At 43.6% G+C, this 57522-nt stretch overlaps 2 long non-coding RNA genes across 4 annotated transcripts; both read left to right on the plus strand.

The window, feature by feature from the left end:
- The first annotated feature begins 17876 nt into the window (after nt 1-17876).
- Nucleotides 17877-21580, plus strand: LOC310699020. Of its 2 annotated transcripts, XR_014521891.1 has the most exons (3): nt 17892-18136; nt 20677-21524; nt 21566-21580. It is a non-coding gene; the product is annotated as an uncharacterized lncRNA (long non-coding RNA). The 2 variants fall into 2 exon arrangements; XR_014521890.1 differs by lacking the exon at nt 21566-21580 and having other exon boundaries at nt 17877-18136; nt 20677-21037.
- Nucleotides 21581-36299: 14719 nt separating this feature from the next.
- LOC310699021 lies at nt 36300-40366 on the plus strand. 2 transcript variants are annotated; one of them, XR_014521893.1, is made up of 3 exons: nt 36314-36559; nt 39100-39947; nt 39989-40366. It is a non-coding gene; the product is annotated as an uncharacterized lncRNA (long non-coding RNA). The 2 variants fall into 2 exon arrangements; XR_014521892.1 differs by lacking the exon at nt 39989-40366 and having other exon boundaries at nt 36300-36559; nt 39100-39460.
- Nucleotides 40367-57522: the final 17156 nt, after the last annotated feature.

The following is a 57522-nucleotide window of genomic DNA, read 5'->3' on the forward strand; positions in this document are numbered from 1 at the left end:
GGGGCTTGATAGTAGTTTCATGCTCAACAATGAAGGGCTTCTACACTGAGACAAGAAATCACCCCACATGGCAGGGGCTGGTCCAGTAGGGCGAATGTGCCTCACCAACCTCAGTCTGTCCTCAGCCTTCTTATACCTACAACCAATCTTGGGTGAAGTGGAGGTGGTTCTTCCAGTCGTTGCTTCCACATATGGTTTGTCTCCTTGCCTTCCACTCTGCCACTACTTTTGGGCACCAGCCACCTAGGACTCCACATAGCCAAATGCCCCCTCACCCATGCCTTCTCACAGTCTCTCTCCACTTTCACCATGTGCATGAACACTGTAGTCCTTCAAATCACCCCAGTTCTTCATCTTCTTCAGCAATCACTTGTAGCCATGTAAGATTTTCTTCCATGAACACAGTCTTAACAGTGAGTCCGTAAGTGGATCCACACGTCCTTCCACAGTGAGGACATAGGTTTCCTGGTGGGAGTTGATCACGGTGAGGGTTTGCCAAACGTGCCTTCCTCTTAGCACGTTTCTCTCTTTTGTCCTGAGTTTGAGTGTCTTCAAAGTCCATGACACCTTTAGTAAAGGCTGTTCAACTGGAGTGCTCACAGGCCAGTGATTCCCAATTGTTGGTGTTTATACTACATTTTTTAATATTTGCCTTGAGAGTCTTTAAACCTCTGTTGTTGGCCACTGGCATTACACTTTCCATTTTTAAATTCGGAATAGAGTAGTTACTTTGGAAGACGATAATTAGGCATCCGAACAGCATGACCAGTCCATGACTAGAGCATGGTGGCGACAGCATGTCCCCTTTGCCTCCCCCTCAGTTTTGATCCTCTCCATTTTTTGGAAGACCAAGCAATGCTTTTTGACCTCACCTTGTTAAAATATGATAGTTTGCCTCTTTGAACAGAGATGAAAACATAAGTGTGAGGAATTCTACTGCTTCTTAAATGTTTGCTAAAGTGTAGGAATGCAGGTACACAAGGCTTGCTGTGTTCCATAGTACCATTCAGTGGTTATTGTTGCTTTCCACCATCATCACCCCAGTCAATTATTAGCTCTGGCTAACAGAATGAAGAATCTACTAGAACCGCCGGATCCTATGTCCACTCAGAACTAATGAGTGTGGAGAAAGAGAATAGAGAAAAGGCTTTCTCCTACTCTCATAACACTAAAAGTCATCTTTCTTAAAAGCCACATTTCCCTAAGTGTGTGATTACACCCCCTGAGGGGCACTAGAATGATCCAAGGGGCCGTTGAATAAAAATAAGTGGGTGGAAGAGAAGAGAAGAGAAGATTCATCTGTTATGTAATGACGCTTACTGCCAGGTTGGGCTCCGTTGTGGGTTGGCAACAAACGTTCCCCTGGATCTGGCAATTGCACTGGAGGGGAGAGGTTTACACAGGCTAGGGTGAACTTTTGGGCTTCACCCAGACCCAGGAAGTGGATCACAGACTGCCTGCCTATTTGGCCCATGACAGGCAGGATGCGGCACCGGCTCGGCCCCTGGGATAGATCGGACTGAGCCGGCAGTCTTAACTCTGGTCCACTCCATGGAATTTTAATCTTTCTTTACTAGGTTGTAGGATATAGGTAGAAACAGGGCTTTTTCAGGGGGAACTGACGGGAACTCAGTTCTGGGACTTCTCAGGTAGGTTCCAGAACCTCTCAGGTGAGTTCTGGAACCTCCCAAGTGGGTGCAATTCAAAGAGAAAGAGGGAGGCATTCATGGTGAGTTCCGGCATCTTTTTTTCTAGAAAAATAGCACTGGGTAGAAATACAGACACATAAAAGAATGCAAATTTGTCACTGCATCTTTTATTTGTTTGCTTAAAAAAGGTTGGTTCCTGGGGGAGGGGGTGCTGAGTATTTTTATTTTTTTTCTGAAAGGAGGTGGTAGGCCACATAGGTCTGGGAGCCTCTGCTTTAAAGCCTTCCACGTTGGTGGCCATCACCACCTCCTGTTGAAGTGAGTTCCACAGGTTAACTCCATGCTGTGTGAAGAAGCCTTTTCTTTTTTCAGACCAGCTTCATTTAATGCCCTGGAATCTGAGGATTCTGAGAGGGGGAGATCTCTTAATGCTGAAATAAAGTACACACCCCACGTTGATGGATAGGGACACCAAGCCAGATGTACGGAGTATAAATAAATTAATAATAATAACAATAACAACAACAACAACAACAACAATAATAATAATAATAATAATTTGCTTCTCACTGACTCATTGATTTGTGCTTCCTTTTCTTTTCAGTTATTGGGCAGTCGGTAAGCCAGACAACCACCTTTATAAACCAGTCGGTGCAATAAAAGCAAAGTGTGCAACACCACTGCGATGTTGGGAGAACTTTCCCCGTCTTGATCAAAAAAGAAGCATATGTAAGAAGAAGCCTGATAAACGATGGTTCAATTAAAACTCTTCGTGGACAATGAATCGACCCACCTTTAATAGAAGCCATGATCAATTATCCAGATTATGGAATTAAGGGCATGGAAGAGATCAGGTCTCAGACACCAGCACTCAAAAGCCTTTTGTCAATCCTGCATCCTCAGGTGACCTGATTTTGCAACCTCAGATAATGGAAACTCCTGGAAAATAAAGCAAGGAGGACTCAGTCATAGCCCACTTTCTGTTGCAATAATTAATCCAATACAGCCTTCCCCAACCCGGTGCCTTCTAGGTGCCATCAGCCCTAACCAACAGGTTGCGTTGGAGGGCACCAAGTGGAGGAAGATCGATTAAGTATACCTGCTAGAGGGGAACATTTTACCAGATTGGGGGGGCAGAGGGGAACATAACACTCTTCTTAGGGATGACTCCCCCTATTGGCAACAGGAAGGGTCTTCGTGGCCTCTCTAGGGGAGGAGTCACCCCACTTCCCCCAGACCAACTCTGTTGCAGTCAGAGCAGTGGCGTCTCTCTCCTCTTTATTTCTGAGAGAATTGGTCTTCCTGTGAGTGTGACAGTTTCCACTGTCTTGTTCTATATTACGACTTCCAGACGTCTGTTGGCTTATAACCTGCCAGGCATGGGCCCGCTATCAGTTAGTAATTCACCACACTTCGACCAGTGGGGTCAACAGAGAATCCACAGCTCCAGCAGTCTTCCAGCTGAACTTCAGAGTTTTCCTGCTTTCCAGTAGTCATCTTTTTCCAGAGTTCCTGGTTAAGAAAAACCTCTGTCCCACTCAGTTCAGTTCTAAGTATAAAGGGTTTATTGTCTCACAAGACAAAGATAAATGTACTAACTACTGTAATACAGTTCTTCTGGTCTTAGAAGTAAAGAAACAAATATACAGAGAGATCCACCAGCTCTTTACCACGCTAGCTTACACTATGCTGTGTAAAACCCACCAAACACAGTTGCTCACAGACTCTCGCCTTGTTGCCCCCAGATTACAGAATGCAATGCAGACTTGACTTCCAGTTTCTGCTCATATGCACATTCCTGAGAAAAAGTGAGGTTGGATAAGTCAGCAAGCCTGACTTTCAGTGTTGTACTGTTGCTAGGCAACCCTGTGCACCTGGCATCCTATCTCTAAACAAGATATTTAGATCCAAACAAGCAATTTCACTCCTTTTTCCAATTATACCTTCTTTGCTTAACTTCTTTGAATGTCTGGATTAGTCCCATAGTGTTCTCCTGTCCTTAAGAGTTGTTTTGGTCCATCTCCTGTGTCTTCTCCTCTTCCCTTCTGTGGTTTCCACCATTTTGTGCTTTAAAAAATGTAAAAAAAAAAATCCTCATGTGTATTCCTCCCTATCATCTTGAATATGACTGAGGAGGGAGTATGGGGGTATTAGTGTGAGCCCAGCAGGGCTGTGGAGTTCCAGAGAGGCTCACTTAAGTGTGGTCAGGCCAGGGACTTCCCACTTCTCTCACACAGAGCAGAGACACTTTGTTTTCTATACAAAAAAGTTTCAGAAGGTAGGTAGGAGGCTTCCTCCTCCTGACTCAGAATCAAGTCTGCTTTCACGTCCAGTGGGGGTGAGGCTGTTGGCTTTCACACACCGTTGGAAGGATGTCAGCTCAGACAGGCAGGTGATTGAGACAGTAACACAGGGATATGCTCTAGAGTTTGCATCTCACCCTTGAGGAATTTTTGTCCCAACACCTTGTTCCCAGGTTCTGGAGAAGCACCAGAATTTTTGGTGGCTATAAATCATCTCCTGGAAGTGTGTGTCTGTCTGTGTGTGTGTGTGTGTGTAGTGAGAGCTGGACCAATAAAGAAGGCTGATCACCGAAGAATGAATTCTAGTGCTGGAGGAGACTCTTGAGAGTCCCATGGACTGCAAGAAGATCAAACCTCTCCATTCTGAAGGAAATCAGCCCTGAGTGCTCACTGGAAGGACGGATCCTGAAGCTGAGGCTCCAAGACTTTGGCCACCTCATGAGAAGAGAAGACTCCCTGGAAAAGACCCTGAGGTTCGGAAAGATGGAGGGCACAAGGAGAAGGGGACGACAGAGGAAGAGCTGGTTGGACAGTGTTCTCGAAGCTACCAACATGAGTTTGACCAAACTGCGGGAGGCAGTGGAAGACAGGAGTGCCTGGCGTGCTCTGGTCCAGGGGGTCACGAAGTGTTGGACAAGACTAAACAACAACAAATACACACACACAACACACACACACACATATTCTTTATATAATTAATTTTACAACATACCAAAATTTAAAAAAGAAAAACTTGGAAAGTAAACAATGTATCATATATATTTTATTTCGGCTCCCCTCCCCACTCTTTCTGCAGTTCCTTGCTTTTATAATATTTTACTGCATCATCTATTGGAAAACAGAACCATCAAACCAGTTGGTCCTTAACAGAGGAAATAAGGGGTCTATTCGGTATTCAAAATATTCACTCCAGAATGACATCCAAATGATCTTTTTCTGTTTCCTTGTATTTTTATTTTTTGTTTTTGTGTAATTTTTTTTCCTCTGAAATTTTAATAAATATCATTTTTTTAAAAATGATCTTTTTCTGTTAGGCAATATTTTCCCAATCTTCCAGCCCAGCTATAAGGCTTCTAGCAAATATGTAAACTAAGTATTTTCCAAGAAGAAGAAGAAGAAGAAGAAGAAGAAGAAGAAGAAGAAGAAGAAGAAGAAGAAGAAGAAGAGGAGTTAGGATTTGGGACTTCCGGGGTGGCGCCATCGGCAATAGCGGACTCCCTCTGATCTGGAGGGACTAGCTCCGCACGAAACAGGTCTTTTCTGCTACGGCGAAGCGGGGACCCTTTGAAAAATCACGGGCGGATGAAGCCTGTGACCATGGGACTCGGCGGGCACCCTTAGCGCCCCCCCAACCCGCAAAGGAACCCACTAACGGGCTCCGAAGCGAAGAGGGGGAAGTGGCGCGGTGCTGAGAGTCAACTGCTTTTTCTGTGGAGCAAAGCCACATAGCCGTTGCCAGAGAGCGCTGCCTTTTTCCTGGGACAATTTGGCTTCTAAAATAATCATCCGTGAGTACTTAAATTTCGGACAATTGGACTTTAAATCAGGATTTGCGAGCAGAAAGGAATTGGACTTAAAAATTTACTTCAATTTGGCACTGAAATGGGAAGGTCTAAACAGGAAGTCAGCCTTCCGTTTCTTTGTAGACAGAATAAAGCAAAGACAACGTAAACTAGAGCTCAGAAAATCGCTTCTAAAAGATTATCTTTCATCATTTAAAATTGTTGAACCCACCCTTCGGCAGCAGGAGAAGAAGGGGGATCTTTTTGGGGGGGACTGTTTAAACCTGCAGAAGTGAGTTTAAAGTAAAGTAACTTTCCACCGTCCTGATCCTGGAGCGGGGTGTCAGGACTGACGTTTGAAGCTCATTGACCAGAGAAAAACGCTTTTGACAGATAGTTAAGAAGAGAAACATAGTGATTCCACTGTTCCCTTTCGCATTTTAAAGGAACAAACATTGACAAAATATCTCAAAAAGGAAACTTTGTTGCTAGATTTGTCCTTAAAAGAAAAGAACAAATAGAAGTTTCCCCCCTAGAGGGAGACTGTGAAAGTGTAACTAATTTCAGGGAGCTTGCAGCTGTTACAGATTACAATCATGGGAATAGACTTGTGACCTCGTAGGACAATGTATTCAGAAGCTCTGTTGTGTGCTCTCTGTAAAACAAATGCCCTACTGGAACAGTTAAATGAGAATACGGATTTGATGCGGTCAGAATTTTTGAACAGGCAGTGGGAAACTATGTGGAGCCCACCCAGGAATTGGATCAGGAGTTTGCCCTGACAGAACAGATGAGAGAAGAGGATGTTGATGAATCTTGGGCGCCAGAGATGGAGGGAGCTGTGGCCCTGAAGGAACATGAGCTTTTGGATTTGACAAATGAACTTGGAAAAAGCCAGATTTGGAAAGATAAAGTTTGGACTGGTTTTGAAATGGGGGGGTTGGATAAACCCCCCTATGCAGGGATGTTTGGACTTTCCAAGTCTGGCAATGGGCCGTGAGATGTTCGGGGCTGTGGAGGCTCTTAATTTTGGAGGCATTCTGAAACATGTTTTTAAATACTATATGGAGTTTAGTCTGGACTTTGGAAAAGGGGCTGATTTGTTGAAAAGGGTCAAAAACATTACCAAGCTGGAGTTCCCACGAGTGAAAGGAGAATATGAAGAAGAGCCGCGGAAGGGACATGGAAGAGACTTAAGGGCCTCGGATATAAGGTTACCAGGTTAATGCGCTAGATCAATGGATAAAAAGGACTGACAAAACCCGGGACCAGGAGGAAGGGATGCTGGATGAAGATTGGATTGTTTTTATCTCTCTTTTTTATTACTAGGATTGGTTTATAAAATTGATGAATGTTAGAAAAATGTTGAAACGAAATTACTTGGCTTTAGTAAAAATGTCTAATGAATTAGGCAAGGATATTATGGTTATGAGAAGTTGGTAAAAATAAGATTTAAGTTTTAAGGTTTTCTATAAGATAAGATGAAAATAGATTAAGGTAATGTAATGACAGAATATTAAATGTTTAATGAATTAGGCAAGAATATTATGGTTATGAGAAGTTGGTAAAAATAAGATTTAAGTTTTAAGGTTCTCTATAAGATAAGATGAAAATAGATTAAGGTAATGTAATGACAGAATATTATGAAATATGGAAAGGATTTGCTGCGATAATTAATAACTAGGATACAAAAAAAGGGAGGAGGAGGAGGTCAAAGAATGAAGGTAATGAAAGTTGATGATTCGAGAATGATGGATTTGTTTTTATCTGTTTGTGGTGTATTTTTGTTTGTTTGTTTGTTGTTGTTTTTTGAACCTACATTGTGTGATGTGGTTTGTTTTCCTTTGTTTTCTTTTTTCTTTTTTCTTTTTCTGCTGTGTTTTTTTCTGTAATTTAAAATTTTTTTCAATAAATATCATTTTTTTTTAAAAAAAAAAAGAAGAGTTTGGATTTGATATCCCGCTTTATCACTACCCTAAGGAGTCTCAAAGCGGCTAACATTCTCCTTTCCCTTCCTCCCCCACAACAAACACTCTGTGAGGTGAGTGAGGCTGAGAGACTTCAGAGAAGTGTGACTGGCCCAAGGTCACCCAGCAGCTGCATGTGGAGGAGTGGGGAATCGAACCTGGTTCACCAGATTACGAGTCTACTGCTCTTAACCACTACACCACGCTGGCTCCCGGACTTTCTGCTCTATGTGGAATGCTGATTGGCTGGCTGCCAGTCCCAGTTAGGGAGCAGCAGAAGCTGAATGGGAAGAGTTCTAGAATGTTCTGCATCAAAGTAGGAGGTGGTTGGAGCTGTTGAAGGAAGGAACATCTGTCTGCAGGACGAAGCTGAGGCCAAGAGAAGATCAGCTGATGGGAGCATCACGGTATCCAAATAGGGGCAGAATGGGGTGGGGGATGTTATTCGTATGAAACTGCCTTGTACTTAAGGATGCGTAGATTAGTCGGTTTCTCATCCATGTCACTTTCACATGTGTTTCATATGTGTTTATTCATAAGTCCATTCCATCCCGTTTCTATGCTGAGGTGTGAATTTTGACAAGAAAGAAAATTCGGTATGAAAAATTGTATTCAAATATGAGTTTTAAACACAAACTAAGTGTTTAGATATATATATTATTTCGGCACACACGTTTCTGAATGTATTTATCACAAAGTACACAAGTGTGTGTGTTGTTGTTTAAAAAATGCATTTGTATTTCATTTGAGCCAAGGACCATATCACAAAATTTGGAAATGCGAAAAACCCAAATGATAATTACATTTTGAGCTGCTTATTTGTTCAGGAGGTGCAAATTAGGTCGGTCTGCTTAAGAAGGCAGACAGAACAAAATTCTCTGTCCCTCTTTTCACTGAGTCAGAGAATTCCCTGCCTTGCCCAGTGCTGCGTCATCTGACATGGTCACCCACACTTCAAAATCTCAGGCATTGCTTTGCTGCTGCTGGATATCCCAGAGGCTTTCTGGGTGCAAATGCTGTGTTAACTATGCTCCACAAAACTCCAGCCAGCCTATCATACAAAGCAGGAGGAGCATAAGAATGAACGCTATGAGTGCTCCTTAAGTACTCCATTTGTCTTAATGTAGCCTTCATCAACCAGGTCTGTTGCAGGTCGTTTTGGATTACAGTTCCCATCAGCCCCAGCCAAATACCATTAGGAGGATGCCAGGTTTGTGAAGGATGTCTTTTAGTCACAGTTTAAGCAGTCTACAAACCTATTTATGTATGCTACAACAGCAGCAAGAGTCTTGTTAGCACAAGGATGGAAGAATGAGGAAGTCCCGACGAAAAAACAATGGCAAGAAAAACTGATGAGCTATGCAAAGTTGGCAAAGTTGACATATAAACTGTGTGAGAAGGACAATCGTGATTTCAAGGAAGAATAGGAACTATTTACAAACTATTTAAAAAGACCACAAAAGGATTTGGACTCCTTGACAGGTTTTGAATAAACATCCACAAATTCGTTAGTAGAACATATGACAGATAAGGCAATGATATGTACAATTTTATAACATGCAGAGAATAATATGTCTAAACAAATCAGAGAGAGGAGCCGAGGGAAGTCTTTGGAGGGTGGGAGTGGGAGGGAAGGGGGAAATGGGAAAATGTAATTGGATATATTGATTTATAAATTGATTTGCTAAAAGTGATGATAATAATAATAAAAATATTTTAAAAAACAAAGTCCATTATATATTTCCGTAGAGAACAATCCAGGTGGAGAAGCCAGTGAAAATGAATAGACAAAATGAAGAAAGGCAGTAGTCTCACATCAGGAGGTAAGTTGTTTCTAATTTTATTTTCAGTTCCCAGGAATACAAACCATATTTTTATATTTGGAGCAAGGCCCAGGGGCCTCCATTCTGTCTGCTTTCCTTGCTTGCTTCTCTTTAACTGGAGAGAGGATGTGAGAGACACAACTACTCCCAGTTTGGGCTTCTTTCTCCATTTAAGAATTAGGGATGGGGAGAAACTCAACTCAGTTCACATTTAAAGGTGTACTTATCTGATTCTCACTGTCCAGAGCAACATGCAAACTGAAACAGAGCCATACTCTGAAACTCACACTTCTCCAAATTTTGCAAGTGTTTGTCCAGCCAAGCAATGTTTATTTAAAAACAGACACACATGTATTAGCAGTAGGTGTGCATAAAAATGCAATGCATATCAAAAAATAACATACAAAAAAACTTTAGCGTAAGGAAATTCCTTTGCAAATTTGTAGATTAGGCAAATTGCAATAAAATATGTGCATATTAAGAGAAATTCGCACTAAAACACTGGCGAATTTTCATTAGAATGTGTTTTTTTTAAAAAAATAATAATCACAATCTAGTCTGGAAATGTGGAGAACTGAATTAAGAATTGGAAAAAATGAGAAATTGACATCTTTGCCCATCCCCAATGAGCAAAAAATCTTACCAGGTCTTCTGCAAGCCCTCTGCTTCCTTTTTCTTTTTCATCCCTGCCCCCTGTCACACGCTGCTTACTATGGCTTACTACAGGGGTCAGCAGACTTTTTCAGCAGGGGGCACCACGGTCCACTGTCCCTCAGACCTTGTGGGGGGCAGGACTATATTTGGGGGGGGTGAACAAATTCTTATGCTCCACAAATAACCCAGAGATGCATTTTTAATAATAGCACACATTCTACTCATGTAAAAACACACAGATTCCCAGACTGTCCGTGGGCAGGATTTTGAAGGCAGTTGTGCTGGATACGGCCCCTGGGCCTAAGTTTTCCAACCCATGGCTTAGTTCTTGGTCTCTAAAAGCTCAGAGAAGTAGCCACGTATTGACTTGGTGTATAAATCTCAACAACAAAAGTGCCAGAAAAATTTCAGTGGGTAGAAAATTCCAAAAATGGGGCATCATGGCAGAAAAGTTCCATTAGCGAATCACTGCCAAATATATAGATCTTAACTTCCAGGCAGGAACATGAAGAGAAAGAAGAACTCCTCCAAGTGTTTAAGTAACTTGTGAGTCTGCTGTAAATAATAAACCTATAAGTAACCAAGACTCACAAGTTACTATATACAGGATACTGTTGGAAAACTGGCCCCCTCGGGAGAGGCTGACCCCTCTCCCAGGCTCCTGGGGCCTGTTTACTGGTGATCTTCCCTGGCTGGCATCCCGGCAGTCCAGGGAGATCTTGATAGGTGACACCTCCCTGATGAAAGGTGCACACCCCCTTCCCTCTTGCATAGCAGCAGGAGAAAGAAGATAGTCAGAAAGTCTGCTACATCTCTACAGTTTATTTCTGACTGTACAACTGTACAAAAACATGTCCGTTCACTCAGACTTCCCCGAGCAACTGACTCAGACTTCCTTCACACAAGCAACAGGAAGGTCTCATGTTACACAAAGAACAGATCTCTGAGAAATCCCTGGAGCTTCCTGTCCCACGGTTAGCTCGATCATGTGATGTAAACATCCAACTGCTTGTTCGCAGCTGCGTAGTAGTCATATCCCAACAGATACAGACATGGATCTTAACTCTTTCTGAACAAACTCCAACTAACTCTCAGAACAACATTGACCAACCAGCCACTAACCAACAGGAAGGTCATGTGTCATCATGCCTATGTGAGTGGCCTCGTCCAATAGCAGAGTTGTATCCAAGGTCCCATATCTCTAGGCAGGATAACTCCCTCTGCTCAGTCTTCTTGGTCTTCGGCCAACTCCTTAATTGCTTTTGTGGGAAGCTGCATCAGATAGCACATAGGCAAAAATCCCAACAGGGTGCTCCTTGGAAGACAGAGGGAAGATTTGTGACAAGCTTTCAGTCCAGTGTAGGTTTATTGAGCAGCAGCTTTCAAAGCTTTTGTGGTTTAGGTGCTGCTGGCTAAAGCCCGAATATATGAACAAGCTTATCCACTGGGATGATGCCAGGATGCTTTCTATGGGTGGTCCAAGGACAATTTTCGTTCCTTTTTTTCCTTCCAGAGACACTGCCTGATGAGGAGGAATCTTACTATGGTGAATGGGCTGTTGGGTTCCTGTGTGTCCTCATGCTTTCTATCTCAACTGTGCTGCTTGTTCTGTGTAAGTTCCTACTCTTATAGCAAAGAATATGAAGAACCCTTTCAAAAAGAGGGGAGGCACAACCCTACCTCCATTAAGTCCTTGTACTCCCCATTGATTTGATTCAATCTATGTGGAAACCCCCCACCAGCTAAGCTCTGCACAAAGAGGTAGCTGATTGCCACATTCCACTTGCACTCCAGTGCACTGTCTCCAACGCCTGTTCCAGGACTGAGCAATGGCATTAGAAATTGAGTCCTTGTGACCATTGCAGAGGGAGGCAGGTGTGTGCTATGCTCAGAATGACCATCTCACTAGGTTGTGTCTAAACAGTACTCCTTTTCTACCTTCCTTGGTATTAGATTATTTGGAATCACAAGAAGTAGCACTAAAGATCAATGCTATGCAGAGGATTCGGGAATTCATGGTCAGTCGAAATCAGTCCTTTGAACACATGAACGGTAAGTAATGAGTTGCAGTGTTGATGCTCAAGTCCTTTCCCTCTCTCCCACACTGGGTCATCATCCCATACCTGAAGGAGGGCTTACAGTCATGTAAAGAGGGAGTGTTTTATTGCCCACCTGTCTTCCAATGCCTCTTCTCTAAGAATACCCTTCTATTCCATTCACAATATTCAGCAGTTGTGTAACCCCATATGGAACCCAAGATTCCCCCTTCAGTTTTGGAGGGCAGTTAGGAGCAGGCCATTTCCCTCACTTGCTCCAGAGGCAAGGCTATCAAATGACTTTGGGCTCAGTACCTTTAAATGCCAGTCTATAGTTAGAGACCAATTCATTCCATTTCCTCTGCAAAACCCTCCCATTAACCTATATATACAGACAAACAACAGAAGTGTAAATGGAAGCCAAACTCTGCAGTGCCAGCCAGACGGCACAGGTTAACATCAGACTTTCTTTCTCTTGTTATTGGAGCTGTCCAAGGGCCTATAACTCCACCCAGACCAAGACAGAATGTAACTTGTGAGGCTCTGTCTGTTGTCCGAATTGGACAGCTCCCCAGGGTGGGTGTACAGTCATACCTCAGGTTACAGACACTTCAGGTTGCGTGTTTTCAGGTTGTGCACCGCGCTAAACCCGGAAGTACTGGAATGGGTTACTTCTGGGTTTTGGCGCTCGCACATGCACAGAAGCGCTAAATCGTGCTTTGTACATGCACAGAAGTGCCGAATTGCAACACCCGGGCATGCGCAGACGTGGTGGTGCGGGTTGCGAACGTGCCTCCTGCACGGATCACGTTCACAACCCGAGCATCCACTGTACAGTGTACTGCTTTGCCATTTTTTAAAACATGCCGTTCCTATATTACTCCAAGCCTGGAAGACTGGGTTTCCCATGGATGTTAATTCTCTTCAGTAGATGAATCACCCAAGAACTGTCTCCCTGCCACAGTATAAGGGGTTAGGTTAGGGTTGACTTCAGGAGCCAATTATTAGGATAGATTAAGGTCGAGGGCCCTTGTGGTCTCTTCCAACTCTATGATTCTATGGTTCTATGATTCTTTAAGATAGAAACTCCAAGGTCAACCATCTTGCTTGGTGTAATTTCCCACCAGTAAGATCATAGCAACCAGCCCATAATAATTTTTTTTGGGGGGGGAGGAGGACGCCGACACCAACCACATTCTCCTAGATATTTCACAGTTCAAATCCATATTATAGCCTCTCCCCAAATCCGAGATTCTCAAACAGATGTGTCCCACCAATAGAAATCCCAGTTCTCCTTTGTGCAGACAAATCTGCTCCTTTCTAGCCCAGAATCCCAGAATTGTAGAGTTGGAAGGGACCCCAAGGGTCAAACCCCCTGAAATGCAGGAATGTCCTGTCTGAACTCACTGTTGGGGTTTGCTGTTAGCATGTGCAACAAGGCTTCCTTTATCAAGTTGGATCACTTGGGGTTCACTCAGTTCTTATTGTCTGCTCTGTGGGATGTAACCCACTGGTGCAGTCAAATGCAACATGCTTATTTCCCTAGAGTGGGCACAAGCAAGGGGACATCCAGTCAGTGTAACTTCCCGTTCCACTCGTCTGGATCATCCTTCCCCCTGCATGTGATCTAGGAGATAGGCATGGCCCTGGCTGACTCCATAAAAGAGCCGAGTCACGCAGCCATCCTCCCTCTCTTGCTAATCTCTTGCTTCCTGCTCTCCTGCAGCCATTTTGTTCTCTTGATGTAAATTTTGCTGTCAGCACATGATCTCAATCTCCATGCGAGATGAACTCACAGATTGTTATGTAACTACTAAGTAAAGCCTGCCTTTCAGGGATCAAATCATGAACTGAAATGTGAACAAACCTCTTGTTATTTCGAAAGGAAAGACTCGTTTCTTTATTCTTTTAAGAGGGATAAAAGGGGACACCAGGAACAATCCATCTGGCAAGCCAGATTGGATTACTTAACTAAAGAGATTCAAACAAATCTGCAAACTAGCTTCCTGCTATATTGAAGGGGATCTGCTCTGCTACATCACTCACTATGCAGAATAATACCAATACAGTGGTGCCTCGCAAGACGAAAATAATCCGTTCCGCGAGTCTCTTCGTCTAGCGGTTTTTTTGTCTTGCGAAGCAACCCTATTAGCGGCTATTAAAAGCTTAGCGGCTTAGCAGCTAAAAGGCTATTAGCGGCTTAGCGGCTTAGAAAAAGGGGGGGGGAGCGAAAAAAATCGCAAGACTCGCAAGACGTTTTCGTCTTGCGAAGCAAGCCCATAGGGAAATTCATCTAGCGAAGCGCATCGAAAAACGGAAAACCCTTTCGTCTAGCAGGTTTTTCATCTTGCGAGGCATTCGTCTTGCGGAGCACTACTGTACAATCCAAGAGTCCTAATTTTAATCTGAGTTACATCTTCATCTTCTTTGAATCCCTTCATTTTAGGAGGGGGAAAGGCATTTCTCTCTCAGCTAAACAATCTCTAGTTCTATGCCAGCCTTCCCTTCCTCCATTGTTCCAGCAGCATCAAATTACCCTGTGCAGCCTCTTGCTTGCAGTTTCCCAATCCCACTCTGTCTTATTTAGAAAGGATTATTCATGCCATTTCTATATCTAGTGTTCAGCTAGCTTACCTCCTCTTTTTCATTTTCAATAATAACCAGTTTGGATTTTTGACTCTCACAAAAGCTGTCTGCCTGACTCCAGTCTACTAGTCCTTCATCAAATAAATAGAGAGCCTCTTTATATATCTGCCACTTTTGACGATCATTTGAAGTGAGGTCATCTTTGAATCCAGCCAGAAATTGGGGGGGGGGGCGGAGAGAGAGAGGAAAACAAACAAACCAGTTTTAGCTGGACTGAAGGTCTTACAGATTTTATTATTATTATTATAGTGGTACCTTGGTTTAAGAGCAGTCTGGTTTAAGAACGAATTGGTTTACGAACTCTGCAAAAATGGAAGTAGTGTCCTGGTTTGAGAACTTTAACTCGGTCAAAGAACGGAATCCAAACGGTAGAATCATAGAATCATAGAATCATAGAGTTGGAAGAGACCACAAGGGCCATCGAGTCCAACCCCCTGCCAAGCAGGAAACACCATCAGAGCACTCCTGACATATGGTTGTCAAGCCTCTGCTTAAAGAGCTCCAAAAAAGGAGACTCCACCACACTCCTTAGCAGCAAATTCCACTGTCGAACAGCTCTTACTGTCAGGAAGTTCTTCCTAATGTTTAGGTGGAATCTTCTTTCTTGTAGTTTGGATCCATTGCTCCGTGTCCGCTTCTCTGGAGCAGCAGAAAACAACCTTTCTCCCTCCTCTATGTGACATCCTTTTATATATTTGAACATGGCTATCATATCACCCCTTAACCTCCTCTTCTCCAGGCTAAACATGCCCAGCTCCCTTAGCCGTTCCTCATAAGGCATCGTTTCCAGGCCTTTGACCATTTTGGTTGCCCTCCTCTGGACACGTTCCAGTTTGTCAGTGTCCTTCTTGAACTGTGGTGCCCAGAACTGGACACAGTACTCCAGCTGAGGTCTGACCAGAGCAGAATACAGTGGCACTATTACTTCCCTCGATCTAGATGCTATACTCCTTTTGATGCAGCCCAGAATTGCATTGGCTTTTTTAGCTGCCGCGTCACACTGTTGGCTCATGTCAAGTTTGTGGTCAACCAAGACTCCTAGATCCTTTTCACATGTACTGCTTTCAAGCCAGGTGTCACCCATCTTGTATTTGTGCCTCTCATTTTTTTTTGCCCAAGTGCAATACTTTACATTTCTCCCTGTTAAAGTTCATCTTGTTTGTTTTGGCCCAGTTCTCTAATCTGTCAAGGTCATTTTGAAGTGTGATCCTGTCCTCTGGGGTGTTAGCCACCCCTCCCAGTTTGGTGTCATCTGCAAATTTGATCAGGATGCCCTTGAGTCCATCATCCAAGTCGTTGATAAAGATGTTGAATAAGACCGGGCCCAAGACAGAACCCTGTGGCACCCCACTAGTCACTCTTCTCCAGGATGAAGAGGAACCATTGATGAGCACCCTTTGGGTTCGGTCAGTCAGCCAGTTACAAATCCACTGAGTGGTAGCATAGTCAAGACCGTATTTTACCAGCTTCTTTACAAGAATATCATGGGGCACCTTGTCAAATGCCTTGCTGAAATCAAGGTAGGCTACATCCACTGCGTTCCCTTCATCTACCAGGCTTGTAATTCTGTCAAAAAACAAGATCAGGTTAGTCTGACATGACTTATTTTTCAGAAATCCATCCTGACTATTGGTGATCACAGCATTCCTTTCTAGGTGCTCACACACTGTTTGCTTAATGATCTGCTCCAGAATCTTCCCTGGTATTGATGTCAGACTGACTGGGCGGTAATTATTTGGGTCCTCTCCCCCTTTTTGAAAATAGGGACAACATTTGCCCTCCTCCAGTCTGCCGGGACTTCGCCTGTTCTCCAGGAATTCTCAAAGATGACTGCCAGTGGTTCTGAGATCACATCTGCCAGTTCTTTTAATACTCTTGGATGCAGTTCATCTGGCCCTGGAGACTTGAATACATCTAAATTAGCCAAGTATTCTTGTACTATCTCCTTAGTTATTCTGGGCTGTGTTTCCTTTGCTGAATCATTTGCTTCAAATTCTTCAGGTCGGGTATTGTTTTCTTTACTGAGGCAAAGAAGGCATTGAGGAGTTCAGCCCTTTCTGTGTCCCCTGTTTGCATTTCACCATCTTCTCCTCTGAGTGACCCCACTGTTTCTTTGTTCTTCCTTTTGCTACGAACATACCCATAAAAGCCTTTTTTGTTGCTTTTAACCTCTCTAGCAAGCCTCAGTTCATTCTGTGCTTTAGCTTTTCTGACTTTGTGTCTACACGTGCTGGCTATTTGTTTGAATTCCTCTTTGGTGGTTTCCCCCCTTTTCCATTTTTTGTACACATCCTTTTTTAATCTTAACTCAGTTAAAAGTTCTTTAGATAGCCACCCTGGCTTCTTTAGGCTCCAGCTCTCTAATTCTTTGGAGCGTAGCTACACGTTCCTCCAGTTGCTGGACTTTGTCTTCTAAGAGGGCAATCAACATACAGTTGCTGCAGGTAAAGCTGCCTGCAACCTTTGGCAAGATGGCAAACATTGCGCAGGAACCGCAGACGACTACAGCTGTTCCCTCACCCTCCATCTTGAAAATGTGTCGTTGGGGGTGTCTACAGTGGTCCTCCATCTTAAAAAGCGTGAAGACAGGACAAATAACCCCCCCCCAAAAAAAAAACCTAGGTCTCCCCCAACAAACGTTTGAGACTAGCTCCCCTAAATCTAAAAGCTCTGATAAGCTCCTCCCACAGCTAATCACCTGACTCAACAGAAACCCTGCCCCCTCTGACCTTTGCACAGGGAGAGCAGCTAATCAGCCACAAAGAAACACACACACAAGAAAACCCTTTTGCTCCTCCTTCAGCTGCTGCCCTACAAGCTCTGATAAGCTCCTCCCAAGAAAAAGACTTCAGACTACATGTGATGTGGGACAGAGGAGCTGAGCAGCAAGAAGACTAATTATTGGACTGGATTGCTATGTTACTATATATGCATATGGAAGGAGAGGAAGTTTTATTTTAATTAACATTAATTAATGATTTAGTAGGGATTGACAATCTGATAAGTAGCCTCACTTGTCAAAACTGGAAATGTTAAATAATGTATGTGCAGGAATTGATTGCTAGAGAGCTGTTTGAAAAGTAAAAATATTGTATTTTGTAAGGTTATTTGTAATGTCTGAAGATAAACTAGAAGTAATCAGGAAATATGATGCAGCATGAAGGAGAATCATTAACATGTCTAGGAAGACTTATGGGAAGTCAGATTTGGAAAAATGTTAAATTTGTTTTAATTAGTGACTAATTTGTAAAGAAAAAATGAAAATCAATAAAAAAAATATTTGCCCCCCCAAAAAAAACCCTACAGTTCCCAGGATGCTTTGGAGGAAGCATTGAGTGTTTAAAGTGGTATGATACTTCACAGTGCAGATGGGGCCACAGTCTGGGGCTGACCTGAGAGGGGATTCTGGCCTCTCAATCCTATGAAAGACTTTCTGATTGTGCTTTTAGCAGGAGTTCCTGGAAAATGCAATTAAAAACGAACAGCATGACTTCTGGATTGGGCTCCGTCATTACGTTGGATGGAAATGGATAGATAACACTTACCCACCACGATAGTGAGTCTTGAAGCAACGTTTCTCTGTTTATTGTATTGTAGAAACTTTGCTAAGAATTTGTTTTTTACTCTTCATTGAAAGCTCTTCCTGTCCTTTGCCTGCATCTAGAACCCAGCAGAGTAATTTATTTCCATTGCATTTTATGTTCCATGTCAGAAAGGCGGTTTTGTAGGGAGGAAGCAATATTATATTGTCCAGCTTCATCAGAAGTGGTAATGCTGCATAGTTTGACGGGGCTTGATAGTAGTTTCATGCTCAACAATGAAGGGCTTCTACACTGAGACAAGAAATCACCCCACATGGCAGGGGCTGGTCCAGTAGGGCGAATGTGCCTCACTAACCTCAGTCTGTCCTCAGCCTTCTTATACCTACAACCAATCTTGGGTGGAGCTGAGGTGGTTCTTCCAGTCGTTGCTTCCACATATGGTTAGTCTCCTTGCCTTCCACTCTGCCACTACTTATGGGCACCAGCCACCTAGGACTCCACATAGCCAAATGCCCCCTCACCCATGCCTTCTCACAGTCTCTCTCCACTTTCACCATGTGCGTGGACACTGTAGTCCTTCAAATCACCCCAGTTCTTCATCTTCTTCAGCAATCACTTGTAGCCATGTAAGATTTTCTTCCATGAACACAGTCTTAACAGTGAGTCCGTAAGTGGATCCACACGTCCTTCCACAGTGAGGACATAGGTTTCCTGGTGGGAGTTGATCACGGTGAGGGTTTGCCAAACGTGCCTTCCTCTTAGCACGTTTCTCCCTTTTGTCCTGAGTTTGAGTGTCTTCAAAGTCCATGACACCTTTAGTAAAGGCTGTTCAACTGGAGTGCTCACAGGCCAGTGATTCCCAATTGTAGGTGTTTATACTACATTTTTTAATATTTGCCTTGAGAGTCTTTAAACCTCTGTTGTTGGCCAATGGCATTACACTTTCCATTTCTAAATTCGGAATAGAGTAGTTACTTTGGAAGACGATAATTAGGCATCCGAACAGCATGACCAGTCCATGACTAGAGCATGGTGGCGACAGCATGTCCCCTTTGCCTCCCCCTCAGTTTTGATCCTCTCCATTTTTTGGAAGACCAAGCAATGCTTTTTGACCTCACCTTGTTAAAATATGATAGTTTGCCTCTTTGAACAGAGACGAAAACATAAGTGTGGGGAATTCTACTGCTTCTTAAATGTTTGCTGAAGTGTAGGAATGCAGGTACACAAGGCTTGCTTTGTACCATAGTATCATTCAGTGGTTATTGTTGCTTTCCACCATCATCACCCCAGTCAATCATTAGCTCTGGCTAACAGAATGAAGAATCTACTAGAACCGCAGGATCCTATGTCCACACAGAACTAATGAGTGTGGAGAAAGAGAATAGAGAAAAGGCTTTCTCCTACTCTCATAACACTAGAAGTCATCTTTCTTAAAAGCCACATTTCCCTAAGTGTGTGATTACACCCCCTGAGGGGCACTAGAATGATCCAAGGGGTCGTTGAATAAAAATAAGTGGGTGGAAGAGAAGAGAAGAGAAGAGAAGAGAAGAGAAGAGAAGAGAAGAGAAGAGAAGAGAAGAGAAGAGAAGAGAAGATTCATCTGTTATGTAATGACGCTTACTGCCAGGTTGGGCTCCGTTGTGGGTTGGCAACAAAGGTTCCCCTGGATCTGGCAATTGCACTGGAGGGGAGAGGTTTTCAAAGGCTAGGGTCAACTTTTGGGCTTCACCCAGACCCAGGAAGTGGATCTCAGACTGCCTGCCTATTTGGCCCATGAAAGGCAGGATGGAGCACTGGCTCTGCCCCTGGAATAGATCGGACTGAGCCGGTAGTCTTAACTCTGGTCCGCTCCATGGAATTTTAATCTTTCTTTATTAGGTTGTAGGATATAGGTAGAAACAGGGCTTTTTCAGGGGGAACTGACGGGAACTCAGTTCTGGGACTTCTCAGGTAGGTTCCAGAACCTCTCAGGTGAGTTCTGGAACCTCCCAAGTGGGTGCAATTCAAAGAGAAAGAGGGAGGCATTCATGGTGAGTTCCGGCATCTTTTTTTCTAGAAAAATAGCACTGGGTAGAAATACAGACACATAAAAGAATGCAAATTTGTCACTGCATCTTTTATTTGTTTGCTTAAAAAAGGTTGGTTCCTGGGGGAGGGGGTGCTGAGTATTTTTATTTTTTTTCTGAAAGGAGGTGGTAGGCCACATAGGTCTGGGAGCCTCTGCTTTAAAGCCTTCCACGTTGGTGGCCATCACCACCTCCTGTTGAAGTGAGTTCCACAGGTTAACTCCATGCTGTGTGAAGAAGCCTTTTCTTTTTTCAGACCAGCTTCATTTAATGCCCTGGAATCTGAGGATTCTGAGAGGGGGAGATCTCTTAATGCTGAAATAAAGTACACACCCCACGTTGATGGATAGGGACACCAAGCCAGATGTACGGAGTATAAATAAATTAATAATAATAACAATAACAACAACAACAACAACAACAATAATAATAATAATAATAATTTGCTTCTCACTGACTCATTGATTTGTGCTTCCTTTTCTTTTCAGTTATTGGGCAGTCGGTAAGCCAGACAACCACCTTTATAAACCAGTCGGTGCAATAAAAGCAAAGTGTGCAACACCACTGCGATGTTGGGAGAACTTTCCCCGTCTTGATCAAAAAAGAAGCATATGTAAGAAGAAGCCTGATAAACGATGGTTCAATTAAAACTCTTCGTGGACAATGAATCGACCCACCTTTAATAGAAGCCATGATCAATTATCCAGATTATGGAATTAAGGGCATGGAAGAGATCAGGTCTCAGACACCAGCACTCAAAAGCCTTTTGTCAATCCTGCATCCTCAGGTGACCTGATTTTGCAACCTCAGATAATGGAAACTCCTGGAAAATAAAGCAAGGAGGACTCAGTCATAGCCCACTTTCTGTTGCAATAATTAATCCAATACAGCCTTCCCCAACCCGGTGCCTTCTAGGTGCCATCAGCCCTAACCAACAGGTTGCGTTGGAGGGCACCAAGTGGAGGAAGATCGATTAAGTATACCTGCTAGAGGGGAACATTTTACCAGATTGGGGGGGCAGAGGGGAACATAACACTCTTCTTAGGGATGACTCCCCCTATTGGCAACAGGAAGGGTCTTCGTGGCCTCTCTAGGGGAGGAGTCACCCCACTTCCCCCAGACCAACTCTGTTGCAGTCAGAGCAGTGGCGTCTCTCTCCTCTTTATTTCTGAGAGAATTGGTCTTCCTGTGAGTGTGACAGTTTCCACTGTCTTGTTCTATATTACGACTTCCAGACGTCTGTTGGCTTATAACCTGCCAGGCATGGGCCCGCTATCAGTTAGTAATTCACCACACTTCGACCAGTGGGGTCAACAGAGAATCCACAGCTCCAGCAGTCTTCCAGCTGAACTTCAGAGTTTTCCTGCTTTCCAGTAGTCATCTTTTTCCAGAGTTCCTGGTTAAGAAAAACCTCTGTCCCACTCAGTTCAGTTCTAAGTATAAAGGGTTTATTGTCTCACAAGACAAAGATAAATGTACTAACTACTGTAATACAGTTCTTCTGGTCTTAGAAGTAAAGAAACAAATATACAGAGAGATCCACCAGCTCTTTACCACGCTAGCTTACACTATGCTGTGTAAAACCCACCAAACACAGTTGCTCACAGACTCTCGCCTTGTTGCCCCCAGATTACAGAATGCAATGCAGACTTGACTTCCAGTTTCTGCTCATATGCACATTCCTGAGAAAAAGTGAGGTTGGATAAGTCAGCAAGCCTGACTTTCAGTGTTGTACTGTTGCTAGGCAACCCTGTGCACCTGGCATCCTATCTCTAAACAAGATATTTAGATCCAAACAAGCAATTTCACTCCTTTTTCCAATTATACCTTCTTTGCTTAACTTCTTTGAATGTCTGGATTAGTCCCATAGTGTTCTCCTGTCCTTAAGAGTTGTTTTGGTCCATCTCCTGTGTCTTCTCCTCTTCCCTTCTGTGGTTTCCACCATTTTGTGCTTTAAAAAATGTAAAAAAAAAAATCCTCATGTGTATTCCTCCCTATCATCTTGAATATGACTGAGGAGGGAGTATGGGGGTATTAGTGTGAGCCCAGCAGGGCTGTGGAGTTCCAGAGAGGCTCACTTAAGTGTGGTCAGGCCAGGGACTTCCCACTTCTCTCACACAGAGCAGAGACACTTTGTTTTCTATACAAAAAAGTTTCAGAAGGTAGGTAGGAGGCTTCCTCCTCCTGACTCAGAATCAAGTCTGCTTTCACGTCCAGTGGGGGTGAGGCTGTTGGCTTTCACACACCGTTGGAAGGATGTCAGCTCAGACAGGCAGGTGATTGAGACAGTAACACAGGGATATGCTCTAGAGTTTGCATCTCACCCTTGAGGAATTTTTGTCCCAACACCTTGTTCCCAGGTTCTGGAGAAGCACCAGAATTTTTGGTGGCTATAAATCATCTCCTGGAAGTGTGTGTCTGTCTGTGTGTGTGTGTGTGTGTAGTGAGAGCTGGACCAATAAAGAAGGCTGATCACCGAAGAATGAATTCTAGTGCTGGAGGAGACTCTTGAGAGTCCCATGGACTGCAAGAAGATCAAACCTCTCCATTCTGAAGGAAATCAGCCCTGAGTGCTCACTGGAAGGACGGATCCTGAAGCTGAGGCTCCAAGACTTTGGCCACCTCATGAGAAGAGAAGACTCCCTGGAAAAGACCCTGAGGTTCGGAAAGATGGAGGGCACAAGGAGAAGGGGACGACAGAGGAAGAGCTGGTTGGACAGTGTTCTCGAAGCTACCAACATGAGTTTGACCAAACTGCGGGAGGCAGTGGAAGACAGGAGTGCCTGGCGTGCTCTGGTCCAGGGGGTCACGAAGTGTTGGACAAGACTAAACAACAACAAATACACACACACAACACACACACACACATATTCTTTATATAATTAATTTTACAACATACCAAAATTTAAAAAAGAAAAACTTGGAAAGTAAACAATGTATCATATATATTTTATTTCGGCTCCCCTCCCCACTCTTTCTGCAGTTCCTTGCTTTTATAATATTTTACTGCATCATCTATTGGAAAACAGAACCATCAAACCAGTTGGTCCTTAACAGAGGAAATAAGGGGTCTATTCGGTATTCAAAATATTCACTCCAGAATGACATCCAAATGATCTTTTTCTGTTTCCTTGTATTTTTATTTTTTGTTTTTGTGTAATTTTTTTTCCTCTGAAATTTTAATAAATATCATTTTTTTAAAAATGATCTTTTTCTGTTAGGCAATATTTTCCCAATCTTCCAGCCCAGCTATAAGGCTTCTAGCAAATATGTAAACTAAGTATTTTCCAAGAAGAAGAAGAAGAAGAAGAAGAAGAAGAAGAAGAAGAAGAAGAAGAAGAAGAAGAAGAAGAGGAGTTAGGATTTGGGACTTCCGGGGTGGCGCCATCGGCAATAGCGGACTCCCTCTGATCTGGAGGGACTAGCTCCGCACGAAACAGGTCTTTTCTGCTACGGCGAAGCGGGGACCCTTTGAAAAATCACGGGCGGATGAAGCCTGTGACCATGGGACTCGGCGGGCACCCTTAGCGCCCCCCCAACCCGCAAAGGAACCCACTAACGGGCTCCGAAGCGAAGAGGGGGAAGTGGCGCGGTGCTGAGAGTCAACTGCTTTTTCTGTGGAGCAAAGCCACATAGCCGTTGCCAGAGAGCGCTGCCTTTTTCCTGGGACAATTTGGCTTCTAAAATAATCATCCGTGAGTACTTAAATTTCGGACAATTGGACTTTAAATCAGGATTTGCGAGCAGAAAGGAATTGGACTTAAAAATTTACTTCAATTTGGCACTGAAATGGGAAGGTCTAAACAGGAAGTCAGCCTTCCGTTTCTTTGTAGACAGAATAAAGCAAAGACAACGTAAACTAGAGCTCAGAAAATCGCTTCTAAAAGATTATCTTTCATCATTTAAAATTGTTGAACCCACCCTTCGGCAGCAGGAGAAGAAGGGGGATCTTTTTGGGGGGGACTGTTTAAACCTGCAGAAGTGAGTTTAAAGTAAAGTAACTTTCCACCGTCCTGATCCTGGAGCGGGGTGTCAGGACTGACGTTTGAAGCTCATTGACCAGAGAAAAACGCTTTTGACAGATAGTTAAGAAGAGAAACATAGTGATTCCACTGTTCCCTTTCGCATTTTAAAGGAACAAACATTGACAAAATATCTCAAAAAGGAAACTTTGTTGCTAGATTTGTCCTTAAAAGAAAAGAACAAATAGAAGTTTCCCCCCTAGAGGGAGACTGTGAAAGTGTAACTAATTTCAGGGAGCTTGCAGCTGTTACAGATTACAATCATGGGAATAGACTTGTGACCTCGTAGGACAATGTATTCAGAAGCTCTGTTGTGTGCTCTCTGTAAAACAAATGCCCTACTGGAACAGTTAAATGAGAATACGGATTTGATGCGGTCAGAATTTTTGAACAGGCAGTGGGAAACTATGTGGAGCCCACCCAGGAATTGGATCAGGAGTTTGCCCTGACAGAACAGATGAGAGAAGAGGATGTTGATGAATCTTGGGCGCCAGAGATGGAGGGAGCTGTGGCCCTGAAGGAACATGAGCTTTTGGATTTGACAAATGAACTTGGAAAAAGCCAGATTTGGAAAGATAAAGTTTGGACTGGTTTTGAAATGGGGGGGTTGGATAAACCCCCCTATGCAGGGATGTTTGGACTTTCCAAGTCTGGCAATGGGCCGTGAGATGTTCGGGGCTGTGGAGGCTCTTAATTTTGGAGGCATTCTGAAACATGTTTTTAAATACTATATGGAGTTTAGTCTGGACTTTGGAAAAGGGGCTGATTTGTTGAAAAGGGTCAAAAACATTACCAAGCTGGAGTTCCCACGAGTGAAAGGAGAATATGAAGAAGAGCCGCGGAAGGGACATGGAAGAGACTTAAGGGCCTCGGATATAAGGTTACCAGGTTAATGCGCTAGATCAATGGATAAAAAGGACTGACAAAACCCGGGACCAGGAGGAAGGGATGCTGGATGAAGATTGGATTGTTTTTATCTCTCTTTTTTATTACTAGGATTGGTTTATAAAATTGATGAATGTTAGAAAAATGTTGAAACGAAATTACTTGGCTTTAGTAAAAATGTCTAATGAATTAGGCAAGGATATTATGGTTATGAGAAGTTGGTAAAAATAAGATTTAAGTTTTAAGGTTTTCTATAAGATAAGATGAAAATAGATTAAGGTAATGTAATGACAGAATATTAAATGTTTAATGAATTAGGCAAGAATATTATGGTTATGAGAAGTTGGTAAAAATAAGATTTAAGTTTTAAGGTTCTCTATAAGATAAGATGAAAATAGATTAAGGTAATGTAATGACAGAATATTATGAAATATGGAAAGGATTTGCTGCGATAATTAATAACTAGGATACAAAAAAAGGGAGGAGGAGGAGGTCAAAGAATGAAGGTAATGAAAGTTGATGATTCGAGAATGATGGATTTGTTTTTATCTGTTTGTGGTGTATTTTTGTTTGTTTGTTTGTTGTTGTTTTTTGAACCTACATTGTGTGATGTGGTTTGTTTTCCTTTGTTTTCTTTTTTCTTTTTTCTTTTTCTGCTGTGTTTTTTTCTGTAATTTAAAATTTTTTTCAATAAATATCATTTTTTTTTTATAAAAAAAAGAAGAGTTTGGATTTGATATCCCGCTTTATCACTACCCTAAGGAGTCTCAAAGCGGCTAACATTCTCCTTTCCCTTCCTCCCCCACAACAAACACTCTGTGAGGTGAGTGAGGCTGAGAGACTTCAGAGAAGTGTGACTGGCCCAAGGTCACCCAGCAGCTGCATGTGGAGGAGTGGGGAATCGAACCTGGTTCACCAGATTACGAGTCTACTGCTCTTAACCACTACACCACGCTGGCTCCCGGACTTTCTGCTCTATGTGGAATGCTGATTGGCTGGCTGCCAGTCCCAGTTAGGGAGCAGCAGAAGCTGAATGGGAAGAGTTCTAGAATGTTCTGCATCAAAGTAGGAGGTGGTTGGAGCTGTTGAAGGAAGGAACATCTGTCTGCAGGACGAAGCTGAGGCCAAGAGAAGATCAGCTGATGGGAGCATCACGGTATCCAAATAGGGGCAGAATGGGGTGGGGGATGTTATTCGTATGAAACTGCCTTGTACTTAAGGATGCGTAGATTAGTCGGTTTCTCATCCATGTCACTTTCACATGTGTTTCATATGTGTTTATTCATAAGTCCATTCCATCCCGTTTCTATGCTGAGGTGTGAATTTTGACAAGAAAGAAAATTCGGTATGAAAAATTGTATTCAAATATGAGTTTTAAACACAAACTAAGTGTTTAGATATATATATTATTTCGGCACACACGTTTCTGAATGTATTTATCACAAAGTACACAAGTGTGTGTGTTGTTGTTTAAAAAATGCATTTGTATTTCATTTGAGCCAAGGACCATATCACAAAATTTGGAAATGCGAAAAACCCAAATGATAATTACATTTTGAGCTGCTTATTTGTTCAGGAGGTGCAAATTAGGTCGGTCTGCTTAAGAAGGCAGACAGAACAAAATTCTCTGTCCCTCTTTTCACTGAGTCAGAGAATTCCCTGCCTTGCCCAGTGCTGCGTCATCTGACATGGTCACCCACACTTCAAAATCTCAGGCATTGCTTTGCTGCTGCTGGATATCCCAGAGGCTTTCTGGGTGCAAATGCTGTGTTAACTATGCTCCACAAAACTCCAGCCAGCCTATCATACAAAGCAGGAGGAGCATAAGAATGAACGCTATGAGTGCTCCTTAAGTACTCCATTTGTCTTAATGTAGCCTTCATCAACCAGGTCTGTTGCAGGTCGTTTTGGATTACAGTTCCCATCAGCCCCAGCCAAATACCATTAGGAGGATGCCAGGTTTGTGAAGGATGTCTTTTAGTCACAGTTTAAGCAGTCTACAAACCTATTTATGTATGCTACAACAGCAGCAAGAGTCTTGTTAGCACAAGGATGGAAGAATGAGGAAGTCCCGACGAAAAAACAATGGCAAGAAAAACTGATGAGCTATGCAAAGTTGGCAAAGTTGACATATAAACTGTGTGAGAAGGACAATCGTGATTTCAAGGAAGAATAGGAACTATTTACAAACTATTTAAAAAGACCACAAAAGGATTTGGACTCCTTGACAGGTTTTGAATAAACATCCACAAATTCGTTAGTAGAACATATGACAGATAAGGCAATGATATGTACAATTTTATAACATGCAGAGAATAATATGTCTAAACAAATCAGAGAGAGGAGCCGAGGGAAGTCTTTGGAGGGTGGGAGTGGGAGGGAAGGGGGAAATGGGAAAATGTAATTGGATATATTGATTTATAAATTGATTTGCTAAAAGTGATGATAATAATAATAAAAATATTTTAAAAAACAAAGTCCATTATATATTTCCGTAGAGAACAATCCAGGTGGAGAAGCCAGTGAAAATGAATAGACAAAATGAAGAAAGGCAGTAGTCTCACATCAGGAGGTAAGTTGTTTCTAATTTTATTTTCAGTTCCCAGGAATACAAACCATATTTTTATATTTGGAGCAAGGCCCAGGGGCCTCCATTCTGTCTGCTTTCCTTGCTTGCTTCTCTTTAACTGGAGAGAGGATGTGAGAGACACAACTACTCCCAGTTTGGGCTTCTTTTTCCATTTAAGAATTAGGGATGGGGAGAAACTCAACTCAGTTCACATTTAAAGGTGTACTTATCTGATTCTCACTGTCCAGAGCAACATGCAAACTGAAACAGAGCCATACTCTGAAACTCACACTTCTCCAAATTTTGCAAGTGTTTGTCCAGCCAAGCAATGTTTATTTAAAAACAGACACACATGTATTAGCAGTAGGTGTGCATAAAAATGCAATGCATATCAAAAAATAACATACAAAAAAACTTTAGCGTAAGGAAATTCCTTTGCAAATTTGTAGATTAGGCAAATTGCAATAAAATATGTGCATATTAAGAGAAATTCGCACTAAAACACTGGCGAATTTTCATTAGAATGTGTTTTTTTTAAAAAAATAATAATCACAATCTAGTCTGGAAATGTGGAGAACTGAATTAAGAATTGGAAAAAATGAGAAATTGACATCTTTGCCCATCCCCAATGAGCAAAAAATCTTACCAGGTCTTCTGCAAGCCCTCTGCTTCCTTTTTCTTTTTCATCCCTGCCCCCTGTCACACGCTGCTTACTATGGCTTACTACAGGGGTCAGCAGACTTTTTCAGCAGGGGGCACCACGGTCCACTGTCCCTCAGACCTTGTGGGGGGCAGGACTATATTTGGGGGGGGTGAACAAATTCTTATGCTCCACAAATAACCCAGAGATGCATTTTTAATAATAGCACACATTCTACTCATGTAAAAACACACAGATTCCCAGACTGTCCGTGGGCAGGATTTTGAAGGCAGTTGTGCTGGATACGGCCCCTGGGCCTAAGTTTTCCAACCCATGGCTTAGTTCTTGGTCTCTAAAAGCTCAGAGAAGTAGCCACGTATTGACTTGGTGTATAAATCTCAACAACAAAAGTGCCAGAAAAATTTCAGTGGGTAGAAAATTCCAAAAATGGGGCATCATGGCAGAAAAGTTCCATTAGCGAATCACTGCCAAATATATAGATCTTAACTTCCAGGCAGGAACATGAAGAGAAAGAAGAACTCCTCCAAGTGTTTAAGTAACTTGTGAGTCTGCTGTAAATAATAAACCTATAAGTAACCAAGACTCACAAGTTACTATATACAGGATACTGTTGGAAAACTGGCCCCCTCGGGAGAGGCTGACCCCTCTCCCAGGCTCCTGGGGCCTGTTTACTGGTGATCTTCCCTGGCTGGCATCCCGGCAGTCCAGGGAGATCTTGATAGGTGACACCTCCCTGATGAAAGGTGCACACCCCCTTCCCTCTTGCATAGCAGCAGGAGAAAGAAGATAGTCAGAAAGTCTGCTACATCTCTACAGTTTATTTCTGACTGTACAACTGTACAAAAACATGTCCGTTCACTCAGACTTCCCCGAGCAACTGACTCAGACTTCCTTCACACAAGCAACAGGAAGGTCTCATGTTACACAAAGAACAGATCTCTGAGAAATCCCTGGAGCTTCCTGTCCCACGGTTAGCTCGATCATGTGATGTAAACATCCAACTGCTTGTTCGCAGCTGCGTAGTAGTCATATCCCAACAGATACAGACATGGATCTTAACTCTTTCTGAACAAACTCCAACTAACTCTCAGAACAACATTGACCAACCAGCCACTAACCAACAGGAAGGTCATGTGTCATCATGCCTATGTGAGTGGCCTCGTCCAATAGCAGAGTTGTATCCAAGGTCCCATATCTCTAGGCAGGATAACTCCCTCTGCTCAGTCTTCTTGGTCTTCGGCCAACTCCTTAATTGCTTTTGTGGGAAGCTGCATCAGATAGCACATAGGCAAAAATCCCAACAGGGTGCTCCTTGGAAGACAGAGGGAAGATTTGTGACAAGCTTTCAGTCCAGTGTAGGTTTATTGAGCAGCAGCTTTCAAAGCTTTTGTGGTTTAGGTGCTGCTGGCTAAAGCCCGAATATATGAACAAGCTTATCCACTGGGATGATGCCAGGATGCTTTCTATGGGTGGTCCAAGGACAATTTTCGTTCCTTTTTTTCCTTCCAGAGACACTGCCTGATGAGGAGGAATCTTACTATGGTGAATGGGCTGTTGGGTTCCTGTGTGTCCTCATGCTTTCTATCTCAACTGTGCTGCTTGTTCTGTGTAAGTTCCTACTCTTATAGCAAAGAATATGAAGAACCCTTTCAAAAAGAGGGGAGGCACAACCCTACCTCCATTAAGTCCTTGTACTCCCCATTGATTTGATTCAATCTATGTGGAAACCCCCCACCAGCTAAGCTCTGCACAAAGAGGTAGCTGATTGCCACATTCCACTTGCACTCCAGTGCACTGTCTCCAACGCCTGTTCCAGGACTGAGCAATGGCATTAGAAATTGAGTCCTTGTGACCATTGCAGAGGGAGGCAGGTGTGTGCTATGCTCAGAATGACCATCTCACTAGGTTGTGTCTAAACAGTACTCCTTTTCTACCTTCCTTGGTATTAGATTATTTGGAATCACAAGAAGTAGCACTAAAGATCAATGCTATGCAGAGGATTCGGGAATTCATGGTCAGTCGAAATCAGTCCTTTGAACACATGAACGGTAAGTAATGAGTTGCAGTGTTGATGCTCAAGTCCTTTCCCTCTCTCCCACACTGGGTCATCATCCCATACCTGAAGGAGGGCTTACAGTCATGTAAAGAGGGAGTGTTTTATTGCCCACCTGTCTTCCAATGCCTCTTCTCTAAGAATACCCTTCTATTCCATTCACAATATTCAGCAGTTGTGTAACCCCATATGGAACCCAAGATTCCCCCTTCAGTTTTGGAGGGCAGTTAGGAGCAGGCCATTTCCCTCACTTGCTCCAGAGGCAAGGCTATCAAATGACTTTGGGCTCAGTACCTTTAAATGCCAGTCTATAGTTAGAGACCAATTCATTCCATTTCCTCTGCAAAACCCTCCCATTAACCTATATATACAGACAAACAACAGAAGTGTAAATGGAAGCCAAACTCTGCAGTGCCAGCCAGACGGCACAGGTTAACATCAGACTTTCTTTCTCTTGTTATTGGAGCTGTCCAAGGGCCTATAACTCCACCCAGACCAAGACAGAATGTAACTTGTGAGGCTCTGTCTGTTGTCCGAATTGGACAGCTCCCCAGGGTGGGTGTACAGTCATACCTCAGGTTACAGACACTTCAGGTTGCGTGTTTTCAGGTTGTGCACCGCGCTAAACCCGGAAGTACTGGAATGGGTTACTTCTGGGTTTTGGCGCTCGCACATGCACAGAAGCGCTAAATCGTGCTTTGTACATGCACAGAAGTGCCGAATTGCAACACCCGGGCATGCGCAGACGTGGTGGTGCGGGTTGCGAACGTGCCTCCTGCACGGATCACGTTCACAACCCGAGCATCCACTGTACAGTGTACTGCTTTGCCATTTTTTAAAACATGCCGTTCCTATATTACTCCAAGCCTGGAAGACTGGGTTTCCCATGGATGTTAATTCTCTTCAGTAGATGAATCACCCAAGAACTGTCTCCCTGCCACAGTATAAGGGGTTAGGTTAGGGTTGACTTCAGGAGCCAATTATTAGGATAGATTAAGGTCGAGGGCCCTTGTGGTCTCTTCCAACTCTATGATTCTATGGTTCTATGATTCTTTAAGATAGAAACTCCAAGGTCAACCATCTTGCTTGGTGTAATTTCCCACCAGTAAGATCATAGCAACCAGCCCATAATAATTTTTTTTGGGGGGGGAGGAGGACGCCGACACCAACCACATTCTCCTAGATATTTCACAGTTCAAATCCATATTATAGCCTCTCCCCAAATCCGAGATTCTCAAACAGATGTGTCCCACCAATAGAAATCCCAGTTCTCCTTTGTGCAGACAAATCTGCTCCTTTCTAGCCCAGAATCCCAGAATTGTAGAGTTGGAAGGGACCCCAAGGGTCAAACCCCCTGAAATGCAGGAATGTCCTGTCTGAACTCACTGTTGGGGTTTGCTGTTAGCATGTGCAACAAGGCTTCCTTTATCAAGTTGGATCACTTGGGGTTCACTCAGTTCTTATTGTCTGCTCTGTGGGATGTAACCCACTGGTGCAGTCAAATGCAACATGCTTATTTCCCTAGAGTGGGCACAAGCAAGGGGACATCCAGTCAGTGTAACTTCCCGTTCCACTCGTCTGGATCATCCTTCCCCCTGCATGTGATCTAGGAGATAGGCATGGCCCTGGCTGACTCCATAAAAGAGCCGAGTCACGCAGCCATCCTCCCTCTCTTGCTAATCTCTTGCTTCCTGCTCTCCTGCAGCCATTTTGTTCTCTTGATGTAAATTTTGCTGTCAGCACATGATCTCAATCTCCATGCGAGATGAACTCACAGATTGTTATGTAACTACTAAGTAAAGCCTGCCTTTCAGGGATCAAATCATGAACTGAAATGTGAACAAACCTCTTGTTATTTCGAAAGGAAAGACTCGTTTCTTTATTCTTTTAAGAGGGATAAAAGGGGACACCAGGAACAATCCATCTGGCAAGCCAGATTGGATTACTTAACTAAAGAGATTCAAACAAATCTGCAAACTAGCTTCCTGCTATATTGAAGGGGATCTGCTCTGCTACATCACTCACTATGCAGAATAATACCAATACAGTGGTGCCTCGCAAGACGAAAATAATCCGTTCCGCGAGTCTCTTCGTCTAGCGGTTTTTTTGTCTTGCGAAGCAACCCTATTAGCGGCTATTAAAAGCTTAGCGGCTTAGCAGCTAAAAGGCTATTAGCGGCTTAGCGGCTTAGAAAAAGGGGGGGGGAGCGAAAAAAATCGCAAGACTCGCAAGACGTTTTCGTCTTGCGAAGCAAGCCCATAGGGAAATTCATCTAGCGAAGCGCATCGAAAAACGGAAAACCCTTTCGTCTAGCAGGTTTTTCATCTTGCGAGGCATTCGTCTTGCGGAGCACTACTGTACAATCCAAGAGTCCTAATTTTAATCTGAGTTACATCTTCATCTTCTTTGAATCCCTTCATTTTAGGAGGGGGAAAGGCATTTCTCTCTCAGCTAAACAATCTCTAGTTCTATGCCAGCCTTCCCTTCCTCCATTGTTCCAGCAGCATCAAATTACCCTGTGCAGCCTCTTGCTTGCAGTTTCCCAATCCCACTCTGTCTTATTTAGAAAGGATTATTCATGCCATTTCTATATCTAGTGTTCAGCTAGCTTACCTCCTCTTTTTCATTTTCAATAATAACCAGTTTGGATTTTTGACTCTCACAAAAGCTGTCTGCCTGACTCCAGTCTACTAGTCCTTCATCAAATAAATAGAGAGCCTCTTTATATATCTGCCACTTTTGACGATCATTTGAAGTGAGGTCATCTTTGAATCCAGCCAGAAATTGGGGGGGGGGGCGGAGAGAGAGAGGAAAACAAACAAACCAGTTTTAGCTGGACTGAAGGTCTTACAGATTTTATTATTATTATTATAGTGGTACCTTGGTTTAAGAGCAGTCTGGTTTAAGAACGAATTGGTTTACGAACTCTGCAAAAATGGAAGTAGTGTCCTGGTTTGAGAACTTTAACTCGGTCAAAGAACGGAATCCAAACGGTAGAATCATAGAATCATAGAATCATAGAGTTGGAAGAGACCACAAGGGCCATCGAGTCCAACCCCCTGCCAAGCAGGAAACACCATCAGAGCACTCCTGACATATGGTTGTCAAGCCTCTGCTTAAAGAGCTCCAAAAAAGGAGACTCCACCACACTCCTTAGCAGCAAATTCCACTGTCGAACAGCTCTTACTGTCAGGAAGTTCTTCCTAATGTTTAGGTGGAATCTTCTTTCTTGTAGTTTGGATCCATTGCTCCGTGTCCGCTTCTCTGGAGCAGCAGAAAACAACCTTTCTCCCTCCTCTATGTGACATCCTTTTATATATTTGAACATGGCTATCATATCACCCCTTAACCTCCTCTTCTCCAGGCTAAACATGCCCAGCTCCCTTAGCCGTTCCTCATAAGGCATCGTTTCCAGGCCTTTGACCATTTTGGTTGCCCTCCTCTGGACACGTTCCAGTTTGTCAGTGTCCTTCTTGAACTGTGGTGCCCAGAACTGGACACAGTACTCCAGCTGAGGTCTGACCAGAGCAGAATACAGTGGCACTATTACTTCCCTCGATCTAGATGCTATACTCCTTTTGATGCAGCCCAGAATTGCATTGGCTTTTTTAGCTGCCGCGTCACACTGTTGGCTCATGTCAAGTTTGTGGTCAACCAAGACTCCTAGATCCTTTTCACATGTACTGCTTTCAAGCCAGGTGTCACCCATCTTGTATTTGTGCCTCTCATTTTTTTTTGCCCAAGTGCAATACTTTACATTTCTCCCTGTTAAAGTTCATCTTGTTTGTTTTGGCCCAGTTCTCTAATCTGTCAAGGTCATTTTGAAGTGTGATCCTGTCCTCTGGGGTGTTAGCCACCCCTCCCAGTTTGGTGTCATCTGCAAATTTGATCAGGATGCCCTTGAGTCCATCATCCAAGTCGTTGATAAAGATGTTGAATAAGACCGGGCCCAAGACAGAACCCTGTGGCACCCCACTAGTCACTCTTCTCCAGGATGAAGAGGAACCATTGATGAGCACCCTTTGGGTTCGGTCAGTCAGCCAGTTACAAATCCACTGAGTGGTAGCATAGTCAAGACCGTATTTTACCAGCTTCTTTACAAGAATATCATGGGGCACCTTGTCAAATGCCTTGCTGAAATCAAGGTAGGCTACATCCACTGCGTTCCCTTCATCTACCAGGCTTGTAATTCTGTCAAAAAACAAGATCAGGTTAGTCTGACATGACTTATTTTTCAGAAATCCATCCTGACTATTGGTGATCACAGCATTCCTTTCTAGGTGCTCACACACTGTTTGCTTAATGATCTGCTCCAGAATCTTCCCTGGTATTGATGTCAGACTGACTGGGCGGTAATTATTTGGGTCCTCTCCCCCTTTTTGAAAATAGGGACAACATTTGCCCTCCTCCAGTCTGCCGGGACTTCGCCTGTTCTCCAGGAATTCTCAAAGATGACTGCCAGTGGTTCTGAGATCACATCTGCCAGTTCTTTTAATACTCTTGGATGCAGTTCATCTGGCCCTGGAGACTTGAATACATCTAAATTAGCCAAGTATTCTTGTACTATCTCCTTAGTTATTCTGGGCTGTGTTTCCTTTGCTGAATCATTTGCTTCAAATTCTTCAGGTCGGGTATTGTTTTCTTTACTGAGGCAAAGAAGGCATTGAGGAGTTCAGCCCTTTCTGTGTCCCCTGTTTGCATTTCACCATCTTCTCCTCTGAGTGACCCCACTGTTTCTTTGTTCTTCCTTTTGCTACGAACATACCCATAAAAGCCTTTTTTGTTGCTTTTAACCTCTCTAGCAAGCCTCAGTTCATTCTGTGCTTTAGCTTTTCTGACTTTGTGTCTACACGTGCTGGCTATTTGTTTGAATTCCTCTTTGGTGGTTTCCCCCCTTTTCCATTTTTTGTACACATCCTTTTTTAATCTTAACTCAGTTAAAAGTTCTTTAGATAGCCACCCTGGCTTCTTTAGGCTCCAGCTCTCTAATTCTTTGGAGCGTAGCTACACGTTCCTCCAGTTGCTGGACTTTGTCTTCTAAGAGGGCAATCAACATACAGTTGCTGCAGGTAAAGCTGCCTGCAACCTTTGGCAAGATGGCAAACATTGCGCAGGAACCGCAGACGACTACAGCTGTTCCCTCACCCTCCATCTTGAAAATGTGTCGTTGGGGGTGTCTACAGTGGTCCTCCATCTTAAAAAGCGTGAAGACAGGACAAATAACCCCCCCCCAAAAAAAAAACCTAGGTCTCCCCCAACAAACGTTTGAGACTAGCTCCCCTAAATCTAAAAGCTCTGATAAGCTCCTCCCACAGCTAATCACCTGACTCAACAGAAACCCTGCCCCCTCTGACCTTTGCACAGGGAGAGCAGCTAATCAGCCACAAAGAAACACACACACAAGAAAACCCTTTTGCTCCTCCTTCAGCTGCTGCCCTACAAGCTCTGATAAGCTCCTCCCAAGAAAAAGACTTCAGACTACATGTGATGTGGGACAGAGGAGCTGAGCAGCAAGAAGACTAATTATTGGACTGGATTGCTATGTTACTATATATGCATATGGAAGGAGAGGAAGTTTTATTTTAATTAACATTAATTAATGATTTAGTAGGGATTGACAATCTGATAAGTAGCCTCACTTGTCAAAACTGGAAATGTTAAATAATGTATGTGCAGGAATTGATTGCTAGAGAGCTGTTTGAAAAGTAAAAATATTGTATTTTGTAAGGTTATTTGTAATGTCTGAAGATAAACTAGAAGTAATCAGGAAATATGATGCAGCATGAAGGAGAATCATTAACATGTCTAGGAAGACTTATGGGAAGTCAGATTTGGAAAAATGTTAAATTTGTTTTAATTAGTGACTAATTTGTAAAGAAAAAATGAAAATCAATAAAAAAAATATTTGCCCCCCCAAAAAAAACCCTACAGTTCCCAGGATGCTTTGGAGGAAGCATTGAGTGTTTAAAGTGGTATGATACTTCACAGTGCAGATGGGGCCACAGTCTGGGGCTGACCTGAGAGGGGATTCTGGCCTCTCAATCCTATGAAAGACTTTCTGATTGTGCTTTTAGCAGGAGTTCCTGGAAAATGCAATTAAAAACGAACAGCATGACTTCTGGATTGGGCTCCGTCATTACGTTGGATGGAAATGGATAGATAACACTTACCCACCACGATAGTGAGTCTTGAAGCAACGTTTCTCTGTTTATTGTATTGTAGAAACTTTGCTAAGAATTTGTTTTTTACTCTTCATTGAAAGCTCTTCCTGTCCTTTGCCTGCATCTAGAACCCAGCAGAGTAATTTATTTCCATTGCATTTTATGTTCCATGTCAGAAAGGCGGTTTTGTAGGGAGGAAGCAATATTATATTGTCCAGCTTCATCAGAAGTGGTAATGCTGCATAGTTTGACGGGGCTTGATAGTAGTTTCATGCTCAACAATGAAGGGCTTCTACACTGAGACAAGAAATCACCCCACATGGCAGGGGCTGGTCCAGTAGGGCGAATGTGCCTCACTAACCTCAGTCTGTCCTCAGCCTTCTTATACCTACAACCAATCTTGGGTGGAGCTGAGGTGGTTCTTCCAGTCGTTGCTTCCACATATGGTTAGTCTCCTTGCCTTCCACTCTGCCACTACTTATGGGCACCAGCCACCTAGGACTCCACATAGCCAAATGCCCCCTCACCCATGCCTTCTCACAGTCTCTCTCCACTTTCACCATGTGCGTGGACACTGTAGTCCTTCAAATCACCCCAGTTCTTCATCTTCTTCAGCAATCACTTGTAGCCATGTAAGATTTTCTTCCATGAACACAGTCTTAACAGTGAGTCCGTAAGTGGATCCACACGTCCTTCCACAGTGAGGACATAGGTTTCCTGGTGGGAGTTGATCACGGTGAGGGTTTGCCAAACGTGCCTTCCTCTTAGCACGTTTCTCCCTTTTGTCCTGAGTTTGAGTGTCTTCAAAGTCCATGACACCTTTAGTAAAGGCTGTTCAACTGGAGTGCTCACAGGCCAGTGATTCCCAATTGTAGGTGTTTATACTACATTTTTTAATATTTGCCTTGAGAGTCTTTAAACCTCTGTTGTTGGCCAATGGCATTACACTTTCCATTTCTAAATTCGGAATAGAGTAGTTACTTTGGAAGACGATAATTAGGCATCCGAACAGCATGACCAGTCCATGACTAGAGCATGGTGGCGACAGCATGTCCCCTTTGCCTCCCCCTCAGTTTTGATCCTCTCCATTTTTTGGAAGACCAAGCAATGCTTTTTGACCTCACCTTGTTAAAATATGATAGTTTGCCTCTTTGAACAGAGACGAAAACATAAGTGTGGGGAATTCTACTGCTTCTTAAATGTTTGCTGAAGTGTAGGAATGCAGGTACACAAGGCTTGCTTTGTACCATAGTATCATTCAGTGGTTATTGTTGCTTTCCACCATCATCACCCCAGTCAATCATTAGCTCTGGCTAACAGAATGAAGAATCTACTAGAACCGCAGGATCCTATGTCCACACAGAACTAATGAGTGTGGAGAAAGAGAATAGAGAAAAGGCTTTCTCCTACTCTCATAACACTAGAAGTCATCTTTCTTAAAAGCCACATTTCCCTAAGTGTGTGATTACACCCCCTGAGGGGCACTAGAATGATCCAAGGGGTCGTTGAATAAAAATAAGTGGGTGGAAGAGAAGAGAAGAGAAGAGAAGAGAAGAGAAGAGAAGAGAAGAGAAGAGAAGAGAAGAGAAGAGAAGAGAAGATTCATCTGTTATGTAATGACGCTTACTGCCAGGTTGGGCTCCGTTGTGGGTTGGCAACAAAGGTTCCCCTGGATCTGGCAATTGCACTGGAGGGGAGAGGTTTTCAAAGGCTAGGGTCAACTTTTGGGCTTCACCCAGACCCAGGAAGTGGATCTCAGACTGCCTGCCTATTTGGCCCATGAAAGGCAGGATGGAGCACTGGCTCTGCCCCTGGAATAGATCGGACTGAGCCGGTAGTCTTAACTCTGGTCCGCTCCATGGAATTTTAATCTTTCTTTATTAGGTTGTAGGATATAGGTAGAAACAGGGCTTTTTCAGGGGGAACTGACGGGAACTCAGTTCTGGGACTTCTCAGGTAGGTTCCAGAACCTCTCAGGTGAGTTCTGGAACCTCCCAAGTGGGTGCAATTCAAAGAGAAAGAGGGAGGCATTCATGGTGAGTTCCGGCATCTTTTTTTCTAGAAAAATAGCACTGGGTAGAAATACAGACACATAAAAGAATGCAAATTTGTCACTGCATCTTTTATTTGTTTGCTTAAAAAAGGTTGGTTCCTGGGGGAGGGGGTGCTGAGTATTTTTATTTTTTTTCTGAAAGGAGGTGGTAGGCCACATAGGTCTGGGAGCCTCTGCTTTAAAGCCTTCCACGTTGGTGGCCATCACCACCTCCTGTTGAAGTGAGTTCCACAGGTTAACTCCATGCTGTGTGAAGAAGCCTTTTCTTTTTTCAGACCAGCTTCATTTAATGCCCTGGAATCTGAGGATTCTGAGAGGGGGAGATCTCTTAATGCTGAAATAAAGTACACACCCCACGTTGATGGATAGGGACACCAAGCCAGATGTACGGAGTATAAATAAATTAATAATAATAACAATAACAACAACAACAACAACAACAATAATAATAATAATAATAATTTGCTTCTCACTGACTCATTGATTTGTGCTTCCTTTTCTTTTCAGTTATTGGGCAGTCGGTAAGCCAGACAACCACCTTTATAAACCAGTCGGTGCAATAAAAGCAAAGTGTGCAACACCACTGCGATGTTGGGAGAACTTTCCCCGTCTTGATCAAAAAAGAAGCATATGTAAGAAGAAGCCTGATAAACGATGGTTCAATTAAAACTCTTCGTGGACAATGAATCGACCCACCTTTAATAGAAGCCATGATCAATTATCCAGATTATGGAATTAAGGGCATGGAAGAGATCAGGTCTCAGACACCAGCACTCAAAAGCCTTTTGTCAATCCTGCATCCTCAGGTGACCTGATTTTGCAACCTCAGATAATGGAAACTCCTGGAAAATAAAGCAAGGAGGACTCAGTCATAGCCCACTTTCTGTTGCAATAATTAATCCAATACAGCCTTCCCCAACCCGGTGCCTTCTAGGTGCCATCAGCCCTAACCAACAGGTTGCGTTGGAGGGCACCAAGTGGAGGAAGATCGATTAAGTATACCTGCTAGAGGGGAACATTTTACCAGATTGGGGGGGCAGAGGGGAACATAACACTCTTCTTAGGGATGACTCCCCCTATTGGCAACAGGAAGGGTCTTCGTGGCCTCTCTAGGGGAGGAGTCACCCCACTTCCCCCAGACCAACTCTGTTGCAGTCAGAGCAGTGGCGTCTCTCTCCTCTTTATTTCTGAGAGAATTGGTCTTCCTGTGAGTGTGACAGTTTCCACTGTCTTGTTCTATATTACGACTTCCAGACGTCTGTTGGCTTATAACCTGCCAGGCATGGGCCCGCTATCAGTTAGTAATTCACCACACTTCGACCAGTGGGGTCAACAGAGAATCCACAGCTCCAGCAGTCTTCCAGCTGAACTTCAGAGTTTTCCTGCTTTCCAGTAGTCATCTTTTTCCAGAGTTCCTGGTTAAGAAAAACCTCTGTCCCACTCAGTTCAGTTCTAAGTATAAAGGGTTTATTGTCTCACAAGACAAAGATAAATGTACTAACTACTGTAATACAGTTCTTCTGGTCTTAGAAGTAAAGAAACAAATATACAGAGAGATCCACCAGCTCTTTACCACGCTAGCTTACACTATGCTGTGTAAAACCCACCAAACACAGTTGCTCACAGACTCTCGCCTTGTTGCCCCCAGATTACAGAATGCAATGCAGACTTGACTTCCAGTTTCTGCTCATATGCACATTCCTGAGAAAAAGTGAGGTTGGATAAGTCAGCAAGCCTGACTTTCAGTGTTGTACTGTTGCTAGGCAACCCTGTGCACCTGGCATCCTATCTCTAAACAAGATATTTAGATCCAAACAAGCAATTTCACTCCTTTTTCCAATTATACCTTCTTTGCTTAACTTCTTTGAATGTCTGGATTAGTCCCATAGTGTTCTCCTGTCCTTAAGAGTTGTTTTGGTCCATCTCCTGTGTCTTCTCCTCTTCCCTTCTGTGGTTTCCACCATTTTGTGCTTTAAAAAATGTAAAAAAAAAAATCCTCATGTGTATTCCTCCCTATCATCTTGAATATGACTGAGGAGGGAGTATGGGGGTATTAGTGTGAGCCCAGCAGGGCTGTGGAGTTCCAGAGAGGCTCACTTAAGTGTGGTCAGGCCAGGGACTTCCCACTTCTCTCACACAGAGCAGAGACACTTTGTTTTCTATACAAAAAAGTTTCAGAAGGTAGGTAGGAGGCTTCCTCCTCCTGACTCAGAATCAAGTCTGCTTTCACGTCCAGTGGGGGTGAGGCTGTTGGCTTTCACACACCGTTGGAAGGATGTCAGCTCAGACAGGCAGGTGATTGAGACAGTAACACAGGGATATGCTCTAGAGTTTGCATCTCACCCTTGAGGAATTTTTGTCCCAACACCTTGTTCCCAGGTTCTGGAGAAGCACCAGAATTTTTGGTGGCTATAAATCATCTCCTGGAAGTGTGTGTCTGTCTGTGTGTGTGTGTGTGTGTAGTGAGAGCTGGACCAATAAAGAAGGCTGATCACCGAAGAATGAATTCTAGTGCTGGAGGAGACTCTTGAGAGTCCCATGGACTGCAAGAAGATCAAACCTCTCCATTCTGAAGGAAATCAGCCCTGAGTGCTCACTGGAAGGACGGATCCTGAAGCTGAGGCTCCAAGACTTTGGCCACCTCATGAGAAGAGAAGACTCCCTGGAAAAGACCCTGAGGTTCGGAAAGATGGAGGGCACAAGGAGAAGGGGACGACAGAGGAAGAGCTGGTTGGACAGTGTTCTCGAAGCTACCAACATGAGTTTGACCAAACTGCGGGAGGCAGTGGAAGACAGGAGTGCCTGGCGTGCTCTGGTCCAGGGGGTCACGAAGTGTTGGACAAGACTAAACAACAACAAATACACACACACAACACACACACACACATATTCTTTATATAATTAATTTTACAACATACCAAAATTTAAAAAAGAAAAACTTGGAAAGTAAACAATGTATCATATATATTTTATTTCGGCTCCCCTCCCCACTCTTTCTGCAGTTCCTTGCTTTTATAATATTTTACTGCATCATCTATTGGAAAACAGAACCATCAAACCAGTTGGTCCTTAACAGAGGAAATAAGGGGTCTATTCGGTATTCAAAATATTCACTCCAGAATGACATCCAAATGATCTTTTTCTGTTTCCTTGTATTTTTATTTTTTGTTTTTGTGTAATTTTTTTTCCTCTGAAATTTTAATAAATATCATTTTTTTAAAAATGATCTTTTTCTGTTAGGCAATATTTTCCCAATCTTCCAGCCCAGCTATAAGGCTTCTAGCAAATATGTAAACTAAGTATTTTCCAAGAAGAAGAAGAAGAAGAAGAAGAAGAAGAAGAAGAAGAAGAAGAAGAAGAAGAAGAAGAAGAGGAGTTAGGATTTGGGACTTCCGGGGTGGCGCCATCGGCAATAGCGGACTCCCTCTGATCTGGAGGGACTAGCTCCGCACGAAACAGGTCTTTTCTGCTACGGCGAAGCGGGGACCCTTTGAAAAATCACGGGCGGATGAAGCCTGTGACCATGGGACTCGGCGGGCACCCTTAGCGCCCCCCCAACCCGCAAAGGAACCCACTAACGGGCTCCGAAGCGAAGAGGGGGAAGTGGCGCGGTGCTGAGAGTCAACTGCTTTTTCTGTGGAGCAAAGCCACATAGCCGTTGCCAGAGAGCGCTGCCTTTTTCCTGGGACAATTTGGCTTCTAAAATAATCATCCGTGAGTACTTAAATTTCGGACAATTGGACTTTAAATCAGGATTTGCGAGCAGAAAGGAATTGGACTTAAAAATTTACTTCAATTTGGCACTGAAATGGGAAGGTCTAAACAGGAAGTCAGCCTTCCGTTTCTTTGTAGACAGAATAAAGCAAAGACAACGTAAACTAGAGCTCAGAAAATCGCTTCTAAAAGATTATCTTTCATCATTTAAAATTGTTGAACCCACCCTTCGGCAGCAGGAGAAGAAGGGGGATCTTTTTGGGGGGGACTGTTTAAACCTGCAGAAGTGAGTTTAAAGTAAAGTAACTTTCCACCGTCCTGATCCTGGAGCGGGGTGTCAGGACTGACGTTTGAAGCTCATTGACCAGAGAAAAACGCTTTTGACAGATAGTTAAGAAGAGAAACATAGTGATTCCACTGTTCCCTTTCGCATTTTAAAGGAACAAACATTGACAAAATATCTCAAAAAGGAAACTTTGTTGCTAGATTTGTCCTTAAAAGAAAAGAACAAATAGAAGTTTCCCCCCTAGAGGGAGACTGTGAAAGTGTAACTAATTTCAGGGAGCTTGCAGCTGTTACAGATTACAATCATGGGAATAGACTTGTGACCTCGTAGGACAATGTATTCAGAAGCTCTGTTGTGTGCTCTCTGTAAAACAAATGCCCTACTGGAACAGTTAAATGAGAATACGGATTTGATGCGGTCAGAATTTTTGAACAGGCAGTGGGAAACTATGTGGAGCCCACCCAGGAATTGGATCAGGAGTTTGCCCTGACAGAACAGATGAGAGAAGAGGATGTTGATGAATCTTGGGCGCCAGAGATGGAGGGAGCTGTGGCCCTGAAGGAACATGAGCTTTTGGATTTGACAAATGAACTTGGAAAAAGCCAGATTTGGAAAGATAAAGTTTGGACTGGTTTTGAAATGGGGGGGTTGGATAAACCCCCCTATGCAGGGATGTTTGGACTTTCCAAGTCTGGCAATGGGCCGTGAGATGTTCGGGGCTGTGGAGGCTCTTAATTTTGGAGGCATTCTGAAACATGTTTTTAAATACTATATGGAGTTTAGTCTGGACTTTGGAAAAGGGGCTGATTTGTTGAAAAGGGTCAAAAACATTACCAAGCTGGAGTTCCCACGAGTGAAAGGAGAATATGAAGAAGAGCCGCGGAAGGGACATGGAAGAGACTTAAGGGCCTCGGATATAAGGTTACCAGGTTAATGCGCTAGATCAATGGATAAAAAGGACTGACAAAACCCGGGACCAGGAGGAAGGGATGCTGGATGAAGATTGGATTGTTTTTATCTCTCTTTTTTATTACTAGGATTGGTTTATAAAATTGATGAATGTTAGAAAAATGTTGAAACGAAATTACTTGGCTTTAGTAAAAATGTCTAATGAATTAGGCAAGGATATTATGGTTATGAGAAGTTGGTAAAAATAAGATTTAAGTTTTAAGGTTTTCTATAAGATAAGATGAAAATAGATTAAGGTAATGTAATGACAGAATATTAAATGTTTAATGAATTAGGCAAGAATATTATGGTTATGAGAAGTTGGTAAAAATAAGATTTAAGTTTTAAGGTTCTCTATAAGATAAGATGAAAATAGATTAAGGTAATGTAATGACAGAATATTATGAAATATGGAAAGGATTTGCTGCGATAATTAATAACTAGGATACAAAAAAAGGGAGGAGGAGGAGGTCAAAGAATGAAGGTAATGAAAGTTGATGATTCGAGAATGATGGATTTGTTTTTATCTGTTTGTGGTGTATTTTTGTTTGTTTGTTTGTTGTTGTTTTTTGAACCTACATTGTGTGATGTGGTTTGTTTTCCTTTGTTTTCTTTTTTCTTTTTTCTTTTTCTGCTGTGTTTTTTTCTGTAATTTAAAATTTTTTTCAATAAATATCATTTTTTTTTAAAAAAAAAAAGAAGAGTTTGGATTTGATATCCCGCTTTATCACTACCCTAAGGAGTCTCAAAGCGGCTAACATTCTCCTTTCCCTTCCTCCCCCACAACAAACACTCTGTGAGGTGAGTGAGGCTGAGAGACTTCAGAGAAGTGTGACTGGCCCAAGGTCACCCAGCAGCTGCATGTGGAGGAGTGGGGAATCGAACCTGGTTCACCAGATTACGAGTCTACTGCTCTTAACCACTACACCACGCTGGCTCCCGGACTTTCTGCTCTATGTGGAATGCTGATTGGCTGGCTGCCAGTCCCAGTTAGGGAGCAGCAGAAGCTGAATGGGAAGAGTTCTAGAATGTTCTGCATCAAAGTAGGAGGTGGTTGGAGCTGTTGAAGGAAGGAACATCTGTCTGCAGGACGAAGCTGAGGCCAAGAGAAGATCAGCTGATGGGAGCATCACGGTATCCAAATAGGGGCAGAATGGGGTGGGGGATGTTATTCGTATGAAACTGCCTTGTACTTAAGGATGCGTAGATTAGTCGGTTTCTCATCCATGTCACTTTCACATGTGTTTCATATGTGTTTATTCATAAGTCCATTCCATCCCGTTTCTATGCTGAGGTGTGAATTTTGACAAGAAAGAAAATTCGGTATGAAAAATTGTATTCAAATATGAGTTTTAAACACAAACTAAGTGTTTAGATATATATATTATTTCGGCACACACGTTTCTGAATGTATTTATCACAAAGTACACAAGTGTGTGTGTTGTTGTTTAAAAAATGCATTTGTATTTCATTTGAGCCAAGGACCATATCACAAAATTTGGAAATGCGAAAAACCCAAATGATAATTACATTTTGAGCTGCTTATTTGTTCAGGAGGTGCAAATTAGGTCGGTCTGCTTAAGAAGGCAGACAGAACAAAATTCTCTGTCCCTCTTTTCACTGAGTCAGAGAATTCCCTGCCTTGCCCAGTGCTGCGTCATCTGACATGGTCACCCACACTTCAAAATCTCAGGCATTGCTTTGCTGCTGCTGGATATCCCAGAGGCTTTCTGGGTGCAAATGCTGTGTTAACTATGCTCCACAAAACTCCAGCCAGCCTATCATACAAAGCAGGAGGAGCATAAGAATGAACGCTATGAGTGCTCCTTAAGTACTCCATTTGTCTTAATGTAGCCTTCATCAACCAGGTCTGTTGCAGGTCGTTTTGGATTACAGTTCCCATCAGCCCCAGCCAAATACCATTAGGAGGATGCCAGGTTTGTGAAGGATGTCTTTTAGTCACAGTTTAAGCAGTCTACAAACCTATTTATGTATGCTACAACAGCAGCAAGAGTCTTGTTAGCACAAGGATGGAAGAATGAGGAAGTCCCGACGAAAAAACAATGGCAAGAAAAACTGATGAGCTATGCAAAGTTGGCAAAGTTGACATATAAACTGTGTGAGAAGGACAATCGTGATTTCAAGGAAGAATAGGAACTATTTACAAACTATTTAAAAAGACCACAAAAGGATTTGGACTCCTTGACAGGTTTTGAATAAACATCCACAAATTCGTTAGTAGAACATATGACAGATAAGGCAATGATATGTACAATTTTATAACATGCAGAGAATAATATGTCTAAACAAATCAGAGAGAGGAGCCGAGGGAAGTCTTTGGAGGGTGGGAGTGGGAGGGAAGGGGGAAATGGGAAAATGTAATTGGATATATTGATTTATAAATTGATTTGCTAAAAGTGATGATAATAATAATAAAAATATTTTAAAAAACAAAGTCCATTATATATTTCCGTAGAGAACAATCCAGGTGGAGAAGCCAGTGAAAATGAATAGACAAAATGAAGAAAGGCAGTAGTCTCACATCAGGAGGTAAGTTGTTTCTAATTTTATTTTCAGTTCCCAGGAATACAAACCATATTTTTATATTTGGAGCAAGGCCCAGGGGCCTCCATTCTGTCTGCTTTCCTTGCTTGCTTCTCTTTAACTGGAGAGAGGATGTGAGAGACACAACTACTCCCAGTTTGGGCTTCTTTCTCCATTTAAGAATTAGGGATGGGGAGAAACTCAACTCAGTTCACATTTAAAGGTGTACTTATCTGATTCTCACTGTCCAGAGCAACATGCAAACTGAAACAGAGCCATACTCTGAAACTCACACTTCTCCAAATTTTGCAAGTGTTTGTCCAGCCAAGCAATGTTTATTTAAAAACAGACACACATGTATTAGCAGTAGGTGTGCATAAAAATGCAATGCATATCAAAAAATAACATACAAAAAAACTTTAGCGTAAGGAAATTCCTTTGCAAATTTGTAGATTAGGCAAATTGCAATAAAATATGTGCATATTAAGAGAAATTCGCACTAAAACACTGGCGAATTTTCATTAGAATGTGTTTTTTTTAAAAAAATAATAATCACAATCTAGTCTGGAAATGTGGAGAACTGAATTAAGAATTGGAAAAAATGAGAAATTGACATCTTTGCCCATCCCCAATGAGCAAAAAATCTTACCAGGTCTTCTGCAAGCCCTCTGCTTCCTTTTTCTTTTTCATCCCTGCCCCCTGTCACACGCTGCTTACTATGGCTTACTACAGGGGTCAGCAGACTTTTTCAGCAGGGGGCACCACGGTCCACTGTCCCTCAGACCTTGTGGGGGGCAGGACTATATTTGGGGGGGGTGAACAAATTCTTATGCTCCACAAATAACCCAGAGATGCATTTTTAATAATAGCACACATTCTACTCATGTAAAAACACACAGATTCCCAGACTGTCCGTGGGCAGGATTTTGAAGGCAGTTGTGCTGGATACGGCCCCTGGGCCTAAGTTTTCCAACCCATGGCTTAGTTCTTGGTCTCTAAAAGCTCAGAGAAGTAGCCACGTATTGACTTGGTGTATAAATCTCAACAACAAAAGTGCCAGAAAAATTTCAGTGGGTAGAAAATTCCAAAAATGGGGCATCATGGCAGAAAAGTTCCATTAGCGAATCACTGCCAAATATATAGATCTTAACTTCCAGGCAGGAACATGAAGAGAAAGAAGAACTCCTCCAAGTGTTTAAGTAACTTGTGAGTCTGCTGTAAATAATAAACCTATAAGTAACCAAGACTCACAAGTTACTATATACAGGATACTGTTGGAAAACTGGCCCCCTCGGGAGAGGCTGACCCCTCTCCCAGGCTCCTGGGGCCTGTTTACTGGTGATCTTCCCTGGCTGGCATCCCGGCAGTCCAGGGAGATCTTGATAGGTGACACCTCCCTGATGAAAGGTGCACACCCCCTTCCCTCTTGCATAGCAGCAGGAGAAAGAAGATAGTCAGAAAGTCTGCTACATCTCTACAGTTTATTTCTGACTGTACAACTGTACAAAAACATGTCCGTTCACTCAGACTTCCCCGAGCAACTGACTCAGACTTCCTTCACACAAGCAACAGGAAGGTCTCATGTTACACAAAGAACAGATCTCTGAGAAATCCCTGGAGCTTCCTGTCCCACGGTTAGCTCGATCATGTGATGTAAACATCCAACTGCTTGTTCGCAGCTGCGTAGTAGTCATATCCCAACAGATACAGACATGGATCTTAACTCTTTCTGAACAAACTCCAACTAACTCTCAGAACAACATTGACCAACCAGCCACTAACCAACAGGAAGGTCATGTGTCATCATGCCTATGTGAGTGGCCTCGTCCAATAGCAGAGTTGTATCCAAGGTCCCATATCTCTAGGCAGGATAACTCCCTCTGCTCAGTCTTCTTGGTCTTCGGCCAACTCCTTAATTGCTTTTGTGGGAAGCTGCATCAGATAGCACATAGGCAAAAATCCCAACAGGGTGCTCCTTGGAAGACAGAGGGAAGATTTGTGACAAGCTTTCAGTCCAGTGTAGGTTTATTGAGCAGCAGCTTTCAAAGCTTTTGTGGTTTAGGTGCTGCTGGCTAAAGCCCGAATATATGAACAAGCTTATCCACTGGGATGATGCCAGGATGCTTTCTATGGGTGGTCCAAGGACAATTTTCGTTCCTTTTTTTCCTTCCAGAGACACTGCCTGATGAGGAGGAATCTTACTATGGTGAATGGGCTGTTGGGTTCCTGTGTGTCCTCATGCTTTCTATCTCAACTGTGCTGCTTGTTCTGTGTAAGTTCCTACTCTTATAGCAAAGAATATGAAGAACCCTTTCAAAAAGAGGGGAGGCACAACCCTACCTCCATTAAGTCCTTGTACTCCCCATTGATTTGATTCAATCTATGTGGAAACCCCCCACCAGCTAAGCTCTGCACAAAGAGGTAGCTGATTGCCACATTCCACTTGCACTCCAGTGCACTGTCTCCAACGCCTGTTCCAGGACTGAGCAATGGCATTAGAAATTGAGTCCTTGTGACCATTGCAGAGGGAGGCAGGTGTGTGCTATGCTCAGAATGACCATCTCACTAGGTTGTGTCTAAACAGTACTCCTTTTCTACCTTCCTTGGTATTAGATTATTTGGAATCACAAGAAGTAGCACTAAAGATCAATGCTATGCAGAGGATTCGGGAATTCATGGTCAGTCGAAATCAGTCCTTTGAACACATGAACGGTAAGTAATGAGTTGCAGTGTTGATGCTCAAGTCCTTTCCCTCTCTCCCACACTGGGTCATCATCCCATACCTGAAGGAGGGCTTACAGTCATGTAAAGAGGGAGTGTTTTATTGCCCACCTGTCTTCCAATGCCTCTTCTCTAAGAATACCCTTCTATTCCATTCACAATATTCAGCAGTTGTGTAACCCCATATGGAACCCAAGATTCCCCCTTCAGTTTTGGAGGGCAGTTAGGAGCAGGCCATTTCCCTCACTTGCTCCAGAGGCAAGGCTATCAAATGACTTTGGGCTCAGTACCTTTAAATGCCAGTCTATAGTTAGAGACCAATTCATTCCATTTCCTCTGCAAAACCCTCCCATTAACCTATATATACAGACAAACAACAGAAGTGTAAATGGAAGCCAAACTCTGCAGTGCCAGCCAGACGGCACAGGTTAACATCAGACTTTCTTTCTCTTGTTATTGGAGCTGTCCAAGGGCCTATAACTCCACCCAGACCAAGACAGAATGTAACTTGTGAGGCTCTGTCTGTTGTCCGAATTGGACAGCTCCCCAGGGTGGGTGTACAGTCATACCTCAGGTTACAGACACTTCAGGTTGCGTGTTTTCAGGTTGTGCACCGCGCTAAACCCGGAAGTACTGGAATGGGTTACTTCTGGGTTTTGGCGCTCGCACATGCACAGAAGCGCTAAATCGTGCTTTGTACATGCACAGAAGTGCCGAATTGCAACACCCGGGCATGCGCAGACGTGGTGGTGCGGGTTGCGAACGTGCCTCCTGCACGGATCACGTTCACAACCCGAGCATCCACTGTACAGTGTACTGCTTTGCCATTTTTTAAAACATGCCGTTCCTATATTACTCCAAGCCTGGAAGACTGGGTTTCCCATGGATGTTAATTCTCTTCAGTAGATGAATCACCCAAGAACTGTCTCCCTGCCACAGTATAAGGGGTTAGGTTAGGGTTGACTTCAGGAGCCAATTATTAGGATAGATTAAGGTCGAGGGGGTGACTTTCTGTCTAATCTTCTTCAGGCAGGGGTTAGTTATATGCCACTTATTTGTGTTTATGGGAACAGAAGGTAATGGTTTCTTGAACTGCAAGAAATATTCCATAATTCCTTTTTTCATTCAGCTGCAATTGTGTCCTGAAACCAGGGGAGAGTTCTCCTACTGGCTCGGACCAAGCCCAAAGTCATTTGCATAGCCCTGCTTCTGAGGCAAGTGGGAGGAGCAAGCCATTCCTGGGTAACTTCCATCTATTGAAGAGAAAGGAAGTTCGCAGTAAGTCCAACATACCTTTTTGCCAAAGAATCTGATAAAGTTTAGTCCTGAGGAATTGCAGCAGAAGTTCACTAGCTGATTCCCCTTTCTTTGGTCCATTTTGTTGGAACTCATCAAAACTTCTCACACAGAACATTGCAATGTGCTCTATGTGAGGCTGCCCTTGGAAGAAACTTCAACTGGTCCAAAATGTAGTGGCCAGTTACTGGGCAGGGTTCCTCTTAGATCTTAGATAGTCCATTTTTAATTATTGCTGGCTTTTTAAAAAGTGACATGGAGGGAAGTGTGTGTTTGTGTAAGGAAGGGCTAGAATTGCTAATAAACACTTTAAACTTCAATTCAGTGATGCATTTATACTTTTTCTCTCTTACTTGGGAGGAAATCCCATTGCATCTGGAAGATCTATAGCAGGGGTCATCAACCTGGTCCCTTCCGCCCACTAGTGGGCATTTCAGGATTCTAGGTGGGCTGTAGGGGGTTCTACGACACAAGCTGAATCCTCCTTCCATTGAGCACTGGTGAGCAGTAAGGAAATTTTACCATCAAAAAAGATGCATTAGTGGGCAGTAGGTATAAAAAGGTTGACTACCCCTGATCTATAGGATCACAGCTGTAGTCACTGCAAGGTGATCTCTAGGGTTTGGGGGCAGAGTTGGAGGGATGAGAGCTTCACCAAGTTGAGTTGCGGGTGGGGGACCAGGGATAGATATAACTAACGTGTATGTGCCCTTCATACACTGGGCAATCTGCGCACAGAATCATTGCACCCTTTGCAGGATCATGTCCATAAGAGCCATTTCCCGTACACAATCATGGGGGTTGAGACAAAGGGACACTGATATAATGGCATACACTAACCAGGATCCATCCCTCTTGGTGATCCCTGCTGCAGAGAATCAGGACTGCTCCCATCAGCATAACCCTGGGATCTGCTTCTTGTCTTATGCCAGAGCGCAACAGAATGTAATGCAATTACCGTAATTTTCTGATCCTAAGGTGATATTATTTCCATAGAAATAATTGGCTAAAACTGTGTGTCTTCTTATACATGGAAAGCTGAGGGGTGATGGGCGATTTGGCACATATTTGGTTGCTGAGGCAAGGCCTGCTGATGATTGGCTGTGGCTGCAGCAATTGGGCGTTTGATTTGTGGTGTGCGTGCCATCTGCTGTGGTTTCGTTGAGTGTGCAGGTGGGCATCCCGCCCCCCAAAAAACTCAACAACTCTGGGCAGTCTCCCCCTCCAAAATTTTATTTTTTGTCCCCAAAAATATGGGTCGTCTTATACATGGGGGCGTGTTATACATGGAAAAATACAGTACTTTACGTGTGTGTGTGTGTGTGTGTGTGTGTGTGTGTGTGTGTGTGTTTTGAGATCTCCCTGACTTGATCCACTACAACTCTTTAGATTCGGCAATACTCAGTGAAGCTCAGAAGTTACTGCAGGAAGTGGTCAAGATAGATTCTAAAATTTTTGAATTACAGCTATCAATTGGTAAGTTACTCTATGCGACTGTGATGCAAACAAATCAGAGCACACGGAGAACCTTGCCCAGCCGAATCTGTACCTCCTGAAAGTCCCACAGCCTCTGAACATGGTGGTGGTCCCTCTTTGCATCTGGCCACTCTTGAGCCTCAACCATGTGCCTTCCCACATAGTCCAAAGCACGTGGAGCAAAACTCCCATCAGCCTCAGCCAGCACAGGAGCTTACCAGGCTGGGGAAGGGTGCCCTATTAAATAAATAATTAAATTTTATTTATATCCCACCCACCCCCCCTTGCCAAAGCCGGGCTCAGAGCAGCTAACATCATACAAGTAAGACAATGCATAAAAACAAGCAATCAATAAATTGAGATACATCCCACGATTAATTCAAACAAACTGGACAAGTGGCAATCTTCAGTTTAAAATTGAAGGTGGTTACCAACTGTTTCCGCTAATATGAGTACCTGTGAGCGGGCTGGGAACCTCCTTCGTGCTTGTTCTTATACAAGGAGAAAATGAGTCAGACTGAACCCTGGCCAAAGGCCTGGCGGAACAGCTCCGTCTTGCAGGCCCTGCGAAAAGATGTCAAATCTCACAGGGCCCTAGTCTCTTGTCACAGAGCATCTTTAGGATGTTGTTATTTTCAGACCGTAAGGTCCTCCGTGGGGCATACCAGGAGAGGCGGACCCGTAGGTACGAGGGTCCTAGGCTGTATAGGGCTTTAAAGGTTAAAACCAGCACCTTAAACTTGATCCTGTACTCCACCGGGAGCCAGTGAAACTGGTATAGCACTGGGTGAATGTGATCCCAAGGCGAGGACCCCGTAAGGAGTCTGGCCGTGGCATTCTGCACCCGCTGGAGTTTCTGGGTCATTTTCAAGGGCAGCCCCACGTAGAATGAGTTACAATAATCAAGCCTGGAGGTGACCGTCGCATGGATCACAGTGGCAAGGTCGGGGCGGGAGTGGTAAGGGACCAACTGCTTAGCTTAGCGGAGATGAAAAAATGCCACCTTTGTAATAGCTGTAACCTGCGCCTCCATAGAAAGAGTGGCGTCAAAGACTACACCCAAACTCCTGAGGGAAGGTGCCGGCACTAATTGCGCCCCCACAAGGGATGGGATTTGGCCCCCCAACCCCATATCATCTCGACCCAGCCAAAGGACCTCTGTCTTCAAAGGATTTAATTTCAACCAGCTCCCACGTAACCATCCAGCCACGGCTTCCAAACTAATAAGTTGCGCCGGTCAAGAGCTAGCAGATGCATGGTTGAGAAGTAAGACTTCTTCGCAGTCTTCGCTGCCATCTCATAGGTTTTCATAAACGCCCTATAAGATGTTCTTGTGGCTCCATCGTGGGCACCCTGCCATACTCGCTCTAGCCGTCTGAGGTCTGGCTTCGTTTTCCGGACCTCCTCGGTAAACCGGGGAGCCCGGTTTCTGCGGGGTCTCAGAGGATGTATAGGTGCGATCTCATCGATGGCCGCCAAGCTCAGTCAATGAGTTGCCAGGGGGAGCAGGGTCCTGCAAGCCCTGACAGAATCCATCAGGGTCCATCAGCCTCCACGGGTAAGCCCAAATAGGCTCGCCACCTAAGGAGGGTGGGGGCGGGAAGTCATTCCTGGCTTTCAGGGCGTAGTGATCAGACCATGGCACCTCCATCGAGGGGGACATGATCACATCTACGCCTGCACCAAAGATCAAATCCAGCGTGAGGCCTGCTTGATGTGTGGGGCCCGAAACAAACTGGGAGAGCCCTAGAATCTCAAGGTGGTTGTGAGAGTCAAAGATGATAATGTTGCTCCTCTTCCTCACCAGCTCTAGCAACTGATTTGCATTGCCAGGATAGGAGCCAACTTCCGGGGGCTAAGGTCCCTTTGCCCCCTCCCAACTGTGTCTGTTACAGCGTTTCCTAATTAGATGTAAACAATAAATCTATAATGTTTTGACCAGGTTTGATTCCCTGTTTTGAGACATCACAAATGTTCTTGGGAATGTACTGGAATGTTGCAGGGTTGGATTATGTCAAAACTCTGTCTTGTATCATATTGGTACTTAATGAAATACATGTACTTCTGAGATGCATATTAAAATCTGCAGAGATCTAAAAGCTCTTCTTGTTCTCGGTGGGTTCCTTTTATGATCCGGCCATGTTGGCTCAAAGACGCCTTCATTGAAAGGATATCCACTGGGTGGAAGCAACATGATGGCCACCTCTATTACCTCGACACTTATGAAACGGCATTTTTTTATGCCCGAAGGGCGTGTAAAAACAGAAATGCTACTTTGACTCCCATCACAACTGCTAGCGAGGAGGTAAGCCTAACAATGGGATGCTAGAAGGCAAATGCATTCATAACACAACCTGATTTTACAACCTGACCCTTGAGTGAAGTGGGGACCCCAAAGCACCCTTCTATGTCGCTGAGGATAACCATAGAGGGGGGACCAACTGGATGGTACTATTTGACAGAAGCCAATAATAATAATAATAATTTATTATTTATACCCCGCCCATCTGGCTGGGCTTCCCCAGCCACTCTGGGAGGCTTCCAAAAGAATATTAAAATACTGTGATACATCAAACATTAAAAGCTTCCCTAAACAGGGCTGCCTTCAGATGTCTTCTAAAAGTCTGGTAGTTGTTGTTCTCTTTGACATCTGGTGGGAGGGCGTTCCACAGGGAGGGCGCCACTACCGAGAAGGCCCTCTGCCTGGTTCCCTGTAACTTGGCTTCTCGCAGGGAGGGAACCGCCAGAAGGCCCTCGGTGCTGGACCTCAGTGTCCGGGTAGAACGATGGGGGTGGAGACGCTCCTTCAGGTATACTGGACCGAGGCCGTTTAGTAGCTCCTCTGCTGGGTTATATTCGCACTTATGTTTCGTGCTTCTGAGTGCTTTTATGATGCCTTAGCATGGTGGTGCTTTACTTGGAAGCCACCTTGTTTTGTTATGTTTTGTTTTGTTTTGATCTTTCATATTTGATTTTACAGATATAAATTTATAACAAAACCAAATACATATCCATATAGAGATTTCTCTGAATCGCGAGACTTCCCCCATCCCCTCCATGGGTCCTATTGTCAACAGTTTCAACTGCATATTATTTCCTAGTCTATATTTTATATCTATCCATACTGTCCATAGTATTTGTTACACTACAAGCAAGATTAAAATCCTGCTAATGTTTTCATCTGCTTGCAGATTTATTCTCCTAAATAAATTCTAAATTTTTCCCATTCTTTCTTGAAGTTTTTCTCTTCTTAGCTCCTGAGCTTTCTGGTCAGTTTTGCCATTTCAGCGTAGTCTTGGTTTGCTATTCTTCTCTGATAGAGACTCTCTTCTTCTTTCCATCTCTGGGCTGGTAGCATCCGTGCTGCTGTTGTCACATACATGAAGAGTCTTTTCTGTTCCTTTGGGATGTTGGTACCTACAATTCCTAATAAGAAGGCTGCTGGGTTGTTGTTTTTTCCCAAAAGTTATTTTAAACTTTTTTTTCCAATTCATTGTATATCATTTCCCAGAAAGCCTTTATTGCCTTACTTCAGGCATGTCCAACAGGTAGATCATGATCTACCAGAAGATCACTGGATGTCTGTGGTAGATCACTAGTAGATCATTGGCTCCCCCCCAAAGAAGCTGAACAACTGTGGCTCTCCTAAAAAAAGCTCAAGCTCCTCCTTGAAAAAACTCAACAACTTTGACCTGAATCCAAAAAGGGGGGGTAGATCACTGCCAGTTCTTAACTCTGTGAGTAGATTGCAGTCTCTTGGGAGTTGGCCAACCCTAGAATCATAGAATCATAGAGTTGGAAGAGACCACAAGGGCCGTCGAGTCCAACCCCCTGCCAAGCAGGAAACACCATCAGAGCACTCCTGACATATGGTTGTCAAGCCTCTGCTTAAAGACCTCCAAAGTAGGAGACTCCACCACACTCCTTGGCAGCAAATTCCACTGTCAAACAGCTCTTACTGTCAGGAAGTTCTTCCTAATGTTTAGGTGGAATCTTCTTTCTTGTAGTTTGGATCCATTGCTCCGTGTCCGCTTCTCTGGAGCAGCAGAAAACAACCTTTCTCCCTCCTCTATGTGACATCCTTTTATATATTTGAACATGGCTATCATATCACCCCTTAACCTCCTCTTCTCCAGGCTAAACATGCCCAGCTCCCTTAGCCGTTCCTCATAAGGCATCGTTTCCAGGCCTTTGACCATTTTGGTTGCCCTCCTCTGGACACGTTCCAGTTTCTCAGTGTCCTTCTTGAACTGTGGTGCCCAGAACTGGACACAGTACTCCAGGTGAGGTCTGACCAGAGCAGAATACAGTGGCACTATTACTTCCCTTGATCTAGATGCTATACTCCTATTGATGAGGCCCAGAATTGCATTGGCTTTTTTAGCTGCCGCGTCACACTGTTGGCTCATGTCAAGTTTGTGGTCAACCAAGACTCCTAGATCCTTTTCACATGTACTGCTCTCAAGCCAGGTGTCACCCATCTTGTATTTGTGCCTCTCATTTTTTTTGCCCAAGTGCAATACTTTACATTTCTCCCTGTTAAAATTCATCTTGTTTGTTTTTGCCCAGTTCTCTAATCTGTCAAGGTCGTTTTGAAGTGTGATCCTGTCCTCTGGGGTGTTAGCCACCCCTCCCAGTTTGGTGTCATCTGCAAATTTGATCAGGATGCCCTTGAGTCCCTGCCTTACTTGAAAGCCACCTTGCATGTGGAGATGTGCCACTCAAGCCACACAGCCCCTTCCCTGCAACCTGAAGTGGTACAATCTGGGAAATGCTCCCTGTCACACGTCAGCATGGGTGGTTGGTTTCTCAGAAAGATGCTGAGGTAGAATAACCAATGTGGTGCTTCTGCCCCAGCAAATCCGCTCCACTTCCCTGTGGGGAGGAGTTGCGGCGGACCGCACAGCCACCCACTCTCCTCCGGGGGCGGGGAACGAAGTCCCGCGTTGCCCAAGGGATCCCGGTCATGTCATCGACCAGCCAGCTAATCCAGCAGCTGGTGGGGGCATGGCCGGGAACACTTAAAATCAGGCGCGAGCCAGAGGACTTCCTCTTGGCTCGCTTCTTCAAACTCCCTATTTTACAGGTTTTTCTTCAATGGCCTTGCTATGGACCTAGGTTGGTCACCGTTTTGGTTAATGTGTTGTATCAGAAACTGTGAATCAGATTGATTTGCCCTTAAGTGTGAACTCAGTTGAATTTCCCCCTTACCCCTTATTCCAGGTGAAGACACTCTATTTCTGTCTTGCAGACTTTTGTGGAATCACTGTCCAAGGCATCCAAACAAAGTGTATGGATTGGACTCTTAAAAGATGGCAAAAGCTGGAAGTGGGTTGATGGTAAGACACCATTCAAAACCAGGTGGGTCCATGAAAAAGCTTCTCTGCAGCCTTTTATTGTATAGACTTTCTCAAAAATAACGTTACTAAGAGCTCTTCCAGACTTTCACTATTTTCGGGTGACATTCAGTTGACAAATTCAGGTTGTGCAATTCAACCTGTTTCTCTTCGAAATGGAATTCTGTGATAAGGAAAGTGTTTGATAACGCTTGCTTGCGGTAACATAGAATCATAGAATTGTAGAGTTGGAAGGGACCCTGAGGGTCATCTAGTCCAACCCCCTAACATCCCTGACAGATGGCCATCCAGCCTCTGCTTAACACCTCCAAGGAAGTTGACAATCTCCCAAGGGAGACCGTTCCACTGTTGAACAGCTCTTACTTCCAGAAAGGTCTTCCTGATGTTGAGCTGCAATCTCTTGTAACTTGAATCCATTGGTTCAAATTCAAATTCTCAAACCATCTACTTTGTGTGAGAAGTGTGCTTCTACTTTAGTGCTAAGAGTCTGCACACTGCACAGAGCTTTTTTTTTCCCCATAGCAAAAGTAGAGCGCCATTCTGGATTGATTTGTATTGCCTCTTCTTTTCAGCTTTTGGGAGCCAGGT

Source organism: Podarcis liolepis, assembly GCF_965112155.1.
Source record: "Podarcis liolepis genome assembly, contig: HAP1_SCAFFOLD_158, whole genome shotgun sequence".
Lineage (NCBI taxonomy): Eukaryota > Metazoa > Chordata > Lepidosauria > Squamata > Lacertidae > Podarcis > Podarcis liolepis.